Raw genomic sequence first — 65,992 nt, 5'->3', positions numbered from 1 at the left:
AATCAGCCTAATCAGCATTTATGCACACTGTAGTAATAACAGTAGTAGTAAGTAGGGGTGTGGCAGTAAGCCATTTATTTAGTTAATCAATCCATCCATCCATCCATCCATTATCCAACCTGCTATATCCTAACACAGGGTCATGGGGGTCTGCTGGAGCCAATCCCAGCCAACACAGGGTGCAAGGCAGGAAACAAACCTGATTGCACCTTGAGGTAAATCCTCTGTATTTATGTGAAGTTTTCTCTTGATTGTAGACTTTGGCCTCTTTCCCAGAGAGTGTTCTTGGTTTGGTTAAATTTTGAGTATAATTTTTTCCTCACCAAAGAAAGAATTCTGTGATCATCTAGCAGCACAATTGTCTTCCATGGATGACCTGGACTTCTGGTATTGTTGAGCTCACTAGTGAGTTCCTTCTCTTTAAGAATGTACCAAATGATTGATTTGACTATTCCTGGTGCTCCTGCTATCTCTCATGGATTTGTTTTGTTTTTTTCGTCTAATGATGGCCTGTTTTTACTTGGGCATGGACAGATTTTTGGACCTCCTATTGAGAGTTCACAGCAATAGCCTCCAAATGCAAATCCCACCCTTGAAATCAACTCTGGACCTTATACCTGCTTAATACATAATGATGGCTTAATACGTAATAACATAATGATGGACTTGCTAACACAGCTTGTCAGTCAATTGTTCTAATACTTCTGAGCCCCTGAAAAGGGAGAACCATATATAAAAATGGCTGTTACTCCTAAATGGCTCACGCTATATATTTCTGATAAACCTTTTGAATTACAGTAATGCTGAAAGCCTACACTTCAATCATATAATTGTGTCATCATTTCAATTTCATTATTGATAGATAGATACTTTATTAATCCCATGGGGAAATTCATATTGTTATATTCATATTATAGCGTAAAGAGACAAAATTATAAAAATTGCCACTGCTCAAATATTTAATGGACCTAACTGAAGTTTAATATACAAAGGCAAAGATGGATGCAGACATAAACCTTTCCAATTTGCAAGCATTTGAACGTTATGAACCAAAAGATTGTCCAAAATTATTTGGTATTTAAGCAGAAGGTGGTAGTTGGCAAAAGATTCACAAACCATGAACTTGCATTATCATTTGTGGTTACACCATCCAGTGGAATACGAGTTTACCAGTGATGCAGGGAGGCTTGTCTTGCCAGCTGTTAATTATTGGTGTTTCTAGGTTTAGAAGCATGCAACATGAGCACACACATCATAGCCATGTTACTCACATTTATGATGTTTGTGGGGTCATTCCATTTTAATTTAACAAACAGCCTTTGCATCATCATTTTTAAGTTGTTCTTTAAACTTGCCTATATTAATTACACTTGCCCTCCAGGGCTTAGAAGCATGTTTTGTTTATTAAAAAAAAATCTCCTTGCCTGCCGTGAATAAAAGTGCCAATTTTTCAAGGAGAACAAAAAATATTGTTGAGCTTTGAGAGGTAAGTGTAATTCACAAGTTTGTTCAGAATTGAAGATCTGTTGAATTAAAATTGAACAAGCCTGAAACCTAGAAAAAAGATTGCTTTAAACTCATCCCATATGGCACATTTACTGGTGTACGTGATTATTACCTGGAGTAACATTATGTGATTTCCCTTTCAGTAGCATTAGTCCATGTCAAATTCTTTATGGACATTGATGTGAATGTGTAACCTATCAATTTGTGCTCAGGATACCCCTAGCTCCTTATAAAGCCACTCACAATTTCACTGAGTTGTTTTCCATGTGGGAGACTGATGTACATTTTGCAAAGGTGATCACAGAACACTTAAACACACTGGCTTTTTGATGATTTTTTTTTTCTTTTGTGTTAATTCCAACCAAAGGTTGGCTAAGGTGTTAAAGCCAGCACCACTGGCAAGATAACGCCACTGTGATATGGCTTTTGATAGATAAATTTCGAAAGTATGTATGTCTTTTCTTCTCAACAGAGGCTGCAGCCTTTCACAAATATGCAAAAATGTGAGGCAACGCATATAAAAACTTGACCGCCACTGAATGATATAAACAGGATTTTATCCCACCAGTCTTGACTCGGTTCATGTGTCCAGACTGACTGTAGTACACTTGTGGCTTTGGCTAGAGCTTTCATGTTGCAGCATAATGGAACATCCTATGCCTCTCATTCTCTCTTAATAATTTGCTGCAGATGGCTTCCATGAGCCTTAATTATCAGCAGGAGTGCATACAGCATACAAAACTCGGGTACACCCTCTTTGTTGAACCCCACAACAGAGGGAGTTGTCAGATTTCTAATTTGCATTTTCTAAGGGAAAATGTAATTCAGTAAATCTGTCTGCTATAGATACAATTCAGATTTCTAGTGTAAATGCAATGCGTGTAGTGTATGTTTACATTCTGTCCATATATAATCGGGATACAATTTCCTAATGTAATCTGGGTATTTGTGTTCAAAGCATTGGTAATGTAACATCCATTAGTGATGTAAGTAATCAGTCATTGATGGTCTATATCATTCATCAGCACAAGCCTAATTTAAAAATCAGTAAAAATCATTTAATTTTCAGTTTGAGCTTATAGAATATGCAGAGGTACAAGGTGCCTAAACTAATAAAATTTTATCATTATTATTATTTAACCTGTTTTGAAACAAATCATAGGGTTTTTTTTTTGTTTTTTTAATGTCTAATTTTATACACACATGGACAAAATTGTTGGTACCCTTCAGTCAATGAAAGAAAAACTCAAAATGGTCACAGAAATAACTTTAATCTGACAAAAGTAATAATAAATTAAAATTCTATGAAATTTAACCAGTGAAAGTCAGACATTGATTTTCAACCATGCTTCAACAGAATTATTTAAAAAAAATAAACTCCTGAAACAGGCCTGGAAAAAAATGATGGTACCCCTAGAAAAGACTGAAAATTAATGTGACCAAAGGGACATGTTAATCCAAGGTGTGTCCACTAATTAGCATCACAGGTGTCTACAATCTTGTAATCAGTCAGTGGACCTATATATAGGGCTCCAGGTAGTCACTGTGTTGTTTGGTGACATGGTGTGTGCCACACTCAAAATGGACCAGAGGAAGCGAAGGAAAGAGTTGTCTCAGGAGATTAGAAAGAAAATTCTAGACAAGCATGTCAAAGGTAAAGGCTATAAGACCATCTCGAAGCAGCTTGATGTTCCTGTGACTACAGTTGCACATATTATTCAGAAATTTAAGATCCATGGGACTGTAGCCAACCTCCCTGGACGTGGCCGCAGGAGGAAAATTGATGACAAATCAAAGAGACGGATAATACGAATGGTAACAAAAGAGCCCAGAAAAACTTCTAAAGAGATCCAAGGTGAACTTCAAGCTCAAGGAACATCAGTGTCAGATCGCACCATCCGTCGTCGTTTGAGCCAAAGTGGACTTCATGGGAGACAACCAAGGAGGACACCATTGTTGAAAACAAATCATAAAAATGCCAGACTGGAATTTGCCAAACTACATGTGGACAAGCCACAAAGATTCTGGGAGAATGTCCTGTGGACAGATGAGACAAAAACTGAACTTTTTGCCAAGGCACATCAGCTCTATGTTCACAGATGGAAAAATGAAGCATATCAAGAAAAGAACACTGTCCCTTCTGTGAAACATGGAGGATGCTCTGTTATGTTCTGGGGCTGCTTTGCTGCATCTGGCACAGGGTGTCTTGAATCTGTGCAGGGTACAATGAAATCTCAAGACTATCAAGGGATTCTAGAGAGAAATGTGCTGGCCAGTGTCAGAAAGCTTGGTCTCAGTCGTAGGTCATGGGTCTTGCAACAGGACAATGACCCAAAACACACAGCTAAAAACACCCAAGAATGGCTAAGAGGAAAACATTGGACTATTCTAAAGTGGCCTTCTATGAGCCCTGACCTCAATCCTATTGAGCATCTTTGGAAAGAGCTGAAACATGCCGTCTGGAAAAGGCACCCTTCAAACCTGAGACAACTGGAGCAGTTTGCTCATGAGGAGTGGGCCAAAATACCTGCTGAGAAGTGCAGAAGTCTTGTTGACAGTTACAGGAATCGTTTGATTGCAGTGATTGCCACAAAAGGTTGTGCAACAAAATATTAAGTTAGGGGTACCATCATTTTTGTCCAGGCCTGTTTCATGAGTTTATTTTTTTAAATAATTCTGTTGAAGCATGGTTGAAAATCAATGTCTGACTTTCATTGGTTAAATTTCATAGAATTTTAATTTATTATTACTTTTGTCAGATTAAAGTTATTTCTGTGACCATTTTGAGTTTTTCTTTCATTGACTGAAGGGTACCAACAATTTTGTCCACGTGTGTATATACTAATGCGCAGAGATGTGAGCCAATGACAAAAAATCAAAAGGCACCAACGGTGCAAAGCAGCAGGGTTATTGGGTTTTAAGTGTGTCCACAGATTGCGCATATTTAACAGTTTAAACTACTTTGTTTAGGCAATGCTGTCAAATATTCTCAAGTTTTCTATCTGTTCTTTATTAAGTTTGAAACTCAATGTTTCTAAAACATTTGGCTTTGAAATACAATTAATATCCTTCTTCAATTACACTTCTTTTTGTTGTTTACCGTAACATCACTGAGTAGCTTCTTTTTGTCAGTTGTGCTAAAGACAATTCTTCTTCTTCTCTTCTTCTTTCGGCTGCTCCTGTTAGGAGTTGCCACAGCAGATCATCATTTTCCATATCTTCCTGTCCTCTGCATCTAATCTGTTACACCCATCACCTGCATGTCCTCTCTCACCACATCCATAAACCTTCTCTTAGACCTTCCGCTTTTCCTGGCAGTTCTATGCTTCGCATCCTTTTCCCAATATACCCAGCATTTCTCCTTTGCACATGTCCAAACCTCTGACTTTGTCTCCAAACCGTTCAACCTGAGCTGACCCTCTAATGTCGTCATTTCTAATCTTGTTCATCCCGTCACACCCAATGCAAATCTTAGCATCTTTAACTCTGCCACTTCCAGCTCTGTCTCCTGCTTCCTGGTCAGTGCCACCGTCTCCAACCCATATAACATAGCTGGCCTCACTACCGTCCTGTAGACCTTCCCTTTCACTCTTGCTGATAACCGTCAGTCACAAATTACTCCTGACACTCTTCTTTATCCATTCCACCCTGCCTGCACTCTCTTCCACAACCCCTGTTACTCTGTTCTGTTGATCCCAAGTATTTAACCACCTGTTACTAATGTCAGAATCTCCCCAGCCATCAATAAAATCGATTTTTCAAGCTATGAGTAGCCATTCTAGGGTTGTTTGGTGTATTCTTAATACTGCTGCATAATTTTTAAAATTACACTTCAGTGCTGATTTACATTATACAGCAGAGTACTCTAAAACATTGTTTAAAATTTACTGTCTCAATTTACTGTTTTGATTTTTATTTTGTGCCTGAGTTTCTTATATGTATGGCAGGTAGAAATGCAGCATGAAGTGTACCTGGCATTACTTTCTTTTTGATCACATTATTTTGTGTGTGCAGCAGGGCTATGGAGTCTTAGTTGGAGTCAGAAGCAATTATTGGGTCACTGGAGTCAGTAATAATTTACCAACTAAATGTAAATTATAATGTGTTAATATTTCCAATTTTACATATACTGATTCAATGCAATTTTTTTTCTTCTAAACTTTTCATAATCTTCTAAGTTTAATCTTATGTTTAATGATATTCAGTGTTTGTAATCTAAAACAATATTGCTACAGCCTTTAAGCCTGAACTTTAATTGGTCGGAGGACTAAAAAATAGCCAGATGATTCACACTGGTAGTGATGAAATGCTTTGTATCTTGTATGTTGTATGCATGTAATCCACATAGTAAACATATTAGTCTAACAAAAAATAGAGGAGTTTGTGGTACCAGAAATTGAGGAGCTGGAGTTGGAGTTGAAGGTTTTGTATACCGACTCCAGCCCTGGTGTACAGGGACTTCCATTTTGTAAATGACTGTTTTCAAGTGTACTTTGTTAAAGTACATAACACGAAAGTCGCAATTTTTAAAGCCACAGTGCAAGAGTCTTAAATAGTACATGCTTTGCAGATGTACTGCAAACAAAAAGTAGAACAATTAAAAAACAAAAAAAAAAAAAAAAGTAAAAAGAGTGAAGGCAGTACATGTGGCATCCAGAATTTTTAAGCTATGAATATATACAGTATTGTTAATGTAATTATTCAAATTTTTATTTTTCTCTAGTTTTAACAATGCTACATATATTTTATGTGTGCAACATTCAGAGAAATATAAAACTAGGGATTTGATTTTGCACATGGATGGCCAAAATTTTGGAAATGGAACATAAATGCAGAGACTTGAATGATGTCCTAAGTAGTAGAGATGTGATTTAAAGTGCCTCTCTTCCCTTTTTTTCCTGTAGCCTCAAGAGAGTTTACAGTCATGTTACATTTTGGCTTACCTGTCCCTCAGAGTTTACAGGACTTAAAATGTTTATCATGCTACGACAGCTGCTTCAAAATGTTTGGTTATCATAGTGGTTTTGTTCTAGAATGTATCCCCAGGTTCATCTATTCAATTATAAACCCAGCACATTTTGCTTAATTTTCTTACAAGTATGCCAGTATAGTTGGAATATTCAAGATGCTTCACTATGAAGTATGCAGTAATTCAAGCCAGTAATACCCCATGTATTGTATTTTCTGGGAAAAATATTCAAGGTTCTCCTCCACTTGTATGTATGGGGCAATTTCAAGAAAGAGTAAGCCTTTTGAAGGGATACTCATTGATCCATTTCAAGAGTGTCCATGGCATACAGCGGTGCTGATACCCCTACTGGTTTTTATTGTCCAGATTATATGCTGGGGTGTGTGTTCTTCCCTTTAAATGCAAATGTCTGCACTTTGGACTACAGAGACTCCTTGATTCAGAATGCTGTGAATTCCTGATTATATGACACATCACTTTGGCTGCTGGGTAAGAAAAAACCCAAAGGGATTACGGCTTATACATGGCAATAACATGCTGCTACCATTAAAACAGAAGACATAACTGCCAAATTTAGCTCAAAAGTACAACACATTTGAGAATCTGCCATTCTGTTTTGTTTACACATGTTAAATCTTGTTTTATTTAATTGTAATCAAACAAAATACATATTTAGCATTGTTTCAATTGTTATTATATTAACCAGATTTTTGAACAAAGTCCAAGTGGTATATACACTGAGTCACTAAGCACTGTTTGGATATAAATGTTCCCAATGGTGTTTCCAGGCTATTTTTAGTTTGGGGCTAATACATTGGGAAGTCGATGTTGACATGTGAAGACAGCCAAGGCACCTCTGCTTAAAATATATATAAATTTATGTTAGGTGTGTGTGCGTGCGTGCGTGCGTGTGTGTGTGTCTATCTATCTAGATAGACACACACACACAAATATTAGTGTTCTTGTTTTCGTTTGACATTAGCATTTACACCTGGTGTGTTTTCAATAATTTCTTCATCTTTTCTGTGAGTAATGTACATCAAATAACATTTCTGCAATTCCAGAAAGGTCCAGATATATAGGTATTCATTTGGTGGCTTCTAAGTTACGCTTGTCTGATTCATGCTTGTTTTTTTTTTGTTTTTTTTTGTTTTTTTTTTTAAATATATGCATATTTAATGGATTCAGAAAATATTCAGACTCTTAGACTTTCTGCACACTTTTTGCTGTAAATAAATAAATTTGCCATTTTTGCACATTAATCTACACTCAATCCATTATGACAAAATAAAAAAAACATGTTTCAGAAACTTTGCAAATTTATTAAAAATGAAAAACTGAAATCTCTCATTCATATATGAATTCAGACCCTTGGCTTTGTCACTCCAGACTGTGGTTGGGTGCATCCTGATTGCTTTAATTATCCTTGAGATATGTCTAGAATTTGATTGGAGGCCACTTGTGTCACATTGAATTGATTGAACATTATTTAGGAAGGCACACACCTGTGTCTCACAATTCACACTACACTGCTTGTCAGGACAAAAAACAAGCTGTGATGTCCAACAAAGTGTCTGTAAACCTCTGAGATCAAATTGTGGTGAGGCACAGATCAGGGTAAGGGTATAAAACCATTTCTAAAGCTTTGAGTGTTCCCAGGTGGACAGTGCCTGCAATAATTGTGAAATAAGAGGTTTGGAACCACCAGGACTCTTCTTTGAGTTGGCTGCCAAACTGATTAACTGGGCAAGAAATGCTTCAAAATTACATCTACAAGACAATAAAGTATGCAGAAAGTGGAGGCATTCAAATACTGCCTGAATCCACTATATATATAAAACAATTTTTTTATTGGTTTATTTCTTGAGCATGGTGTAAAAGTTTCTAGTTCGAAAGTTGTTTTTGTTCCCTTTCTGTATTGTGAATAACAAATCAAAATTCACATCAGAGAAGGCCGATTCCTGTATCATTTTAGCATAATTTATAGTAAGAAAATAAATAAATAAAAGCTTGGCCACAGGTCAGTTGGTTCACATGCTATTTGACTTGGAATGGAATCCTCCACACTAGCCAAGATCCATAATGTAACTTTTGCCTCCGGTTTCTTGGGAATGGGGGCGGCGATCAAGCAGCTACGGATTATACAAAGCTGCTACACAGTATTTCTGGCAGTCTGTAGTCAGGATAAACTTGTTTTAAATTACTCTTGTCTTAACACTGTTTAATACAAATGCCCAAATTCTGTCTAACACAACTTTAGGTGGAACCTATCCCAGCAGCATCAGGTACAAGGCAGTATGGGTCCTCGACATAGAATTACTAGACAGCGTATGACCAACAGCATCGTACGTCAAAGTTGACGCCATATTGCGAGTGGCACTGCTGTAAAGTGACATAGTGGATAAAGATGCCTCACGCATGTGCTGCTTGGTATTGTACAAACTGCTGTACACTCCAAACCAGATCCCGGGGGATTACATTTCATAGGTAGAGCTGAAGAATTGTTTTGGTTATATTTGGCCATTAGAAAATCCTGAATCATAATCTTAACTTTAGCTACACCAGGCTAAGGTAGCAAAGCTATGCATTCATGTGCTCAAGTGAGCCTCCAAACAACATTTTTGCTAAACGTATTTAGTCACTAACTACGTAGATTGTTGTTAGCTGTTAACATTTCTCAAACTTAGGTTTCCTAAAGAAATCCACCTCGGCAAGCAGTGGGAGGTAGCCCTTAGAAGGGATTTTGAGAAAGCTATCCTGTGATGTGTGCCGTGCTAGTTTGGTAACAGATGCTGTACCAGCATCATATGATCAAAGCTATTACTTGCTCACATTAAAAAACAAAGAGGTTTGATGATTCCTTCTGAGGATACAGTGAAGGTGGTCAAGGTAGCTGAGTATGTTATCCGACAGTGGACAATTAGGGCAAGTTGTCAGTGTATCTTTGATCAATCAGTTTGTTTGGGCTGAGATTGGTTCAGATGATGTGTTTTTTCTCAAAGAGCACATTAAGGAAACACAGTTTGAAATTGACAACCATCATTTCATGCTCATGTCTTTAGTTGTGTCTGTCTTCTACAAACTAAGGCTGCACCATATTGCCAGACTGAATACTCTCAAATTACAGAGTGGCAACACACGGAAAAAGCTATGTAAGACAGTTGTGTTTCAAGAATTTTAGATCCTATCCTGTATATATTTAAGTATGCACATTGTGTGTGTGTGCGTGTGTTTGTGTGAGAGAGAGAGATTGATTGAGAGAGGAATGAGTGAAATGTTTTCAGAAATTAAGCCAATTTGTATACAATCAAATTGTTTATTTTTGTCATTGAGTGTATCATTTCACTATTAAAAGAAAGACCAGACTGCCAGTTGCAGTCTTATTATTTTGACTTTCAGACATTGGTCAAGTTTTCGAATCAATAACTGCCATTATTAATACATAAATGGATTTAAATAATTGCATTTAAACGATTTGCCAAAATCTGTTGTATGTAAACGATACTGTACTAAACTTGCAATATGTGGTGGATGCGCTGACGTATCGTGTCGACTGGGCAACACAGTGAATGCGACGTCTACCTATATATGTCTAGGGTATGGGTCACCAGTCTATTGCAAAGCCCACTTATATATGTACCCACACTTGTAATATTGGGAATTGTGTAGTAAAGCTGTGTGTGTGTTATAAATAATGCTGGTGTTAATATGTCTCATGGCATTTGCACCTTGTGGAGTGAACCTATTTAAAGGGCTAATGCGCTGCATTTTTATTTCTCCTTTGAGAGTTTAACCCTACGGCAGGAGCAGTGTAAATTGCAATAAAGAAAATAAGTAGTGTCATCTAAGGTGCTAAAGAGATTACTGCTCAAGATGCTTTAAAACTGCATAAAATTATATAATACGTTGTTTTCAGATTCTTAACTGAGGTTTAATTTAATGCACAGTTTGTAATGATTAAGTTTGTTTTCTTGTATTAAAGTGTTACCAACTGCAGTAATGATAGTAATGCAGTTGCATCATCCGAGTCCGATTCTTTTTCAGAGTTTTGGTGTAATCAGAATTTCACCTTGATGATAATTAGTGCTAATATGACAAGTACTATGTCATACTGAGAACAGGATGCAAAAATTTAAAGGTACAGCTCACTTGCTGAAGTCTAAATGAAAGGTACACACTGCATTTTGATAAACTATCAAATTTATAAATACGAACTAATCTTTCAAAAAAGAAATGAACAGTTAAAGCATTATTTCCTATTAAGAAATTAATTGCATTCCATTGTATCAAACAAAAAAAAAATGGAACCGTGCCAGAAATGTAAAAGATAATCAAGGTTATTCTGTCCAAGGTGAAGTTTGTTGTTTTCTTAAATAGTGCTTTAGAAATGTTATTTGATGACAGGTTAAAACAAATCTGGAAAAAAATTAAACCCAGATCAATAGTGGAGTAGTCATTTTATGAAGGCCAGCAATAGGGCACCTATATTTATCAATTATTTGGTTGTTTTTACTCATTAAGAACTTTGACTACTTCTTTTACACTTAGACGAATGCAAAAACATGATCAGCTGCTGACTAATCTGATACACACAACAAGTAAACCAATAGTAAACCAGATAAATAGGTTCCATCTGTGCTTCTCTGTGTTCATTATTGCCATTTTTTTAAATCACGTTTGGTTTTTCTTGATAATTTGTTACTTTCAGCTGTGTCTGTTGTTGTTTTATCCCTGTGAGGTATGCTCTAGAAAAGATGGCATATGTAGAAATAGGTATTGATTAATAAGTTAGATGTTGATTGTTTATCCTGCTACCAAAGGTTTAATAACTTGATTAACATCGGTACAGACACACCATCTGTAAAATAATGTATTCTTTTCATTTTAATTAAAATAAATGAACAATTCTTGTAGTTTTCTATTCTCTGTTAAATTTGCAGAGACTCATTAACTGATATTGTGGCCTATAGGGCTATTTCACAGAGAATGTTTCCCTTTAACTTTTTGCAGAGAAAATAGGTATGGAAGTTTCTCATTTCACATTTTATTTAAAACTGCTGCACTTTAAGTAAAATTGTGGCCTTAGGAATACCAAACATCCAAGGGAAAGGGAGGCTTTTGGGATTTTGGAACCAAATTGATTTAAGCCTAATGATCACTGTTGCATATGTAGTCCAACTGGACTTCAGTAGGTGAGTCAGAAATATGAGATGAATTTGGTCATGTGTACACTGGTAAGTTTTAGCAGCTGCACTAGATTGTATGTTTATGTTGAGTAAAAAAGTGTGTAGTGTGTGTATGTCGAATGATGGCATGCATTTGTAGTGCTGAAGGCAAAACTTGAACTTGTAAAAGAGGAGTTATGTTTGTGAGGCATTGACTGGAAACTCTTCCTCTGACATCTTAACAAAGCAGTGTTTTTCAACTTGGAAGGAAACACCAGAAAGTCCTAAAATGAGGATGATGGTAATTATGATAATACATTATTCTTCAATTTCTAAACCTGCTTATTCCAACATTAGGTCATTGTGTGTTCATAGCCTATCATGGAAGGTTTGCTTGCAAGGTGGACATCACCTCTGCATTGACCAGTCCAATGCAGGACACTGTTGTGCTTATATCTACTCTCCTGATCAAGGACAATTTTGATTTTTTTCATTCTAAAGTAATATATAAATCTTGAGGGTTTGAGAAGAAACCAAGAGTCCCTTGGGACAGTCAGTCCACATGGAAATTATTGTGCTATCACGTCTATGGTTCTGCATATATGTAGGTGGTGCTAAGCATCATACACACAGATCTTCACAATACGGTGCTTAATTTTATTCAGTTTTATGGTGTATGTGATTTGTAAAAACTCTCAGTATTGTTATAGTAAAGAGAGACTGGCTGTGACGTGCACGACTGTACAAATGTCAATAGAAATCACTATGGGAATACTACTGTATTTATTTAAAACGTTTTTTGCATTTAGAATTTTTAGTGGACACCATCAGCGTTTCTCACATAATTTATCATTTTACCACTTTCACCCAATGAGACTGCCCGTAACTCCCTAATTGAATAAAATTTAAGGTCTAGTTATGATTTGCTTTTATGTTTCAATTTCAGATGTGTAGTTTTTGTTCTATGCAGATAAATAATCATACTGGACTCTGTAAAATGCATTTGCCCTTGACAGTGGAAATGTGTCATTTGCATGAAGGTGATTAATGGCCAAGACTTTTTCATATCATTTAAATATTCATGAATGAGTTTTGATAATATCTGAAGAGTTGTACACATGTTTAAATGTAAATGAAACATTTTGTACATGTTTTAGTTGTGTTCCCACAAAAGACAGGTGAACTGTAATCAGTTTTTAGTCTACTTACTCAGTGTCGCCTTTTTCATTGTTTACAGTGACTATAGCTGATGTGCTCATTTTTCCACTCTATGCAGTGTCAGCATTTGTCTGCGTTGTAGTACTTTGTTCACAATGACAGAGGTGAAAATATGACATCAATGGGTTATCAGTAAAAGAAATGTGTTAATACGTCACTTTACTTAATCAGACTACTTTTATTTTAGCTTTGTTCTTCTACCACTGTTTAAAAATAAAATAGAGTGGCACTCTTACGCATGACACACTTACTGGCAATAAGATCTGTTTATTAAAACTTGACCTTTTAGCAAGTTAATAACAAGCTTGACCAGTTATTCTGTTTTGGTAACCTAACCGCAGTGTTTAAAAGTAGTGTTATCTTTGTGCTTGGGAATAATAGATTTACATCAACATTGATTTGCAGAGATTGGCATTGAGGTATAGCATATAGTGTTGCTGCATGTCTAAGCTAGAATCATGATTTCTGGGGTTAACTCTTTGTAAAGTTTGCATAATCTACCATGTTTTCTTTGCTTCCCTCAGAGTACTCTGGTTTGCTACAGACTAACCTGCATGCAGTTCAGTTAATTTGCAAGTTTTAATTGGCTGTGTGCACAGTAGTGTGCCCTGCAGTTAACTGGCATATCTAAGGTTTGTTTCTGTACCTTAACTGTTGCTGATTTTTTTCCTTAGCAAAGTATATTTAAAAAACAATGAATTTGATGGTTTAGAAAAAATAAGGATGCAGAGAAATTATGGACATTACTGTTATGAGGAATTCTGGACCCAATGTTCATGTTCTCTTGTGTGCTGAAAAATAAAATGTTTATTTTTGTTCTGTAAATAAAAAGGAAATAATTTTAAACCTAGTGAAAGTTAGAGCAAGTTTTCTAAAAAAAGAATGACATGATCATTGTAGATAACTTAAAATGTGCATACATTAAATTTAATCATTGATACTTGGTTTCCAGTGTTGCCCAATGTGCCAGTGAAAAACAGTTTACTATAATAATAATAAAAAGTAATAATTTGGTATAATGTGCATTCCTTAAAGTAATATTCTACTCAAAAATGCTTGATAATGGAAATATTTGTTTTATATGTTTGCTTACCAGGCATTTTGTAGTGGTGGCCAAGGAAAAAACAGTGGCAAACAATTTGAAAAACTTTCATAGAAAAAAGGGAAAAAAAAACTCCTAATACTTGTGTTGCATAATCCACTTGTCTCTTATTCAGTTGCTAGCTCAAAACATGCAAAGTGAATACCATTTTTGCTAAAGTACTAACTTCCTGAATTATCAGTGTGTACAAACACAGTAAACCCAAAGACTTGCAGGAGAGGCTTTTTGAACTGACAGGACCCTTGACCAGCAAATGTTGGCACGTCTTCAAGTCAAAATTCCTCTCCCCCTCTCTTTTTTCTTTGCCTGCTTCTCAGTCCTCAGCATAGGTGGACATCACAAGCACAGAACCATGTGATACTAAATGCCATAGTAAAGCATACCTTTAAATATGAAGCCCAGTGAAGTTCTGCATAGTGCAAGTGTTATTTGGAAGCAAATCATATCTCTCCATCCATTTTCTAATCTACTACCTCAGGATCACAAGATGTCAATACCTGTGTGATAGCACTGGACACAAAGGAGTAACCAACCCTGGATGGGACACCAGCCAGTTAAATGCACGCTCTTACACATACCAACACTTAACTGATACCAAACCAGTGTGGAACCACCCGTTAATGCTAATGTAGTGCAGCTTGCTGTTAAGAAATATTATCTCACAGAGCAGAATTGCTATTTTATATCTAACAAATATCAGTCATGGATGTTCAGTATTTGCATCTTGACAAAAGTCAAGTATTAAAACAGTTTCTGGAATCAATGTCATCACAGTGAATAATGGCAACATTTGATTTTTGCTCCTGTATTTTGTTAAATGTATAGTATAACTGTAGTATACTTTTTCAGTTTTGCTTATAACCAGAATAGTAGCTACAATATATTCTTAGCATATCAAAAAGCATGGGCCAGGTTAGACTTGCAACTTCTTGTCTAACTTTCTGCTCATTGACATGCTATTCAATGACAAAATTGTAGTGAGGTGTCCGTAAAAAAATTTGCTTTTAGGCCATTAATTATCGTCAAAACCTTCATTTGCAGACCAACCTTTTAATTTGATCAGATGATTGACAGAATTTTGCATTTTCTTTGCTATTTTTTATTTCTAAGAGTAAAAAAATGTGTATCTCTGTTCAGTATTTAAAATGCAAGGGTTTGAATAAAAACAATTTTATTGCACATATTGGTAATAAAGACTGTTTTGAGGTATGGTAAAAACAAAACCTGTATAATTATAAATGCAAAAGCCAACAATTTTAAGAATAAGTAGAATTAAAATAACCCATTACTCCGCACCTTCCCTCCACACTACAGCCCCATACCACAACTCAAACCTGCCACATTCAAAAATGAAAACAACAACACAGAGAGCAAAGGAGCCTGTGCAGGACATTACATCTGTGTATCTTTTGTTGATCTTTTTTTCCCCCCCTTTATTTTTTTTTTGTATGTTGGCTGGAATGATTTCTAAGATGAAAGAGACTTTAGGCCTGAAATGACTGTTATTTAAACCAGCATTTTATTTAAAACCTCTAGGTGGTGCTGCTGTATTACAAAAGTAGTTTTTGGAAACAGCAATTTGAAGACTAAAAAACCCTGGATATTCTGAATCTGATTATACTGTACACTCACCCACTGTATATTTGTGTATTGAATTTATTTCATTTGAAAGTAAATTAGTTTAATTTTTTTTTCAGCATGCAAAATAACTATGTTCCTTTCTGATGTCCACCTTATTCTTCAAGCTTTGCTGCTAAGAGAGCAGTTGAAAGCAGCTAACCAAGCCATGATTTATGTACTGAAGATTTTGCAAGCAAATAATAAAATCTGTTGTCTGTCTGCCTAGATGCTATACAATTGTATTAGAAACTTACAAGTACAACAAAAAGGTTTAAATAGCACATTTCCATTACTTACTGCTGTTATCAGTAAGTAATGGAAATCATGACAAACCATAGCTGAGCTTGTAATTTCACAACCCAACAATAGTAATTTTTAATAAGAGTACAATTAATATTAAAAATGTAAGATTTGTATATGTTATTAATAATATGCCCATCTTAAAATGGAGTGATTTAATTGTATGTTGTTTAATCACCAGTATCAGTAATGTTTTTCTCAGATATCCCCCCAAAAATCCCTGTTTGGCAGTAATGTTAAGAGAGTGACTTTGATATACTCCATGAATTGCATTGTCTTACTTCAAAATACATTTGCAACCTCCTTCATCCCTAATCGGCACCGAGAGCATTGAGATCATCTGGACAACTACTCCTTGTAGTTCCAAGATCTCGGCTGAAGCTTTTTCAGCTGTTGCTCCTAGGCTTTGGAATGACCTGCCTTTCCACATCAGATCTTCATCTTCTATCGAGGTTTTTAAAACTCCGATTAAGACCTGCTTGTTTTCTTCCTCCTTTCACAGTGTATAATGGGTCAAGGGGGAAGGCTTTAAATTAGTTGTTTTTATTGATGTGTTTCTGTATGATTGTACTGTGTTTATTTTAATGCCCCTTTGTACACCTGTTGTTTTAAATGTGCTTTAATAAATAAATATGACTGACATGAGCAGTTAACACCACCAGCTATTTATATTGCCTTGCATCCAGTGTGGCCAGGATAGGCTCTGGCTCTTTGTAACCCTGATATGGTTTAAGAATATTATGTTACCTGTTTATATTTAAAAATCCATATCCTATTGTTATAGTAATAATTAAGTGTTGTATATATCTTAAATTATATACTGTAAAGGTAAGTATATTTTTAGTAGGTTTTGCATTTTAAAATTAAATGGTTAGTTCACCTTGGTCCTAGTAGTAGTTTTCATTCTTCTCATTTAAAATGAATTCTTTATGTATCTGCAATTATTAAATACGTTTAATTGGAGAAATCTAAAGCTGTCTAGAAACTTGTTGGGTTGGTTTGATATCAGTTCTACTTATTTTTCTGCACTCTGATTTCTTTCATTTTAGTGCTGGCCCTAAAGGAGATAACATTTACGAATGGAGGTCTACAATCCTTGGTCCCCCTGGCTCAGTGTATGAAGGAGGTGTCTTCTTTCTAGACATTATGTTTACACCAGACTACCCTTTCAAACCACCCAAGGTAAGAAGATTTTGACAGTTGGATCATTGCATAAAATGACCTACCAAGAATACATATTCCAAAAAAAAAAAAAATCAGTACTTTTGTACGGCTGTGCAATGTCTTTTAAAGTTCATGTTGTTGAAGTGAGATGGGGGGGTTCCCTTGAAGCTTCAGGAGCCACTGGCACTGGCCCACTTCAGGCACTCAGAGTTTACAAGCACCACAGCAGCTCTCCTGTTCAAACTTTGTGTGTGACGTGCTGATTAGACTGCCTCCCCTCAACTGCAGCACAATCCTGCTAAAGAAACGAAGCACAGGAACCTCAAATGTCTCCTGAGTGTGAATGCAAGTGCCTAACAGCTTCCTTGAGGGGTGTAAAATGAAAAAAAAAAACAAAAAAAAACTGCAGTTTGGCACCTTGAGGAAATTTCCACCAATGTTTCAGTGAATGATTGAATGAGTCAACAATGTGTCCAGCCAAACAGCGAACGATGATGTCATAGACCATCAGCGCAACCCTAGTACTTTGGATTTAAAGATCATTCTGAGAAGACTAAAGTGGCAAAGACCTTGACTTTTGGCTAAACTCATTGCAATGATGATTTTTATAAAGTTTACATACTGGAATCATTTTCATCATAAAACTAATTTCTTTATATGTCATATGGTTTTAGTGACTGAATATTGTGGTGGAGGAAGTACTGTTATTACATCATAGAACTTGAATCCCAGTTAAGTTCCCAGTTTGAGTATGCACGGCATGGTGTTTGCATATTTTTCATTTGGTCTACAATGTCGGTTTCATCTGGTAGATCAAAGTTACAACCGACTGGAGGCTGTACAGCTGAGTTATCGGAGTGTATATAGGTGTATCCTCAGGGTAGTGTGGAGCTTACTTCTGTACAAAGGAAGGCATACAAAATGATCACAGGAATATTGTACTTGATTTTATGATCTGAAAGACTTGATATAAATTAAATTAAAATGAGTAAAATTAAATAAAAATTTATAATTGGGCTATATCAGTTCTTGACATAGTAGAAGTTGTCTATTTGTAGTGAGATTATGAACACAATTTGCTTTTACCTACACCCTCCAAAAGTTTAACTGCAAAATTATACTACATGAAGTTGCACCCTTTCCAACTATTTATTACCTTGGCCCAAAATGGGTTATGCATTTTTGTGATATCATATTTTCAGGTGATGAAAAAATATAGCCATTATAAACTTAATACTTTTTAAAATTACATTTCATTTTGTATATAACATTTACTTAAAGTAATATCTTGACAGCTTATGCTTGGAGATCAGATCTGGGTGCTTTAACCTATACCAAATGTATAGCCACAAATCAAAGCAAATTGTAATCACCTTCGCCTATTACTTAACCATGGTTAACTTTGAAATTTATTATAATTCCCAGTCTAGAATAAAAAAGTGACACACTCAGTTGAAGTCGTAAGACAAAAAAAAACTTGATTTAGGGCTGGATATCATATTTAATTTTTTATTTGATATTTTAGAAAAATCTATATACAAAAGAGAATATCAAGATATTGAGTGTTTTTGATCTTTGACAATGTCTCTGTGGATTTTGCTCATATTGCCTGGTGATGAGTGTGAGGGTTAACTAAAACCAATGGAACATGGGTCAAAAGAGGGTGAGTTTAGAACAGGTAGAGGAGTGTTAGCTGTTCTATTTGGAAATGCTTTGGCTTTATGCAGGATGACAGTACAAGTAAAGATAAGATGTTGCCACATATGAAGAGGCTATCTATGCATATGTCTCTTGTATAATGTGTTTCTGCTAAGGAAAATTCCAGGAAACATTTGCTGCTCCATTGCATAACATATGAGTAGACAAGCGGCAAGTGGAAGGAGATAACCGCTGCAGTGACTTGCCTATTGCAAAGTACAATTTGCCTACTTAGTTTGTGTCCTCAAAATACTTGTATTTGCCAGTGGTCAGGTAACTATACTAATCAGTAATTCACATCAAAATTGGTGAATGCATGCATTTTTTTCGTTTCGTGTGTGAAGTTAATTATTAAGTGTTTGTATGTATGTGGTAAACTGCATTACAGATCATTTTATTTTCATTTTGAATTTGCATTGTTTGTTTAGCAAGTGATTTGGGCTTTATAATTACAATAGCTGTGGATATTCCACATTAATCCATTCATTTTACATTAACATTTATAAATAATTTGTCCTGGTGATCTTTGAATCTCTTACATTTATTGTAAATAGAAGTCATTACTTTTTTGGTTAGAGTTTAGCAATAGGCTAAATCATCATCCGGTGGCTCATTATCAAAAATAAGGTAAGTGAGTTGGAGTTGTATGTAGCTGAGCATAATTATGATATTATAGCAATAACGGAAACCTGGCTAAATAACAAAGATGGAGATGAGTGTAACATAGAGGGATACACATTTTTTAGAAAGGATAGACAGAACAGAAAAGGAGGTGGGGTTGCTGTTTATGCCAAACAGGGTTTAAATGTAAGTCATCTTCAGTTGGATGATGAGCCCCATCTTAGTGAGGACATGTGGCTTCGCCTGGAAAATATTAGGGAAAAAGGTCTTATTTTAGGAGTGTGTTATAGACCACCCAATTCAGACAGTAATTTCAACACACATCTTTTAGTAATATCAAAAAGGCAAGTTTACAGGGGAATATTATAGTCATGGGGGACTTTAATTATCCAAATATTAACTGGGATAACCTTGCAGATGGAGGAGCACAAGAGCAGGAGTTTTAGAAGTAATCAGTGACAGTTTTTTTAACACAGCATGTTAAAGCACCAACACGAGGTGAAGCCTGTCTGGATTTAGTATTCTGTAATAATCAGGATAGAATTGAGGGTGTAGAGGTGATTGAACCACTAGGGTCAAGTGACCATAATGTAATACAATTCTCAGTATTTTGTAAGAGTACAGATGCAAAGACTAAAATTGTTAAGTTGAACTTTGGTAGGGCTAATTTTGAGCAGATGCAACAAAGTCTAAGTAGGATAGACTGGGATAAGCTTTTAAATGTGGAGACAGTCGAGGAGCAGTGGAACAGGTTTAAAATGTTTTACATGTAATGCAGGACAGATACATACCTAAATTTGGAATTAATAGGAAACTAAAAAGAACTCCACGATGGATTAATAAAGATTTAAAAAGAAGTTGCAAAGGAAAAACTGCTGTATAAGGCATATAAGACTAATGACTGCAAAGAGAATCGAGCGTATGAGAACATGAGGGCAACCATTAAGAAGGATATCAGAGAGGCTAAAAGACAGTTGGAGAGGAATATAGCAGATAAGGCAAAGAAGACCCCAAGAGATTCTTTCAGTATTTTAGTAGTAAAAGAACAGTTAAGGAGGAGGTCAAGTTCATCAGGAATAGTAAAGGGAATTAAAAGATACAGACAATGAAATAGCAGATGCCCTAAACTTACATTTTCTGAGGTGTTTACAAGTGAGCAAGTGGATAACCTCCCAGAGGTAAACACACTACTAAGGAGGTACTGAGGGATTTGGAAATTGTAGAGGGAGAAGTGCTGCTCAGATTAAATAAGATGAAATCAAACAAATCACCAGGCCCAGATAATATTTATCCTGTGTTCTTAAGGAGGCTAGTGAGTACATATATAAACCCTTGACACATATTTTTAGGAAGTCACTGTGCACTGGAGAGATTCCAAAGGACTGGAAAATGGCAAATATCATCCCATTATATAAAAAGGGTGACAGGGCAGATCCAAGCAACTATAGGCCAGTAAGCTTAACATGCATCACAGGAAAATTAATGGAAGGAATTATTAAGGATAAGATTGAGCAACACATGGCAAGGACAGGAGTTATTCTGAACAGTCAGCATGGGTTCAGAAGGGGAGGTCGTGTTTTACTAACATGTTGGAATTCTATGAGGAGGCAACAAAAGGATACGATCAAAGTGGAGCTTATGATATTATTTATCTGGACTTTCAGAAAGCATTTGATAAGGTGCCACATGAGAGGTTGGGCATCAAGTTAAAAGAAGTGGGAGTTCAGGGTGATGTTTTTAGATGGGTGCAGAATTGGCTCAGACACAGGAAGCAGAGGGTGATGGTGCGAGGAACCTCATCAGAACTGGCCGATGTTAAGAGTGGTGTTCCACAGGGGTCAGTGCTAGGGCCTGCTATTTTTAATATATATAAATGATTTAGATAGGAATATAAGTAACAAGCTGGTTAAGTTTGCAGATGATACCAAGATAGGTGGATTAGCAGATAATTTGGAATCCGTTATATCATTACAGAAGGACTTGGATAGCATACAGGCTTGGGCAGATTTGTGGCAGATGAAATTTAATGTCAGTAAATGTAAAGTATTACACATAGGAAGTAAAAATATTAGGTTTGAATACACAATGGGCGGTCGGAAAATCGAGTACACCTTATGAGAAGGGTTTAGGAGTCATAGTGGACTCAAAGCTATCAACTTCCCAACAGTGTTCAGAAGCCATTAAGAAGGCTAACAGAATGTTAGGTTATATAGCACGATCTGTGGAGTACAAGTCCAAGGAGGTTATGCTCAACCTTTATAATGCACTGGTGAGGCTTCATCTTGAGTACTGTGTGCAGTTTTGGTCTCCAGGCAACAAAAAGGACATAGCAGCGCTAGAAAAGGTCCAGAGAAGAGCGACTAGGCTGATTCCAGGTCTACAGGGGTTGAATTATGAGGAAAGATTAAAAGAGCTGAGCCTTTACAGTTTAAGCAAAAGAAGATTAAGAGGTGACATGATTGAAGTGTTTAAAATTCTGAAGGGAATTAGTACAGTGGATCGAGACTTGTATTTTAAAATGAGTTCATCAAGAACACGGGGGCACAGTTGGAAACTTGTTAAGGGTAAATTTCGCACAAACATTAGGAAGTTTTTCTTTACACAAAGAACGATAGACACTTAGAATAAGCTACCAAGTAGTGTGGTAGACAGTAAGACGTTAGGGACATTCAAAACTCGACTTGATGTTTTCTTGAAGGAAACAAGTGGATAGGACTGGCAAGCTTTGTTGGGCTGAATGGCCTGTTCTCATCTAGATTGTTCTAATGTTCTAATTGGTAGCATGCTGCCTCACAACAAGGAGAGATTTTGCATTCTGGGTGCTGGCTGTGGAGTTTGCTTGTTGTCCCAGTATTTGTGTGGGTTTTTCTGTGGTAGTCTAGTTTTCTCAGTCCAAAGACAAGCAGGTTAGGTTAACTGGTGATGCTAAATTGGGCATAGTGTGTGTTTGTGTGTGAGTTTCTTCACCCTGTGAATGCTTGATTCCCTGTCCAGTACTTGTTTCTGTCATTGCACCTAATGGTTGCTGGGGTAGACTCCAGTTTCCTCACAACTCAAGAAGAGTGGGTTTGATAAATGGATGGACTAGATAATTCAGTACCATTTAATGAAATAAAAATCTGTATAATTTTACAGTAGTGTATTGTAATTGTGAGATGTTACTTCAGTGCTTATTGGGATTGAAAGTGAAAGTAAAGTTTTCAGCAGAAGTTGCAATAGCTCAGTTTCCACCAAAATAACACCACCTGCCTCAGATTTGTTTCCCTGACTGTGGATCTGTAAAGTACCTATCTACAGTATACTAGAAAGGAGGAAGGATTCAATAAGCCATTAAGAACATTGGATGCAAATACAGGTTTCCTGGCAGAAATGTTACAAAATGAACACCTGCATGCATTATACAGAATGACAGTAACAAACATGAAGAATTTCGTATTTGCAAATGCATAAATAAAATGATTTATGCCAATCAACATACATATGCACTTGTATTACAGTCTTTGATGTAGTTTGTCTTCCCTTGAATAAAAAGTCAGAGAGAGAGAGCAATGTTTACTGAGATGATAGTAACTGGCAGACACAGATACCAGCAAAACCGGCAAGGAATTGAAAGCAATACATACAATCAAAACTGAAACATTAGTAGAGGAGATAAAGAAACAAAAATGGTTGGTGTGGAAAAAACTTGTTGTTGGAGAAGGAAACATCTATTTATTCAAAATGTAACAAATTTACAAATAGCTGTGCCTCATACAGTCCACTCTAACATTCCATAAAGTTATTGTGAGAAAATATACCAGGTTTTGAACACCATATCGGAAATTTGTGTGCATATATACATGTCTAAATGAAGCTAATCTTCAATGTTTAAGGTGTTCTGAGAACTTATCAAGATACTGTATATCAAATATTGCATTTCAAGTCAAATTTACCATGTTATTAATTTAAAATCGTATGGCCCAGCCATACTTCGGTTTTGTAAAGCAAGGCTAGTTAATGTATGGATAGCATATTGCTTTTTTGTTTTTTAGTTGTAGTATGTAGTAGATTTCGATACATTTTCAAATACATATTGATACCTCAGGCTGAAAAAATTAGTTTAAGGTCTTTTGAAAATAAAGAAGTGAAAAGTGAATCCTATAATGATCCATATGTAAATGTAGCTTTTATACAATTCTATTAATATGCATTTGCACTGAAAAAATGGTTTAATTGATTCATAATTTGATACCAATGTTTTCAGGTTTCTAACATCACGCAGTTTTGTTGCACTGTCTGGCTTCAGCCCAGATGCCTCTTGGTTTAGAAAATACGCTGTGAGAAGCATTAGCACCCTTGTGTTTAAGTACCCTTTCACATTTTTTGTTAAAGTTGCAAGAACAGCCAGTAGCTTGAGCCAACCTGGCATTTACAAGTGAGACTACCTGGTGTCAGGCCAGGCTAGCGTCAGACATTAGTCAAGGAATCATTTACAATTTTAATGAGTGCTCAGGGGACCTGCAAGTAGACTTCCTGGACTGAATGTTGGGGGATTGATTTATGTTGATGTTTTAATTAACTGGCAGCCTAGCCTCTTTTATAGTTAAGAGACATAAATAAAGAGCTAATTTTATTCTTTTCTATGTTCTAATCTACTCTAATTTGTCATTCCACCTGTTAATTGTATAGAATACTACTGTTTTTAACAGAAAAAAACATGCTTTTTCATAGTACTTCTAAAGGAAACCACGCAAGAAGGTGTGTTTTTAACGGTCTTCATTTGTATGTAGAACATTCACAGTTGGGTAACTTACTACACACATATACACACACAAGGTATTTTAATAAGATGTGTTGAAAAGATCATTGGTAATTTTTGTTAGCTGTTGAATGCTTTGTCCTTGCCACTTTTAAATGGCTGCAATGTGTTACTAACAGCAGGTTCCAAAGTAAAAGTAATTATCTAGGACAATAGTTTGCTTTTTATAATGTTTATATTGTCAATGTGATTAGGTTTCATTAAATAATACTTTATTTTAGCATTTGTTAATTATTGTGTTTGGCACACTTAAACATTTCACTTCTAGCTTTCAAAATTTTCTGAGAATTATGAACTTTATTCTTCTGTAGGTCCATCCAGGTATTTCTCCCCTAGGACAAGCCTTAACTACTCCAGAAGAGAGGATTCTAGGAGCCTGTAGTGTTAACACTATACTTTCCTAGGCACTTACTATGATTTATTCTTGGCAGGTGACTTTCCGGACTCGCATCTATCACTGTAATATTAACAGTCAGGGTGTTATCTGCCTGGACATCCTAAAGGACAACTGGAGTCCAGCACTGACCATCTCCAAGGTCCTCCTTTCAATCTGCTCTCTCCTTACAGACTGTAATCCTGGTAAGCACTGCACACGACACTATCTATCTTGTAAGGTCTTACCACATTCATGCATGTATTTTTTGACCTTGTCCTAACTGTGCCTTACAGTTTTCAGTTTCAATTCGGCCCTTAACCATAGATTTATTGAAATGTGAAGTTCTAAATTGCTTTTTAATTATCTTCAAATGGATTTACATGTCAGTTGTTGGTGGTAATTAGGCAATATCAGTTGTGTTAATGACACCATAATGCATATGAGGAGATGTGCATGGATCTCTTGGGTAGTTTGCATAAGGATTCAGTTAGCTGTAAATGATTTTCAGTTACAATAGTGTCTCCTCCCCTGATGCAACATTACTTTGCTTGCTTATTGATATTTGCTTGTACTGAAACTAATTCTAGACAGGAATGCTAAATAAGTCACAAAGTTGTTCTGCCAAGTATTTTTACATCACCAACATAAACATGTAAAGTTGATTTAAATTGATATAAATTAATTATATAACCAAAAGTTCCTCTGTTTTCAATAATTGGAAATCTGTGCTGAATCTTGAGTGAAGGCAAGCTGGCACATTAGAACCTGGACTAAATTACTCCACTGAAACTGATAGGTATTTCTGCAATTATTTCAAAGGTGTTTTTTAATTACAATATTGCATTTTCATGTTAAGTGCAAAATGCAGGACATAAAGTAATTCAGTAATGTTTTGTATAAGTGTTCAGACAGCTTAAAAGCTTTGTTGACAAATTATAAATCATTAATTTTCATGTTTCAGTCTGCCTTTTTGTTATTAAACAATACAGTAAAAAATTTAAAGACAAAATTATTTTTCTGCAGATAATTTGCCATTAAAATTTTTTAATCCAGTATCATTTCAACTTTTAAGAGAAAGCAAGGCAGTGTACAGTGCCTATAAAAGTGTGCACACAATGTTTAATCACAGTGGAATAATTTTAGCATTTTTGACACTATTCAACAGAAAGACTCTTTAATGTCAAAGTTAAAACAGATCTCTGCGAAGTGACCTGAATCATCATTGGTGTTGCCATTTGATTTTAGAAGTCACATGGTTAGTTCAATGGAGGTCACCTGTCTGGAGTTTCAACTGATTGTAGTATAAATGTACCTGCATCTACAAGGTCCAACTTGTAAGTGAGCCATTATGGTGGTCTAACAAAATGAAGACAAAAGAACACTTTTGTGTTCTCTGCAACTCTGCGAAGAGATGAGTGAAAAGCACAAGTCAGGTGATGGAGATAAAAAATATCCAAGTCACTGAATATCCTTTGGAGTCAAATTAGATCAGTTATTAAGAAAAGGAAATAGTATGGCAGCACTGTAAATCTGACGACTAATAAGGGAGGCCATCAAGAGACCTATGAGAACTCTGAAGGAGTAACAAGCTACATTGTCGGAGTTTGTAGAAACTGTGGCGACAACAGCTTTTGCCCCAATGCTTCATCAGTTACAGCCTTATGGAGAGTGCCAAAGAATAAGCCACTGTGCAAAAAAACATGCATGATACATCCCAGCTAAAGTTTGCCAGAAGGTATGCAGGAGACTGAAGTCAGCTTCAGAAAGTTCTGTGGTCTGGCTATACCAAAATAGATGTTTCTGACCATTATCGAAAACACGCCATCCCCACCAAGAAGCATGGTGGTGGCAGCATCTAGCTGTGAGGATGCTTTTCTGCAGCAAACCCTAGAAGATTTTTGAGAGTAGAGGATAAAATGAATGCAGCAAAATACTGGAAAATCCTGGAGGAAAACCCGATGCAGTCTGCAAGAAAGCTGCACTTTGCAAGATTTGTTTTGTGGCATGATGACAACCCCAAGCATAAGCTCAAAGCTACTTGGGAAAGGCTTAAAACAAGTACCTGTGCACACAGATTTGGGGTGCATCTGCTGAATGCTGACTTGAAGGTCTGAATACTTGATGCATTCAGATATTTTGTGTTTTATATTGTAATTAATTTAGACCCCTTTGCAGGGGTGATTTTCACTTAGTCTTTTCCTGTTGGTCTGTGTCAAAAAGCCAAATTACAGTGGTGTGAAAAACTATTTGCCCCCTTCCTGATTTCTTATTCTTTTGCATGTTTTGTCACACAAAATGTTTCTGATCATCAAACACATTTAACCAATAGTCAAATATAACACAAGTAAACACAAAATGCAGTTTTTAAATGATGGTTTTTATTATTTAGGGAGAAAAAAAATCCAAACCCACATGGCCCTGTGTGAAAAAGTAATTGCCCCTTGTTAAAAATAACCTAACTGTGGTGTATCACACCTGAGTTCAATTTCCGTAGCCACCCCCAGGCCTGATTACTGCCACACCTGTTTCAATCAAGAAATCACTTAAATAGGAGCTGCCTGACACAGAGAAGTAGACCAAAAGCACCTCAAAAGCTAGACATCATGCCAAGATCCAAAGAAATTCAGGAACAAATGAGAACAGAAGTAATTGAGATCTATCAGTCTGGTAAAGGTTATAAAGCCATTTCTAAAGCTTTGGGACTCCAGCGAACCACAGTGAGAGCCATTATCCACAAATGGCAAAAACATGGAACAGTGGTGAACCTTCCCAGGAGTGGCCGGCCGACCAAAATTACCCCAAGAGCGCAGAGACGACTCATCTGAGAGGTCACAAAAGACCCCAGGACAACATCTAAAGAACTGCAGGCCTCACTTGCCTCAATTAAGGTCAGTGTTCACAACTCCACCATAAGAAAGAGACTGGGCAAAAACGGGCTGCATGGCAGATTTCCAAGACGCAAACCACTGGTAAGCAAAAAGAACATTAGGGCTCGTCTCAATTTTGCTAAGAAACATCTCAATGATTGCCAAGACTTTTGGGAAAATACCTTGTGGACTGATGAGACAAAAGTTGAACTTTTTGAAAGGCAAATGTCCCGTTACATCTGGCGTAAAAGGAACACAGCATTTCAGAAAAAGAACATCATACCAACAGTAAAATATGGTGGTGGTACTGTGATGTTCTGGGGTTGTTTTGCTGCTTCAGGACCTGGAAGGCTTGCTGTGATAGATGGAACCATGAATTCTACTGTCTACCAAAAAATCCTGAAGGAGAATGTCCGGCCATCTGTTCGTCAACTCAAGCTGAAGCGATCTTGGGTGCTGCAACAGGACAATGACCCAAAACACACCAGCAAATCCACCTCTGAATGGCTGAAGAAAAACAAAATGAAGACTTTGGAGTGGCCTAGTCAAAGTCCTGACCTGAATCCAATTGAGATGCTATGGCATGGCCTTAAAAAGGCGGTTCATGCTAGAAAACCCTCAAATAAAGCTGAATTACAACAATTCTGCAAAGATGAGTGGGCCAAAATTCCTCCAGAGCGCTGTGAAAGACTCATTGCAATTTATCGCAAACGCTTGATTGCAGTTATTGCTGCTAAGGGTGGCCCAACCAGTTATTAGGTTCAGAGGGCAATTACTTTTTCACACAGGGCCATGTAGGTTTGGATTTTTTTTTTCTCCCTAAATAATAAAAACCATCATTTAAAAACTGCATTTTGTGTTTACTTGTGTTATATTTGACTAATGGTTAAATGTGTTTGATGATCAGAAACATTTTGTGTGACAAACATGCAAAAGAATAAGAAATCAGGAAGGGGGCAAATAGTTTTTCACACCACTGTAAATCCACTATGACAGTGTTTCATAAACTACTGGGTAGCAGATGTGATGATTTTGAGGTGCTGTGGAGGGTAAGATAGTATGGTGGGGATATTTGTATATGTTATATAGTACCATGGCAAGGTTGTATGTGAAGTGCAGTGGCAGTGGTTGTGTACAACTGCTCAGCGTGTGATTGCTGTTAGGGCAAACATTTAATCTATAATTAATCTGTAATTAAGATGCGAAAAAGACTATTAAGTATTGTATTAAGTTTGTGCGTCAGCAAGGAGAAACTCCTCTTCTATTTTAAAGTAATTTGATAATGATGGACATCAGATGATAGTCTGAAGGATGGTTTAAACCATTTAGAACACTTAAGAACACCAAAAGATCAAAACTGAGACAGGCTGTAGAGCAGACTTCAGTGTTCAACCCAACATCAGTTGGCAGCATTGAACACTTGAGACTGAACTGTTTGCTAAATTCTTCTTCCAGATTTATCCTATCATCCATATAAAATACAAATAGTGCACATATTTGTAAGGAATTATTTATTTACACAACTGAACATTTTGTACTCTGTATATTGGTCTGTTTTTACCTGCATTTGTATTACTCTTTAATTTAATATTGCTTTTTGTATGAGTTATGCTGCTGCTGGATGATGTGAATTTCCCCTTGGGATTAATAAAGTATCTCTCTATCTATTGACTTTTTAAAAGTCTAAAGTAATTTAGAATAATTCATAAAAGGTTTAGCTCAATTGAAAAAGTTTAAAAAAAAAAAGTTATTTAAGACAAAATGAATGAGCAACATCAATTAAATAATTTTTTTGACAACTTTATTCATCAATGAGTCATGTGGGCAAGTTAAGTGACCAGTCATACTATGCTTTCAGAATCATCACAGCCAGGTGCTGCACCCATTATAAACCAAAATGTATTTCTTTCATCCTAACTAATCCTTACACTAAACATTTACACTGGCAGTAAGTAATACACCTCCAGAATATATACCCATTTCATTAAATAATTTTGTTAACAATATGCCTGCTTTCCATTTTTCTATTTTAGTAATATTCATGTGAGAAGTAAAAACTTCTATCTTTAATATACGGCCATTGTTACTTGTATTAATTTGCTGTCATTGTGGTACTAATTCTCCTCCTGGGTTCCAGTATGGTGTGATTTCCTTATTTGGGTCCTCAAATTAAAAAAAACTTAAGATCCCCTGCACTATGATTTCATGTTGTATAACAAGAAAATGTGAAAACGTTGGTGGGTGTGAATACTTTTTATAGGCACTGTATAAGAAAATCTATGTGGAATCATTGGATGAAAAAGGCTATTGAGCTGTATTTCTGTGTTATTTTTTATGTTAATATTTACTACATGTCAAATTTGTTGTAATGTACATTTTGTAAGATTTGACCAGGATTTTTTCATCTTTTGCAGCTGACCCTCTTGTCGGAAGCATTGCTACACAATACATGACCAACAGAGCAGAGCATGACAGAATAGCCAGACAGTGGACCAAGAGATATGCCACATAATTTAAATCTCTTCATGTACTACTTGTTAATGGTGCAAAGAGCTGAGTATGGATAGGTTGGGGAGGGTCTAGGTCTGGGAGGGAGGGAGGGAGGGAGGGAGGGAGGGAATGGGTGGGTGTTTGATGGACTGAGTGAGCAATTCTGCTACAGATTTTATTCAGTCTTTATTTCCTGAGATTTTTTTTTTGTTTTGTTTTTTTTTTGTTTTGTTTTTGGTTTTTGTTTGGCTGTTGTATGTTAAGGTACAATTAGATCTATGAAATGGCAATAAACATCTCTAAGTAAAATTGTTAGAAAAATGTTTTTTTGTTTTGCAATATTAGCTAATTTGTGCTATAAAGTAAATAAAATATTTTACAGTTTGACTGCTTGTAAAACCTAAAACAGCATGTTTACCCTCACTAAGTGAACAGTTTTCAGTGTGATATAATAAAGTCTCTTGACAATAAATCTTTGCAATGTTTTAAATTAATTTTATTTTAGCTTTTTTTATTTGTATGACAAAGTGTATTTTCTTGGAATAGAGGTTTGTAAACTCTGTAAACTTTTTTGGAGTTTTGACATACAGTGGACTAATCAAATTTGGCTGTATTTGAATCGTAGAGGTAGCGTCATCACTTGCTTAGCTGTGTCTGCTTCAGCTAATAATGATCACATCCAACTTTTTAACCAGTATTTTTAATATTCCCAACATGGTTAGTTTCCTGGTAAGTACTACTTATGGTAATTTTGCATGCAGTATCTATATAGTGAATTAAATGTATGAGCCTAAAAATTTTTAGGTATAGCTAACTGTGCCAAACTACTGTAGTTTCAGGAAAGCTCAAGGATCACAATGGTAATATCCTACAGCCGTGGCCAAAAGTTTTGAGAGTGACACAAGTTTTGGTTTTCACATAGGTTGCTGCTTCTGTGTTTTTAGATCTTTTTGTCAGATGTTTCTATGGTATACTGAAGTATAATTACAAGTATTTTGTAAGTTTTAATTGTGTTTATGCAAAGAGTCAATATTTTGCAGTATTGCCCCTTTTTCAAGACCTTTGCAGTTCGCACTGGCATGCTGTCAATCAACTTCTGGGCCACATCCTGATTGATGGCAGCCCATTCTTGCATAATCATTGCTTGGAGTTTGTTGGAATTTGTGGGTTTTTGTTTGTCCACCTCTGCGGTGGGCTGGTGCCCTGCCCGGGGTTTCCTGCATTGCGCCCTGTGCTGCCTGGGATTGGCTCCAGCAGGCCCCCATGACCCTGTTTTAGGATATAGCAGGTTGGATGATAACTAACTGACTGACTGACTGTTTGTCCACCCGCCTCGAGGATTGAGCACAAGTTCTCAATGGGATTAAGGTCTGGAGAGTTTTCCTGGTTGTGGACCCAAAATTTCGACGGTTTGTTCCCTGAACCACTTGGTTATTATTTTTGCCTTATGGCACGATGCTCCATCATGCTGGAAAAGACATTGTTCATCACGAAACTGTGGATGGTTGGGAGAAGTTGCTCTCGGAGGATGTTTTGGTACCATTCTTTATTCATGGCTGTTTACTTAGGCAAAATTATGAGTGAGCCCCACTGCCTTGGCTCAAAAGCAACCTCACACATAAATGGTCTCAGGATGCTTTACTGTTGGCATGACACAGGACTGGTGGTTGCGTCCACCTTTTCTTCTCCAGACAATCTTTTTTCGGGATGCCCCAAACAATCGGAAAGGGGATTCATCAGAGAAAGTCCCATCCCTCAGTAGTCCAATCCCTGTACCTTTTGCAGAATATCAGTCTGTCCCGGATGTTTTCCTTGGAGAGAAGTGGCTTCTTTGCTGCCCCTCTTGACACCAGGCCGTCCTCCAAATGTCTTGTATCACTGTGTGTGCAGATGCATTCACACCTGCCTGCTGCCATTCCTGAGCAAGCTCTGCACTGGTGGTGCCACAATCCTGCAACTGAATCTACTTTAGGTGATGGTCCTGGCACTTGCTGGACTTTCTTGGGTGCTGTGAAGCCTTGTTCACAACAATTGAACCTCTCTATTCTAACTCAGTCCGCATGACAGATTGATCTCCAGCCTTGCTCTCATCCGCAATCTCATCTGTGTTAATGAAAGGATCACTGAAATGATGGCAGCAGGTCCTTTTGTGGCAGGGTTGAAATGCAGTGGAAATGGGTTTTTGGGATTAAGTTCATTTTCAGCGCAAAGAGGGACTTTGCAATTAATTGCAATTCATCTGATTACTCTTCATAACATTCTGGAGTACATGCAAATTGCCATCATAAAAACTGAGGCAGCAAACTGAAAATTAATATTTGTGTCATTCTCAAAACATGTGGCTATGACTGTATATACACGCTTATGCTATGTGATATACAGTAGAATTTAAAAAAACATTTTCAATAAAAACAAAAACCTGAACAACAGTCTGATTGGTGTTTAAGGAACACAGTGTCTAGGAAAGACAAAATAATGCGACAAGGCAGGAGCATTTCAGGGCCAATGAAGCTAGATTAGAGAAAAGTGCAGAAGGGGACTTTTAGCTGTGATGGTCAGCTGCAATGACTGCAGGCTTTTATTGCAAAAACCAATTTGGGTAGCTTATGAAACACTATTTAATTGGATATTTTTATTGCTATCTGGTGTTGCTCTGCTGTCAGCAGTTCCTTCTGGCCTAAAATGTTTTTTTTTGTCAAAATTTTAAAAAGCTAGGGTAAGGACCCTTTAAACCCTCCCTTGGTTCATGATGCATTTATTTTATTTTTTTTCTCCACAAAGCACCCAGTTAATGATGGACATACATAGAGATGAAAATGACAAAAATATAGGCTATTATTTGCTGCCTCCCATGTTTGCAAAGTATGGCTTTCCAGTTAACAAAAACAAAAATGTTAACATTCTTGAAAAACAAATTAAAAGAAAAAGGTAGAAAACCAAGACTCCAGTAAACAATACATGACAGCAGTACACCTATTTCAAAAGGAGTAAATGTCACATTATTTTCTGAGACGACAGGCTAAAAGGCAGAGCGAACAGTCTGATTAAATGAGGAAGCCAGTTAACAAGATTACCGTTTAATTGAAAAATCAGTTGGTAGAAAGGCCTGCTGCCACTGCATCTCTTGAACAATCATTACACTGTAAATTGAAAGGAATGCTTAAGATAGTTAAGCTATTTCCAACGTTAAAAATGCTGTAGAGTTTGTCATTGTACAGTGTCACTTAAGAATGCCTCATTGATGAATAAAAATACCTATTATGTTACAAAAAAGGAGTTGCAATGGTTATAGCTTAATTAATTGGGGAATCTGTTAAGTTTGTATACCCAAAATGTCCTGGTATATGGTTGTTTTTTCTTTAACTGTATTAGAAATGTACATTAGGAAAGCAAAAGCCCACAATGAATTTGATTTCTTATGTGATTTCACCTTAAATCTACATGCATTATTTCCAAATGTTCACTTTATTAGCAGGATTCTAATTTGAGGTGTGCATTAGTTTGCCACACACAACAGCATTTCATTTAAGTTTGCTTTCTAACTTTCATTTGAAGAAAATGAGTTCAAACAATGGGTGAATACCATTTTTACTTGAAAAATAAAACGTATAGAATATTTTGTGATCGTCTACACTGATTCACAACTGAAGTGTTGAGGAATGTAGGAAAAATGTAATTGTTTATCAAATGTTTAAAATCACCATACTGCAGCGCTTCCTGATTCATTTTACCCTCGCAACCCCCTATGACGGACGAGGCCGATTTCGCACCCCCTTGGTTTGAGAAGAAGTGTGAAAAAATATGAGGTTAACGCAGAAAAACAGATCACCAATTGAAGCTTTATGAATAATGAATACTTTATTCTTCTTCAATAATTGTTTTGGTAAAGCCATACTCAGTGTAATCCTAGGCGAGAGCACAATACCACGTGGGCTTGATGTAGTGCACGTCAAGTCGATCTAAAATGCGCGGTCAGATTCGAAAAATATATCTCTTCAAGTTCTATTTGGATATAAGTAGGTTCTATTTAGTTGACAGAAATATCTTTGGTAGGAATGCAAGTTGAATTTCGCCTTTAAATTTCTATGGTGAAGAAAAATTTATGCAATGATGACTAAATTCAACTTACATTCCTACCAAAGATATTTCTGTCGACTAAATAAAACTTACTTATATTTAGAATTTAAATAGAACTTGAACTGATACGATAGTTCATAATACCCACGCAGAACTAAGTGCACGTAAGAGCGGGAGTCATCCGTTTTAACAAGCAGCGTATTGCACTGATACGAAATAGCCTACCCATTTAATTATTTAGGAATGGATAAGATTTTGTACAAATAATGTTTTTCATTTTCCTTCTCAATGGATTCTGGCACCCCCAATTGGGAAGCGCTGCCATACTGTAACTGCAACTCTTGAAAGTCTTCAGATTTTATTTTTATGCAACATTGAATCTCAGTGGATGTAATCTGGTTTATTGACGCTGATCAAAAGGAAAAGGCTTCAATGTCAGTGAAAACAGATCTCTGCAAAGTGGTCTAAATTATTTACAAATATAAAACCAGTGGATAATTGATAGCACAAGTGTTCACACCTAAATCACTGGTGCCGCCAATTGGTTTTAGAAGTCCCATAATTAGTTCAATGGAGACCAATTGGCTGTAGTCCATTACTTGTCATATAAATGATTGGAAAATCCATTATTTGGACAATGAACACAAAATAACACTCTGAAAATATCACTGAAAAGTCACAAGTCAGGGGATTTAGACAAGGAAATACCCAAGTCACCGAATATCCCTTGGAGCCCCGTTAAATTGTTTGAGGAAATGGAAAGAGTATGGCACAGCTAGACATCTGCCTAGAGAAGGTAGTCTGCAAAAACTGAGCAATTGTACAAGAAGATGAGGGGGAGGCCACCAAAAGACCTCTGAATGAGACATTCTGTTGAGCAGTGCTGTCCTGCTGCCTAATGCAAATTATAATCCCTGTTGTCAGCCCTCGACTATCACCCCTCACACCAATAACAAGCACATGCAAAACTTTATGAAAATCTGTTTGGTGGTTTTTGCTTGATTGATGAAGAAACACATTACAATTTTTGTGTTCTGTAGCTGTTATGCTATGTGCTTCCTCAACTATACATCATTATGCATACAAACTCTTCAATTCTAAATGGGTATCTGATCTAGTTAATTTTCCAACTGTGACATTGGGCACAAGACAAGAACCACCTTTAAATGGAACAGTCCATCTGTGAAAGTAGTCGTGTACACATCAACACCCACCACAATTAGATTGATTTATAGATACCAATTATCTGAGAGGAAGCCAGAAAACCGAGGTTTAATATAAAAAAAATAACCAGCACCACAAAAACGTTCAGCTCCGCACCAACAGTAACTGAGCAGAAGCAATGTTACCCACTTTTACACCATGTTGGCCTCATTTCAATAATTTAGCCCAATATTCCAGGTTTTGAAAACCAATATTTCTGTTAAGGGCTACAAGTCATAAACCCCCAGAATTCAGTCAATTTCAAATACATCTCTTAGATTGTGCGCCACAGATTTGTGTTTTGTAGTACTACTGCTCTCTCTTTTTATTTACTCCTTTATTTTTCACTGTTATTAAGTGAACAAACAACAATAAAAATTCCACATCCCTGGTTATACATAAGGCAAAACATGACCTTAAATAGTAAAATAAGGACTGACTTGCTAGTCATTGTTTTTATTGTTAAAAGTAAACGTAAGACATCTTAATTACAGAATTGAATACCAGGTTATTTTTTACCAGTGGAATTGAAAGTAAGACTTGAAAGGCAGTGCAGTGTTTTTTGACTAATGCAGTCTGTAGTCACGAGTCAGATGACGGAGCCCCTCTGTTCCTCCTGCCTGGTAGCGGAAAGGCCGATCTGCTCTGATGTTGCGTCATGCGACAGGTCAGCACAGTGAAAGGCTCGATTAGAGTTTTCCGCTCTGATGCAGTGACTTCCCATAGCTTCACCCTTTCTTCCTTAGCCCACTGCTGTGCCAGTTCAAGGTCTACCTGTCTTTGTTCTTGTAAATCACTTTTGTTTCCCAAAACAATCATTGTAACCTAGAAAACAAGTTTCAAAGGGGAAAATATGTTTTTTGCAATTTAGCAATAGGCAACCCTCATTCCTGGTACTGAGATGGCCATAGCTAAACTAAGTATACACCCCTGGAAAGGAAAAGCACTTCTGGTTGTATGAACCACCTTAAAGATAAGTGCTGTGATTACCAGTAATAATGCCGCCATGTTCCACAGTGTCCTAGACACCCCATCAATGCCCACTTTTGCATTTCCCCTAAGCTATGGCTTTTTGAAGGGTGCCTCCGTCACTTCAGGATAAACTTTAAAAGCTACAGTTTGAAATTAGCACATTAAAGAGTAAAAGTGCTCATTTCATGTAGTGGAAGGTTATTGTAGATATCCTTATGAATTATTCCATCAGTTTCTTTGAGAAATAAAAATAATATCACCACCCTGATTTTACAAGAAAATATAACTACACGTATCATCACTCCATATCATAAAAGGGATGTGTCAGAGCCTAACACCTTTCTACATATAGAGACAAACATTTTTCTTTTACATTTACCTCCTTTTTATCTCTGAACTTGTCAATGTCTTTTTTCAGTGCATCGACTTTCTTGAACGATTCCATGCTATCCACACTGTAGACAAGCACAAAGCCATCGGCAAGGGAGAAGTAATGCTTTGGTAGCTCTAAGTCATCTTGAAGTCCTTTAGTGTCATAAAGTCGAAGCTGCTCCTTTACGCCTTTGTCAGTTTCCACTGATGCCAAATACACATCTTCTAGTGTTTCATTAGATTCTGACCCTGCAAAGTATAAATATAAGAGGGAAACGAAAACACAAAACACTATACAAGCAAAACCCACAACCTTCTCAGGCGTGATAAGTAATATCTTTCCTTTACAAAAAAAAAAAAGTCTACAAATCCCTGTTTCTGCACTCTCCTGTATCCTGTATATAAAGAATAAATATTATTTGAGTTAATTGAAGAACTGAGCTTTGTGTGTTCCTTTGTATTGCTTTAATTATTAATGTTATTTACTGACTTGTATGTATTGTTGTTACAGATGAGACTTGTGTTCAAATCCTGGTCCGATTACTGCCACTGTGGAGTTTTCATGTTCTTGTTTAAATGGATTTTCTCAATTTCACACCCCAAAGGTGTTTGTGGCAGATTGACTAGTAATTGTTAATTTTCCCTATATGAATAAGTGTCTGCCTTCCTGGCCAGGGTTGGTTCTAGTCTTTTACCTATCACTCAAAGGAAGCACACAGGCTCCTTGTGACATTGAAATGAATAACATGATTATGAAATAAATAGAAGAAAGCATATGACACAATATGCCTCTATGATAGACTTTAATCAAGTCAAAAATTGGTTTGTGCCTTAGATCCAGTTCTGCTAAAATAGGCTACAGTTTCCCTGCAATCCTGCAATTAAAAAATAGGCTCTAAAATTGTGAGATGATTTTTCCTTTCAGCTTGGGAATTACTCAAATCTGTCACACACACAGAAGAGCCATATGTCCCATGCCTTGTTTGTCATCACTTTACCACCTCTTTTGGCAGTTTAGGACTTCTATACATTCACACCGTTAATGATGAATTAACATTTTGTCAGTGTCATGTGCCAATAAGCTACAGACTAGTTTGTTGGTTTGGTGGCCAAATTAAAGCAATTCCTGTCTGTTAGAATAATCCATTTGCATGAAAGTAGTTCTAGGCAGGCACTCCCCTTCCTGTAAATGAAATGAAAATAATATTGATATTGGCTGCATGTTTGTGGTGTAATAGTGGCTGTCCATATCACTACTGTTCTGATTTACAGTGAGCTACCCGTAGAATTAAATGAGTTTCATACACATTATGACATTCAAATAAGGAAGTATTACTAATGTGGAACAGACATGGCTCTTTCATAAACATGACACAAGGTATATCCGTCTCCTTGCGCAATCTGTTTCTACTGTCATTAGAAACCTCTTGGTATGCATATTGCAAAGAATAATAAATAATGTATTCCTAGATGACAAGGTTTCAGTGTAAACACAGCCATAACACTCACTATACATAACTCCTTCATTTGTTTTAATGAGTCTGTATTTGTGTGAAAATTTACATTAATTAATTTCCATATGAAGGTAGAAATTTTGCTGAATTGTTTATTTAAGTAAAATGTATTACATGTTCTTTATAAGTATATTGACCACAGTAGAAAGTGTTTCACAAAAAAAAGAAACAATACAGTTTATCTTAAAATATATGCACCAATTTATATGTAAAATGATACCAAAAATAGCTGATGAAATAAAATTGTAATAACCATAAGAACATTAAAAAATAATTTTAAACGTAAATTACAAGTTGCTAAAACAATTACCTATTAGTTCTATGTGATAATATGAAAGTTATTAGTTTAGCATTTTTTTACAATGGCTATGGCCAGGTGACAACAGAGGACAAGAAAGAAATACAGGAAGTTAAATCCCGGAAAAGACAAACTTTTAGGGTTTAAGGTCTCCAGAATTTCCAGAGTACAAAGTTTGTTTGTTTTTATATAAAAAAAAAGTTGCATCTCTTGCCTTTTTTCCATTTAAAAGGAAAGAACTGTAAACTTTTTTTCCCCCCTTTTACTTCAGACTAGAAGCAGCATCAGACGCTGCATAAGTAAGCAATTTTAAGCTCTTGTCCTTGTGTCTGTTAGTCTGGCTTCAGTCTGTTCTGGTGTTTCACTTGCTCTTAGCCACAAGTGGCACTGTCATTAAAAACAGGGTCCATGGACATATTCTACACTATTCATATTCTGGGCCTGGACATATTGTACGGTCCTCCTCTGATCAAATGAGGGAGGTGTACACATTTTGGCAGATTGGTCCAACATTGTGGATTTGTATACCAGACACTCATATGTGCAAATACACACACAGACTTTGAGTTTTATATATTAGATAGTAAGCCTTCTTTGTTAATAAAAGTTGGAAATGAGTTTGAAATCACTGCAATGTGACATCCAGATCTTTGTATATAATGTCTGATGCAGATACAGTATCTTTTAAGTGATTGGTTTTAAGATTATTTTCCCTTTTGCAATAACCAGAAGGTAGAACAGCATGATCCTCCTTATCAGTCTATGTGAGAAATGTTTGTCACAGGAAGATGACTGGGCATGTAGCTGTAGCTGAAAACCAACACATAAGTGCATTTCAGTCTACTGAAGAAATCAATTTTAAGTTGAAGTTCAAATGGTTTCAAAGCAATGACTTTATACATTATTTATATTTTAAATTACCACCATTTAAGCTGTTTTTTTAATTTCATGTCAGTGTTTACACCTTGAAAACTTCTGTGTTAGATTTGTTCAACATAAGATAGATAGATAGATAGATAGATAGAACTGTTTAATTGTGGTGACGTGTTTACATTTGAACATCAAATATACTCAGTTAAATGCTTTAGTTTATCACATTTAGTCAAGTCAAATCTCTTGTGTAAAAGCTTCATAAGAGTTTTAGCTATTAAGTACAAGAAGTCAGATTCCTTATTTATTTTATTTTTTTGTGTTTTGTCACCTTATTTGTGCTTACAGTGTATTAATAACAACATTTTCTTAGACTGTTCTACACAATGAAGGGTGGGCAGATAACTAGAACTTAGGATACCAGCACTGACAGTCACCAAACACACTCACCAATACTGGACCAATTCAATGACATCCGTCAACCCTACAGTATGTTTTTGGAATCTTAATGGAAACTAAAATCCCCAAAGAAAACCCACATGAACATTGGAATTACATGTAAACCCAAAATATAATTTTTATATAGCAAAACAGCTGGAACTTGATTGAGGCACATTTCACTTTACCTACCAGCTACTGTGTAAATTTACCTTTTACAGTAGGTCTTAAGCCACACGCGTTAAAAACAACTTCTTTCAATTTTAGTTAATGCTTTCTATTTTAGACAGTAATCGTCCATTACCAAGTAATACAGATTTTCCCTTTGTTGATATAACACTACACTTGCTTCATTCGAGAAGTTACAAAAGCAGAAATTAGTAAACCAGTACTGCTATGAAAGAGCATAACATAAGGAAGAATGTAATGTATAAAAAAAGGATATTGCAGTTCCCTTTGACTAGGAACTGAAAAAGTACTCAATATTAGTTAGATCAAATGTCACTTTGAATTATGTTACTGAATATTCGTCAGGTTTCTTTTGTTAAACACCTACACAGTCACTTTTTTAAATAATGCAGTTAGCATGAATCATTGAACACACTTTCTAATGAGAGGTGTTTGTAAAGTGGATCAGTCAGATACAGCAGAATGAAGAGATCCAGTCATATGATGTGTCATTAACCAACAGAACTTGCTGCTGTGACAACTCTACAAGAGTTAACTATTTCTTGTGACTGTCCACACATCAAGAGGATTAAGGGACAAATGCCAATATCAAAAATAAGGGGGAGATGAGACTGAGTCAAGTAACTTTTTCTTTCTTTGTTCTACAGTATATTATTATTGTATTATTTATAATTTTGCAATACAAATAGAAAAACTTTAAGATGAAGAGTCGTTTTTAAACATTCAAGTCTTCAAACAGTGCTTCCAGGCACCCTCAAAATGCTATGTAACAATAAAAAACAAAGCAAGTCTGTTCAATCGTAATAGAAAGGGCAGGTAGCAAGGTTTCTTGCCGACACTCTATTAATTGTTAACTAATTATCAGTTGTAAATTAACTCTTTATTCATTCGCTGTTCACCCATTTATTTTTAAATATCTGCACTGTTCCAGAAAATTTGACCAAATTAGCTGCAAATGCATTACATTCTAAACAGTTATATTGTAATTTCCAATTAAGTGAGAGCAAATAGCAGTTAATTAAATAGGCAACGACGTCTACTTATTAGTAATTGACAACTTATTTTTTGGAACTTTCTTTGTCCGTGACATACGCAATCGCTGTGACTGAAACTCCAGTGAGGTTCTACAAGACACAGAGCTACAAAAAAAAAACGGACACAAGATCCAGGTAGTCCTTTGAGGTATAAAGTGAGTCTCTAAGATAAGCATCAAGACTAAATTAAAGCTGGTTCTGCTGTTACATTTCCAAAGGGCAGTGTTTTCCAGCTACTTCTGACTTTGGGTTCTTTTGCATCGTTAAATCCACACTGAGAAGTCCTCGAGAATACGACAGGTACACCCACCTACTTGATGGTTATCGTAGAGCAGCTGTTCCAGTATAGCTGTCTTCCCAACTGACGCCAGGCCGCATATGACAACTTTCCAACCCTTCCCCATTCTCTCTCTTATCGAGCGTGCGTTTGATTCCTCTCGGGACTTGGAAGGATAAATTAATCGGAGGGAAGTTCCCTGGTTTAGCTGGAAAGACGCTGGGATATAACCGAATAATGCCGAACCACTACTCAGGAAGCGTAAACAAAAAGCGAAACACAAATTAAAGGTCCCCAACATGTATTCACACCTTGTGGGAAGGCTGTCCAGGCAAACACTAAACGTAAGTTAACACGGCATCACCTGTGAGGCAGACGGACCCTGCGCGAGGGCTCTCTGCGCATGCGTAAATGTGGGTTGACGCTGGCGCTCACTCACAATAGCCAGTCGCGTCTTTGTTGGTGTCGAGTGGATGACACGTCTCGCGGGGTTGGAAGAAGCGTTTGGCAAACATTCTAACTTGATGTTTGCGTTGTAATAATCATGATGATACGGCACAGCTCTGCCAAATATGAAATTATGTATGTGAATCTATAATAACTGAAGTTGCTCCGATAGCATAAACATACGGTAGTTAAATTGCAGTTGTAAGGGTTTGAGAAGTGAGCTTGTTTCGGCACCGTGACTGTACCGGGGGCAATGCAGGTAACGCCAGTTCTGACGACCCGTGGTTTATAGAAGGTCATTTTTAGCAGTTTTTGTTAATCGGTGGAGGCTCTTGTAAAAAGCTTGATGTGAGTGTGCATGTTTGTTTGCACACATACAGTTGTGCTTGAAAGTTTGTGAACCCTTTAGAATTTTCTATATTTCTGCATAAATATGACCTAAAACATCAGCAGATTTTCACTCAAGTCCTAAAAGTAGATAAAGAGAAACCAGTTAAACAGATGAGACAAAAATATTATACTTGGTCATTTATTTATTAAAGAAAATGATAAAATATTTGTATGTGGCAAAAGTATGTGAACCTTTGCTTTCAGTATCTGATTTGACCCACCTTTGCAGCAATAACTGCAACTAAACGTTTCCGGTAACTTTTGATCATTCCTGCACACCGGCTTGAAAGAATTTTAGCCTATTCTTCCGTACAGAACAGCTTCAACTCTGGGATGTTGGTGGGTTTTTTCACATTAACTGCTCGCTTCAGGTCCTTCCACAACATTTCGATTGGATTAAGGTCAGGACTTTGACTTGGCCATTCCAAAACATTAACTTTATTCTTCTTTAACCATTCTTTGGTAGAACGACTTGTGTGCTTAGGTTCGTTGTCTTGCTGCATGACTCCCCTTCTCTTGAGATTCAGTTCATGGACAGATGTCCTGGCATTTTCCTTTGGAATTCTCTGATATAATTCAGAATTCATTGTTCCATCAATGAAGGCAAGCCGTCCTGGCCCAGATGCAGCAAAACAGGCCCAAACCATGATAATATCACCACCATGTTTCACAGATGGGATAAGGTTCTTATGCTGGAATGCTGTGGTTTCCTTTCTCCAAAAATAACGCTTTTCATTTAAACCAAAAAGTTCTATTTTGGTCTCATCCGTCCACAATACATTCTTCCAATAGCCTTCTGGTTTGTCCACGTGATCTTTAACAAACTGCAGACGAGCAGCAATGTATTTTTTGGAGAGCAGTGGCTTTCTCCTTGCAACCCTGCCATGCACACCAATGTTGTTCAGTGTTCTGATGGTGGAGTCATGAACGTGAACATTAGCCAATGTGTGAGAGGCCTTCAGTTACTTAGAAGTTACCCTGGGGTCCTTTGTGACCTCGCTGACTATTACACGCCTTGCTCTTGGAGTGATCTTTGTTGGTCGACCACTCCTGGGGAGGGTAACAATGGTCTTGAATTTCCTCCATTTGTACACAATCTTTTTGACTGTGGATTGGTGGAGTCCAAACTCTTTAGAGATGGTTTTGTAACCTTTTCCAGCCTGGTGAGCATCAACAACTCTTTTTGTGAGGTCCTCAGAAATCTCCTTTGTTCGTGCCATGATACACTTCAACAAACATGTGTTGTGAAGAGCAGACTTTGATAGATCCCTGTTCTTTAAATAACACAGGGTGCCCACTCACACCTGATTGGCATCCCATTGATTGAAAACAGCTGACTCTAATTTCACCTTCAAACTAACTGCTAATCCTAGAGGTTCACATACTTTTGCCACTCACAAATATGTAATATTCGATCATTTTCCACAATAAATAAATGACCAAGTATAATACTTTTTGTCTCATTTGTTTAACTGGTTTCTCTTTATCTACTTTTAGGACTTGAGTGAAAATCTGATGATGCTTTAGGTCATATTTATGCAGAAATATAGAAAATTCTAAAGGGTTCACAAACCTTCAAGCACAACTGTATGCCATTTGGTAAGGAAGATACAATAAACCATTTTAAAACCTAAAATATGAACGGGAGTTTGGGGTGTGTCTTTTAATTTGTGAGTTTTAAGAATAGTGCTTTTCCATGATTTTGACCCCTGAAATAATTTGTCACACATAATTGTGGTCTGTGAAACAGACCATTTTTTTTCTAAAGGACTGCAATTGTCAAAGTGTTTTCTGCTGCCAAATTGAAGTTAGTTCAGCCTTAAATGACTTACCCAGGCACTGCCAGGTGCTGCTGCTAAGTTTCTATAAACAGCAGGGTCAATATTGGCACATGTACAGAGTACAGTGAAATTCTGACTTAGATGTGCAAATGAAAATGCAACACAACACCATGACTCTTGTAAAAATAAAAAATTATAAACAAAACAACTGTTCAATAGTGGTGCAGGGAGCAATGAAGCTTCAGGTATAGACAGACCCGTCTAGGGCCGCCAACTCTCTTTTTCTGGAAATGAGGACATTTGGGTTGAAAAATTAGGAATTTTGAGGGCGCCTTTCCCTATGATGCCATAATACGCCTTTTTTTATATAAACTTTATTAATACTGAAAGAAATTACTTGCTTTTTCACAGGGTCAGCCATTGTATAGCGCCCCTGGAGAGAAATTGAAGGCTAAGGGCCTTGCTCAAGGGCCCAGCAGAGTAGGATCTCTTTTGGCATTGTCTTATGGTTTTTTAAAATGGTATAAACCTTTAGTAGCAGTTTATCACTATAATTATGATATGAAGGTCACAATCACAGCCACTGGGAATCTAATAACCCATTAAATATTTTGAATATGTCAAGCCTTACAGGTTGTAAACCTGTAAAAAGCTACACACATGGTAAATTCACTTCTAGTAAAATAAAAATAATTTTACTCTTTTCAATTTAGTTTATTTGCATTTATCTACATTCTTTTATTTTTTTCCACTGAAGCTATTTTTCCCAGTAAATCGGTGTTCTTGGATAAATATGAACAGATATCTTTACGTAACATGCTAGTGAAAATGAATCTTGTGAGCATTAGTCCCTCAATTGAATCTGTTCTTCCCTTTCGAAAGCAGGATATTTGTTGTTCAAGCAATCTGTGAACTTGCACTTTCTTTTTGGCATAATGGGTATTCCTGAATTTACGTGAATGAAACAATTATGAAAATATTATTAAATTACTTTAAGAAGTGACTTATTACATGATCAACTGATAACTAAAAAGATATTGCATTTATATGACAGAATAAATGTGTGATTTTTTTTTAATTAACTGAAACTTGACTGAATTTAACTGAAATAGTTGACTCATTCATTTACAATTATAAATCCATTTTAGGACAATAGGTGGTAATAACAATATTTTCCATTAAAATATTACAAAGCAGTGCTTACTCGCACTTAAATATAACGTACTGTACCTGGATGTATGAAATTCCTTGTTTAACCAAACTGCCTAAAGAAGAATTGAAAATAATATCTCACATAGAAAATATGAAATTGTAATTTAGATTTTTGAATAAATTCACTTAGTTATGGTGAAGTAGGATTGCAAATAATTAAGGAAAGGAACAACATTTATAATGAACTGTCGACTCGCCAGGAAGATAAAGCTGAATTCAAAAGATGAAGTGAAAAAGCCAAGTTGGACAAATATCAACTATTCTTGTCAATATCTGTGTTGTTTACTTCCGGAATGGAAATGAAGCTTCTGGGGAAAAAAGTGTGCCCACTACATCCGCAAATGCTGATTGATGTATGGCTTTCAATTTTTACCAATGTTAGGGATATGGGGATTTTCAAATTTTAAGAGCCAAAACTGCGGACATTTTAAAAATTTTATAAATTCCTCCCAGACAGTCCACAGCACATTAATAATGAGGACATGTCTGGGAAAATGAGGACGGTTGGCAGCCCTAGACCTGTCATCAATATGGTGAACATTGCTGAAACAAGGCAGTTACCGTGACATCACTATGGACCTAGCAAGATGTTCCCAGTTTGGCATAGGTTCCAGGGAAGAACCAACCACAGTGCCTCAGGATTCATATTAAGCTACAGTTCTTCCGATCCAATGCTTAGTTGTCCAGTGATTTTAGTTGACCAGGCCATGCTTCTTGCTTGCCTGGAGGTTTATCATCATGTGCTGTTTAGTCAATAACTGGCCTCCTCATCCTCCTGAACTGGAGCATAACTCCTTCTACCAAAATATGTACAGTGTCTACTGATTTGAGTGTTTCTATCAATCTCTTTTAAAAGCAATAGAGTATGACAGCACCATTCATTCATCTTGTAGAGGTAAATGAGATAGTATACCATCCCCAAGTGTCTTTCACCTCATGTAGTCCTTCGTTCTCTTACAGCTTGAAATCTAATTGAGGGGCTGCATTTCTGTTAAGATGTTTACATTTACACACCGTCCTCTGGATTTTACCTGGCTGCTATTGACAATGGCTCAATGACTTTCCTGGTTTATCCTAACACTTGTGCTGAAGGTACGTGCCTAACTTGTTCTTGCCTAAGCACCCACATACAGGTATTCTGTAGTCAGGACCTGTGAAGACTTTTACTGTCGGACCTGAGAATGTTTTAACAACAAGACCACTGGGACAATAATTCATTTGTCTAAAAGCATTACAATAGATGTGAAGCTTTTTGACTCCTGTGCTGTTGTCCAGTACCCTCACAGGACCAGAAGCAGGCATTTGCTGTCTTAATCAGGTTGGCTCCTGGACATGAAGATAGCCAACTGAATGTGGACTGTGTGGTTAGAGTGTTACATTGATCCAGCAGTCGTTGGATTCAATAGTGTAGTCTGTACTTTCCACACAAATACCTGAGTGAATACCTGTGGCTTAAAATTTTTCTCCATGTCACTCTATCATTTCTAGGATACCCTCAAGATAAGGAACATGCTGTTTCCCAATTTTTCTGTTACAGTGATCACTTTCTGATCTGGCAGGATTTACAGTATGTCTTGATCACCGTCCAATAAAATGTATTGCTTTCTTCATTCACTATATGGAAAATACTCCATTATATCAACTATTTGTCTTTCTCCTGCAGAAGAGATAACCTGGACTGATACTGAGTTTCTGAAATACACATCATCTGTTGCCATACTCTTTATCCCAGTCATAAATGCCCTGCTAGAAGTGGCTTTGGACTGCTGTCTTATCAGTTGTGTAATATTTTTTGCATCATCACTTTCCAGATATTGAAGTGACCCTTGTGATTCAGTTTCACTCCTTGGTAACCATAAATTAGCCCAGCGAATTTAGTTGTATGTCAGTGTGCCTGTCAGTTGAATTGTGCCCAGTGCTGCAGCTTTACGACCCACCCTGCTTTTTTTAGGTGATGGGACACTATTTAAATTATCCTGATTTCAACATAAACTTTTATTATTGGTTTAATTGGGCATGAATTGTGTCCAGGGTGGATTCTAGGACCCCAAAGTTCATCCACCAATAAATGTGTTAATAGGTAACATTTTTGCAAAACAAACATAGATTTTGTCCCACTAGCTATTTTGTATGTCGATGATGTGATTATTTCATTTTGATGCCAACAAAAAAGCCCTTATTAACTGGCATTCAAATGTGTGCACTTTTTCAAGCTGTAGCTTAACTCAGAACTCTCCTTAGTGCACCAGTATTAAGTTCCAATAATTATATGTCACCATTTGCATCCACCTTCAATATATTACTCCAGTTAAAGTGCTGTAGTCTCTGTTAGGAGCTTCTACTCCCCATTCGCCATTTTCTGCACAATAACTGTTTGGGAAAACACTCAGCCACCATTAAACTGGTGCTTCAATTGTAGTGGAAGGCTGGTTTCTGCAGAAGTGCAAAAAAAGCTACTTTAATATGAAATACCTCTAGAACCAGATTTTATCAAAGTGGTGGAGTGCCCCTCTACAACTGCACCAAAGAACCACGAGATGTGTACTTTGATGTGCCCCTGCTGTTGAAGTTTGCTGTTACTTGAATGGCTGTAGTCATTCAGTCGGTCTTTCTGCACATGCATTGAAAAACCATGTGGGAGCCAGGCATACAAGTTAGATTTATTTGGATTAATCTATTATCCATTTTCACCACTCAGTTTTGAGACTTTAGGCACCCATCATATTTGGGAATGCCGCATTCCTGTACATGTGCAGATTAAAGTTACTTATGAAAAGACATTTCCTGAGGAGAGCAGAAGGAACCACTCTCTGAGAAGGTCTTGAGAAAAGCAGGTTATAAATATGGAATGTAGAGTGTTGAAATATTATAGGAAAAGCTAGGTATTTTATTTAGCATGTGTTTTAATTCACCATACTCATAATATTCATTCAATTCACAAACAGCCTGAGAATCAATTTCAAACTAATCAATTGTTTTCTATAAATAAAAAATATTATTCTTGCAACTCTTAGTGGCTTTCTTAAGTTACAGACTTATATTAAATTTATTTGAAAAAAAAAAAAAAAAACATGCTGCGTCCATGTTGCACACGCCTTCAAATCTAAAGATACAGTGCATTATTTGACTACATTTCCCACATGACCGTTCGCCAATCCAGGAAGTAACGCGGCCAATTTGAGTAAAGCATTCTGGGACAAGTTTCTCTTCCTTTCCGGCTCGTACGCCATCATGTAAGGATCTGTTTGATTTGTATCACAATAATAATCGCTATAAAATCTTCGTAAAAATTGACCATCTATTGATTTATTACGTATATTCGGGACGATGAAATGCTAAAGATTTAAACAGACTCTTTATATTTAATTTTGTGTGTATTTGTATGAAAAAAATCGTTGCCGTAGTAGTAACGAGTGGTGGGCAAGTGGCTCACTGTAAAAATAAGATAGAAAGTCGAAGGTAGTACATTTCAGTAAATTTTCTTGAGTTGCAAGAGGATGGACATTGTCTTGTTGACTGAAATAATGATTTTAGCTTAGTATTGGTTCATTTTTAGTCTTCTGACTTGGTCGCCTTGTGTCGGCGTGTTTTACTTTAGGCCATGTTTGTTGCACTCTTGAAGAACGTCAGTCCTGAGAGGCAAGCACGAGCACTTTACCGATTTCATTCGTCGGCATACAAAGCGTCAATGCAGGCGCCAGTTTCCTTTGACTCGTCTACTCAAATCACGTAGTATCAGCATTCAATCCTAGCATATTTACTAATTTGTCTGTTCACATTATATATCGTAAAGCCTCATGTATGTCTATTAAAATTGTACGTTCCTTCACTTTCTTAATTTGAATAAGTTGTCATTGAGTTTGCTGTATGAGCTTGTAGTTTTTGCTTAACTTTTATGTGGTCAGTGATGGAGTCTCTCAGGAAATTGTTAAAATTTGGTTTGTCACACATTTTCTACAGATAACCAAGGATGGGAGCCTACAAGTACATGCAGGAGTTATGGAGGAAGAAGCAGTCGGACGTGATGCGATTTCTGCTTCGCGTTCGCTGTTGGCAGTACCGACAGCTGTCCGCACTCCACCGAGCTCCTAGGCCCACCAGACCCGACAAGGCCCGCAGGCTGGGGTACAAGGCAAAGCAAGGTGAGTATTTGTTATTTTAACATACAGGTTAGCTGTGCGTGTCATTTGTTCTTGGAATAACATTTACTTTTTTTAAGCTGTCGTGCTCAACCATTGCAGTTGTATTACTATGCAAACAGTTAAAATGTTGGATTTAAATCAAATGTCAAAGTAGTCGGATGTAAACTGAAGGCCACAACTAACAAATACCTATAATACGTGGTATCATTTTCACAAATACCCTCTTAAGTATAATCTGTCTTCAGTGTCTTTTTAAAATGTAATTTACATCTCTTGCCACAGTTCATCTTTTAAAATTGTCTTTGATCAGTTAGAATACATAAAGTGACTAGAAACAATCAATAGATGCCTGCATACTTAAAAAGGCATGATAAAGGCATTCCTCCTGTCAATTATGAATTGAGCCACATAATTCTTTAGGGTTGCCTGAAGGAGACAACACCAGTCCATTGTGTCAACCTTGCAGACAATCCAGCACCAGTTAAGAGCCATCATTTGACAGTACAGTGGTACCTTGAGATACAAGTTTAATTCATTCTGTGACCGAGCTCGTAAGTCAAAATTCTCATATTTCAACTCGGTTTTCCCCATTGAAATTAATTGTAATGAGATTAATTTGTCAGCCCCCAAAAAACCTTCCCAGTTTTTGGTTGAATGATTTCAACATGACAAATGTATTTATAATGAACAAATGTTGTATACAAATAATAAAACCTAATACATAAAAGAGAATCTAAAGAAATAAACAGATGTTGGTGGAACCGATTAGCGTATTGTAATGTTTTTTTCCTTTTACTTCACTTTTGCTTAACTTAATTTTCTTCTTCACTAGTTTTTTTTTTTTCTTTTTTGCCACGCTTTCGTCACTTTCATTTGCAGGGCGTTTCAATAGAAAAATGTCCAAGGAGCTTTGTTTTTTTTTTCTCTTCAGTGTGTTTCTGAAATGAGTTAGGCAGGTGTTATTACATAGCGCCGCTGCACGACCAGTTGCAAGTTTTTCAGGGTGTTTCTTTTCAATAAAGTCCAAAACTTTTTCCTACATTGCCAACACTTCCTTTATCTCATTTGAAGAGATAACCTGCTCCGCCTCTGGCTCCTCTGCGATAGCGGTCTACAGCAGAACCTCTGTATGTTGCTGCATCTGTAGTTCCGTCAACTCCTCCATCGTCAGTTCCTCGGAATGTGCGGCGACAAGCTCTTCGATGGCTCGTATTTCGAATTTTGGCTCGTAACTCGAGGCAAAAAATCAACCTAGTGACGGCTCAAATCTCAAAAATATTGTATCTCAAAACCTCATCTCAAGGTACCACTGTATATGAAAATCTTTAATGCATGCAGAAAGTCAGTAGTAACCAGGGAATATGCACCACCTGTAGAAAATCATACTCCTGTGAAATATAGTAACTTTTTGCTTTGCTTCCTAACATCAAATTCCATTAATCATTTTCCTGCTTTATTTATACGTTTTTGACTTAGAACATTCAAGTAATGTAAAAAGCAGTTCTGAAAGTCAGTAAAAAAAAATAGAATTAAAGGGTTGATAAAGTGATCTAATAATTTGTAGAGTAACCTTTTGCTTTAATGGTCGTCAGTCTTTTCGTACAAGTGTCTTCCAGCTTTGTGCACCTAGAGTGGGGAATGTTTGTCCATTTTTCCTTGCAGAAATGTTTTAAATCACATTTGAAGGTTGAGAGGAAATAAACAGCCCTATACATGTTTATCCACAATTTTTTTTTACAGTTTAAGTCAGGGCTGACTTAAGAATCAAGAATATGTTCTTTTTTTGTTTTTTTTGGGGTTTTGTTTTGGCAGTTTAGGATAATTGTTTTGATGAAATTTGAATCACCTGTCCTACCTCTGCTTCTTTCCATACAGTCCAAGTTTATGTAAAGCTTGTGAGAATGTGATCTATGCACAGACTGACCAGTTTCAGCATGAACACATGCAAGTCCTTCAAAGTTGCCATTCGCCTCTTGGCAGTTTCCCCAAACAATATCTTCCTCTCTCGGTCATGTACTTTGGAGGAATGGCCCGATGTAGGCAAGGTGTTGGTGCTTAGTGTCTCATGCTTTCCACTTCTTAATTTTCTGAATGATACTCGGACGGATACTTAAAGCTATAGAAATCTTTTTTTATCCTCCACAAAGTTTTGCCTTTTCACAAGTTTATCATGGAGCTTTGTATTGCCATGCACTATTTGCAGTGGAATCCACTAGGAACAGCCAGATTTATTCTGAAGTAATCAGGAGGTTAGGAGCATACACTGATATTGTATTGCTGCACCCGCCATACAACGAACCATATGGATTGGGACCCAGGTGCAGCAGGTGACTCCTCAGCACCAAACTGGAATGGTGTGACGTTTTTTTATGGTGGCTGGAGTGCTGATCCTGTAAGTTGGAGGACCTGCTTGCAGAGCTGGATGCAGATTAACATTATATCCAGGACAAAGCAATTGCAGGTTAAGGGCCTTACTCAAGGGCCCAATGGATTAGTCACTTCTACAGGATTTGATCCGACAACCTTCTGATTGTGGGTGCAGATCCCTAGCTTGCTGAATTAGTCAGAACTACTGCAGTTGGTGTGAGGTGTTGGCTAATCAGCCTGATCTGAAGGTGATTCGTTGTACCTGAATAATTTGATAATGCTTACTTTAAGGGGCTAATTTGTCCAAACATGGTATTTCACTAAAATTCTAACGATTGTTCAATTTTAAAATATTTTGACTTGGATGTTGAGGGCTATAATGTGTAAACATTATATGTAGTTATATTTAATGTATTGCCATTGTTTAATGTCACAAAATGCAAGGATTCTGAAGGGGTATGGTGATTTTACTATATGCACTGTGCCAACTGAATTCTTTACACATTCAGCTTGGCGTTTGCTTAAGATGCATTCATTTTGTGCCATAGCAAAATTAGCTTCACAGTTTATAATATGCAAAATTGAAAATTGAATTTTCTTTCATGTTTTTGTTGAGTTATGATTACAAGGAAATAAATGCAGGATCCTGCAGGGAGCTGCCAGACCATCACAATACAAAATGCTCCCACACCCCAGAGTATGTGTATCTTTGAATGTAGGAGGTAGACCCAGGAGTACTAGGGAATGGGATCCTAAACAGACTGTGGAAACTCCACACACAGAGTGACATTGTCTAGTGTAAGAAACAAAGGATAAACTGGAAGTGCCAATTCCATAGCTTCATAGTAGCATGTTTTCTTTCAAATTAGATTTTGTAGTTTTAGACCAGTGCTTGCTGTTAATTAAAATGATTGAGTTTGACAGCTTGATCCAACTCTCAATTTAAATACTCATCCAATTCTGAAGGGAGCTTGCTTACCCCCACATCTTTTAGTGCACAGAAGTTTATTTTATTTCCTTAACGTACCACCATTTGAGAAGCAGGTTTATATTCCTTTTCACAACTGTATTATAAATATATTATAATAAAGTATTAATATAAAGTTGAACATTGAGTTGAATAAAGTATTAATATAAAGTTGAACATTGAGTTGATCTTAAATTGATAGCGGAACAAAAGCCTGCTGAATGCATTAGTCAGTGACTTGCTTCGTTAACAACAGTTTTCATTCCAACCACTTCATTAATCAGAAGCAAACATCCACAATTATCAGACCCTAGGTACAAGGTAATCTGTAACTTGTATCATGCATCACAGTTACTGTGTTAGAAGCTTGTTTTATAGATGGTTAGGTTCGTTTATATCAGTGTTTAGCATTTTACCTGAAGAAATGCAACCAGTCACATGGAACATGTACTGTTAAAAGGTGGTTCTGTTGCTCAGAACTTTGACTAAAATACACTATCGGCAAAAGTATGTGGACATCCATCCAAAATTGAGTTCAGGTGTTTCTTCCGTGCCCATTGTTAAAGTGGTGCACTAAATCAAGCATATAGCCACACAAGTTTCTTTGACAAGTATTTGTAATAGAATGGATCATGCTGAGGAGCTCAGTGACATAACTTAGTACTAACCATAGGATGCCACCCCTGCCTGAAGTAGCAGGGCAAAAATTTCACTACTGACATCTGTCCCAGTCAAAGTTGTATTACTGTGAAGTGGAAGCGTCCACATGGAACAGCAGCCTAACCACAAAGTGGTAAGCTATGCAAAAACTGAGTGGGGTTTCTGACTGCTGAATTTTATAGTATGTAAGAATTGCCTATTATCTCTGGTTATCATTCACAACAGACTTCCAGACTGCCTATTGAAGCAACATCTGCACACGAACTGTGCATCAGGAGCTTCATGTGATGGTTTCTATGGCCAAGCCACTTCCCACAAGCCTAAGATAACTATGTCCAAGAGCAAAGTGTCAGTTGGAGTGGTGTAAAGCTGCTGTTATTCGACTCTGGAGCAGTGGAAACATGTTTTCTGGACTGATGAATCATGGTTCACTATCTGGCACCGTAATGGACAAATCTGTGTTTGGTGGCTAGTAGAATGCCGCTTCATAGTGCCTGCTATAAAGTTTGGTGAAAGGATTGTGTTCAGGGACTGTTTTTCTGAGTTTGTGCTTGTCTCCCTGGCACAGATGAAACATACAATTTAATTCCACAGCATTAAAAGACAGTTGTGCACTTCCATTTCTTTGGCAGCTGTTTGACTTGTGCCCCTGTACATAAAGCCAGGTCCATGAAAACAGTTTCATGAGTATGGTGTGATGGAACTTGAGAGACCTGCACAGAGCCCTAACCTCAACCCAACTGAATACATTTGGGATAAATTGGAATGCCAGTTATGAGCCAGAGTATCCAGTAGTATTACCTGACATCACAAATGCCCCCATGTATTCTGAAATCTTGAGGATGTCTTTTCCAGGAGAGTGGAGGCTGTTGTAGCTGCAAAAGTGGGTGGGGAGATCCATATTAATTGCCGTACTTTGGAATGCAGTATCCAACAACCTCATATATAAATACTGTAGTTAGGTATCGGCATATATATGGATATATGGTGTACATTTTAGTTTTTGATTCCTACCGAGACTTAAAAGAATGATTGAGGGTTTGGCTTTTTAATTGGTGACTGTCAGTAATGCCTGAAATATGAGGCTTTTGTTGTAATTTATATACATATAGTCACATCTGTTTCACTTTACCACTTTTTAAATTTAAAGAATATATGAAAATCTCTAAATGAAGTGAGATCCTTTGCTGATTCTGACATCTTTTGTTTTTCGGAATGTTTGGGTGGACCATTATTAATTGGTTTAACCCTGTGATTCTGTGCTAACAGTGTCTGCTAACAAATAGGTAGATCATTATAATAGCTTATGGTAGGCTGGCTAAAGTTTTTCTTATCAGACCTGTGTGTTTAGCTTGATGACATGACATCTGAACAGGAAAATCCATGTGACCTCCCTTTCTGATTTCAACAGCTTTATGTGCTGGGCAGTAGAACAAGGAAGAGCGTTCTGTCACCTTGCTTACTGTAGGTGATGAAAGGTGCTGCATTATTGAAAAAAGTGTTAGCAAACATACCAAAATAAATTGCACATTGTTATTCAGCAGAATCTTATACATTTGCATTTTATCTTGTACATTCTCATAACTGATGTCATTTTTCAGGCAAGAGTTTTAAGCACGCACAAGTAAATTTAAATATGATGTGAATCAAAATGTTATTCTCTGCAAAAGTAAAGTTCTTCAACCCTTTATTTCTCAGGAAAGCTAAGTGCAATGGCAGTGATTCCATTGAAAGTCTCGGTCCAAAAGAAAACAATGTAAAAGTAGAGACTTGATTCCCATTGCTTTGTAGTTCCAAGTAAAACCTTGGATTTTTAGTACTGTGCAAAAGGTTTAGGCAGGTGTAGGAAAAAATGCTGTAAACTAAGAGGATGTGCTCAGGGGATGTGTCAAATGAACACTGGGAACGCATAGCAGCCGCGATGCATGCACATACCTGTATATGTTCTGAGTGTGAAGTATAAATAAGCCTTAACAATGCTTACATAAATGGAAGTGTTTAGTTATTTATTTATTTTTTTTAATCAATTAACAATGCAAAGTGAATGAGCAGAAGAGAAATCTAAGTCAAATCAATATTTGGTGTGATGGTCCTTTGCCTTCAAAACAGATCTTCTTTGGATGTAGTCTGCCTCAAATGCTGCTTTCATGTCATGTAGTCCCACTTGATGAGATCAGGGCTCTCTGCGAGCCATACCATTACTTCCAAGACTTCTTGTTGTTCTTTACACTGAATATAGTTCTTAAAGACAATGGCTATATGTTTGGGATCAATGTATTGTTGAAGAATAAATTTGGGGCCAATCAGATACCAGGTAGTATTGGATGATGGATAAGTATCTGCTTGTATTTCTTAGCATCGAGGGCACCATTAATCCTGACCACATTCCCAGCTCCATTTGCAGAAGTGCAGCCACAAACTTGCAAGGAACCTCCACCATGTTTCACTGTCTCCTGGAGACATTCATTATTGTACCACTCTCCAGCCCTTTAAGCAAACTGCTGCCTTCTACAGCCAAATATTTTAAATTTAGACTTGTCAGTCCAGAGCACCTGCTGCCATTTTTCTGCACTGCTCAGGGGTGGAAATCAAATTTGTTTCTTCTTGTCCACGGACAAGTAAACTTAGAAAATCCACTTGTCCGCCAGTTAAATTCACTTGCCCATAAACAAATACCAAAAGTGAAAAATAGTTTATTTTTTCTGATCTCTTTTATTGATACCAAAACTGCCTTCCATTTTAAAACGGAAAAAAGTTCTTTCAGGGAGTAGTATTTTGTCACCTTGCTCTAGAACATTATATAAAACATTCCCATATTTTAACTGGCTAATAAACAATGCCTTCATTATAGCTACACTAGTTTTTTCATATATTACAGTTACATAACAGAACACTGTAATCGCGTCTAAGTGAAGATTTTTATTGATATTTCATAACATTTGGAAACCGTTAGAATGTTTTCTTTATTTTTTAAAAAAACTGACAGCGCGAAACCAACTTGTTTTATATGAAAAATTCTCTAATCAAAAACGATCTATAGACAGCTCATCAAAATTGATGTCACGCAATAAATTTCTTAACTCATCAATATATCACAACCTACGCGAAATCGCAAATCTCAGAAAAGATCAAATGCCTAACAAGCTTTATGTGGCAAAAACAATTGCATTGTAGGTGAAATGACCGCATTTTTATGTAGAAAAAATAAATTTTATTAATAGTATATAAAAGTTATCGATTATAATGAAAAATCATTAAATTACATCGTAATGTCGGCATGAAAAAAAAGACCACATCTCCAAGTGTGTAAATAGTAGGGTAAAATACTTATGTAAGATCACAAGAATGCTTCCCCTTTGAAAAATCAGCCATCATTTTGTAAACAATATTGAATACCAATTTGAGACATGAAGAACATGCCTAAGTAAACTGTTTCCGCACGAAGTACGTACCCAAATGTTTAAAATTTGAAAGTAGTGGTAAAAATGTGCCCTTGTCCACGGACAACTGGAACCAGAAAACACGCTTGTCCGACGGTCAATTTACCCGTGTCGGACAAGTCTGGCGTTGGATTTCCAGAACACCCGCCATAAGATGAAAATACGCGAAGTGGAAACCACATGTTTGTATAGTTATTTTTATATATTTTAAGCCCTTATAAACTCTCCCAAACTGTTAACATTATTAGAGCAATCTAGACATGAAATAACACCCTTTAGTCAAAAGTTTAAACTGTGCTCCATGACAAGACAGAGATGACAGTTCTTTCTCACAATCAAAAGAATGCAAACATATCTTCCTCTTCATAGAATGCTTGCCAGGAGCAGAGAATGTCAGAGAAAAGCAAACAATCAAAAAATCAATACGTGCTTTTAAGTATGCTGAAGCACCGCTATAAAGCTGCATTTTGTAGAGGAGCATCCGTATCCCCTAGGCAAACAGCCCCTCTGCTCACACCCACTCCGTCAGGCAGAGAGAGTAAGGGAGACAGAGAAAAGCAAACAATCAAGCACCGCGCGGGAAGCACATCGTATATCATTGAAGAGTTTTATTTAATATGTAATACGTGCTCTGATTGGGTAGCTTCTCAGCCATCTGCCAATAGCGTCCCTTGTATGAAATCAACTGGGCAAACCAACTGAGGAAACATGTACTTTAAATTAAAAGATCCATTGTCCGCAGAAATCCGCAGACCAGCGAAAAATCTGTGATATATAATTAGATATGCTTACATTTAAAATCTGCGATGGAGTGAAGCCGTGAAAATTGAAGCGCGATATAGCGAGGGAGCACTGTAATTGGTGAATCTTACGCCTGACTATAATCCTTCAAAATCCCTGACTTTGTGCAAGTGTACCTATAAAAATTTATGCTGGTTTGAAGGCAAAGGGTAGTCACACACCTTTTAGATTTTCTGTATTTATATTAGTGTAACTTGTACATCACCCACAATTTTTAATGTTTTGTGATATCTCTGCTTGCTTTCACAGGTTATGTCATCTACCGTATTCGTGTTCGCCGTGGTGGCCGCAAGCGTCCTGTACCCAAGGGTGCTACTTATGGCAAGCCTGTGCATCATGGTGTAAATCAGATCAAGTTTGCCCGCAGTTTGCAGTCTGTGGCAGAGGCAAGTGTTATTTGGACTTTATTTCATTGCAAACCAATTCTACACTCTCTTGCGTTTTATGTTCCTGTTGTTTATAAATCCTGTAGGAGGGTGATAAAGTTGCATGTTGGTCAGACAAGTAATAATTCTATCATTCAGCTCTACTTTACTAATACGATCCTTAGCTTGAAATGTCTATGCAGAAAATCAACATTTTGACTGTAGAATTACAAGTGTATATGGGTGTCATTTATAATTAAACCTAGTCATGCGTTTACATGAAGCATGATCTTGTTTACAGTTCAAATACAAATATCAGCCTTTTTGGTTCATTTTTTTCCAGTGTGTGTCATTCATCTGGTATAGGCTCCTTTTAAAATGAAGATGCTGATATTTACATTTTGAAGTTTTAACTAGTTGTATTAATTGTATTTTGACAGATCAAAAAATCTAAACATTAAGTGTTGCTTGTCTCCCACAGTTCTGCTTGGTCCTGGTTAAATGTCCTCATTAATATGTTTGGCTATTGCCCTATCACCACACCTGGATACCTTTTTTATTATATAATTTTGCATAAAACACAAGTTATATCTGAATACTGGAAACAGGTTTCAAAGACAGTGAAATTGGACACAGGCTCCAGTGACCAGCACAACATACATTTTCAAAGTCACTATTTGCAAAAATATTTTGATATAAATACTTACTGGAATTCTGAAGGTTTTAACAAAGTATTTTTAAATGAAATATAAATAAATCTGTGCATAATGGATTGGGAGGTTGGTTTTCTGTTACTTCTACAATTAAAAGATGTGTAAAGCAGCTGGATTGGTAAGGGGGAGAAATGTTTCATTTTATATTAAAGTAATACTGCTTTGTGTTTAATGAGTTGTACAGTAACTGGTTCAAATATGACACATTTAGCACCCCTGAATATGAAGTTAGTTTGGGCAAAATGTATTAGTTCTTAAGTTTAACCATTTAAGATAATGGGAAGTGATCTAGTTCAGGCTCCTGATAGTAACATTAACAAAACTTATCTAAGAATTTCTTGAGACAAACTTTGGCAAAGAGAATGGTTTCAAGGCAACAATTCTAGAATGCAAAGTGGATCACATAGCTGAAAATTTAGTTTTGCTTCTCCACAGCTTCATAATCCTGGGTTCAACTCCTGTCTGCCACATGTTTGTGGTTTTGGTCAACACACTAGTTTTCTTCCAGCATTCTAAAGATGTGTGTATTTTGTTGTTTGGAGAGATTCTTTGCCCTGTATGAGTGTGGCAGTCTTGTAATGTACTGGTGGTATAAACGTTGGTTCCTTCCTTTGTGTACATAATGACTATAATGGGCACCAGCTCTCCCCAACTCTGCACTGAATAAAAATGGCTTATTAAACTAATGGATAAATAAATACCTCTACACGATGCACATTTGAGGCCTGAAAAGCATCCCAATTAAAATGAGTACTCCATCTGGTGAAACACATCCCCTTTGCAACTCTAGGCAACTTGCAAAACATTAAGATATTATTTCAAAGTGACAAAACCTAAACTGTTTCCACTCCCTTTTTGCAAGTATAAAGTTCTAGGACTTGGTGATATAATCAAAAATCCTTTAATTACAGTTCAATTAAAAATTCTGCCAGATTCAGTTAATATCTGCATAATGCATTTATGTATAGTGTTTCAGGCTGAAATGTGTCTATTACATAAAAAAAAAAAAAACTTGAGACGTGATCGTCTCAGAAAGACGAAAGACACTTTCACGTCCCACAAGACTAGACTTGGGGCCAAGAAATTTAACCACGCCCGGGGGCCGGAAAAAGACAAAGGAAATAGATGTAGAGTAGATGACAAAGAAGAAGGTTGTAAAGAATTCAAAAACATTGGCGTGATGCAGAGCAGGTTAGAGATAATGGAAATAGGAAAATTCGAAAGTCTCAAAAAAGTGATAGTAAAGATCACATTAATGCAAACAAACGCAAAATATTACATGGTGAAATAACAGAACAGCGAAAAAAGATCGAATAGTGTTTTGAGGATGTCTGGGGGAGAAGAGAGACAAGGCAATGAGACAAAGGAGAGCTACTGTACAGGCTTTTAAACGTTCAAAGCACCGCACAAGATGCAGATCACATGGCATAGCAGCAACAGCAATCCAGCAGCTGAGCGAGCAGAGGAGGTGAACAAAAAAAATTTGTTTCCCATTGTATCACCATTTAAGAAGGGTTTCGGAGGAGCAACCGCGTCTCCTTAGGGTGCGTTCAGCCTCACAACAGTGCGTAGTGTAGCTGTGGGCAACTGAAGCCCCCTAGTATTTTAATCGATAAATGTAATAATGATTGATGGGTGCACTATGTCCATACACAATGACATTACCTTTAGGACTGTCGCAATCATCTTTCCCCATCATGCAGAGATTTGTTAGTTGTGCAATGTTTCAATAAGCTTGCAGTTTTTCCATTAATTTTAGCATAACAGCAAAACTGATTTCTCCAAATACATACTGCAAGAGTTTATTTTGGTATAATGTTCTCATGTCTAATACGCTTATAGATGTGCCTACAAATATTTTACATTCAATTCGCTAAGATGGTTGAAAAGCCTTTCATTTAAAACCACTACAAGGTGTCCTCTGTGAATATATAAAAAAGGAAATTCTCTTGATGTTTAAAAAATGTACTTATGCCACTGTATATCTTCATGCTGATAATTGAGTTAAATATTATACTTTTATTTTTGTTTATTTAGGGGCGTGCTGGTCGTCATTGTGGAGCCCTGAGGGTACTGAACTCCTACTGGGTGGGTGAAGATTCTACATACAAGTTTTTCGAAGTGATTCTCGTTGACCCATTCCACAAGGCAATCAGACGCAATCCCGATACCCAATGGATTACAAAACCTGTTCACAAGCACAGAGAGATGCGTGGTCTTACCTCTGCAGGCCGGAAGAGCCGTGGTCTTGGCAAGGGTCACAGGTTCCACCTTACAATTGGTGGATCCCGCCGTGCAGCCTGGAGAAGACGCAATACCTTACAGCTGCATCGCTATCGTTAAGTGTATTCTTGTATATTTCACTTTCCAATAAAACATTTGTTTGCGATGGTTGCACTTTGTCTTAATGCTAATATGGGTTGGATGTTCACATTAACTATTTTATAGTAGTGATGACATTTTGATTCACTTTGAAGATTGGATTAATTCCAGCTACCCGTTTTAAGTGAATGGATCAATTTGATTAATTCATTTTGAGTCAGGCATATATGGGGAGTTTATAATAATTACATATTAAATGTCATCTGCCAGTGACCTGTTTTCATGCACAAAGCATAACACATTTAAGATATATAATTAAAATAAGACATTTTGTTACAGAATCAGAAATTAATGAGTGTGTGCAACTCGTAATAAGTTTGCAAATCAAAGTAGTGAGAATCATTAGACTGAGTCTCTGGTAGTGACTTGTTCATGAATCAAGTAAGTCAAGACTTAGGATTCCGGTGGTTTTTGTATTGCACTTTAAACATTTCCAGTGTCTGTGAAACTAAAGATGTTGATGATATCACGCAGGACGTGTGCGCACTTTAGCACTCCCGTTGAGCTCAATTGAATCATTTTGTTTGTACTCACAAATCACTTCACGTGATTCATTGAAAAAATTTGTTCAGAAAGAAATTGTGAATCACCCATCACTATTTTATATTCTTCCAGGGAGAACTTTTTTTAAATGTCACACCATATTTTAAACTTTGTTCAGTTTTTTTTTTTTTTTTAAGTTTCTCTCCCCTTTCTAGTCTGAAATGTTTTATTTAAATGTTAAGTACTTTGCACATTTTAAGCAATTTTACAAATCACTAGTTTCTTCTCAGGGTAAAGTTTAAAATAGTGTAAATGTGACTTTTCAATTGTTTAAGTAGGTAACATCCAGTACCAGTAAAGAGAAGTAGTTTGAGGAGAGATGTGTGGCTGCAGTAGTAGCCATTTGAAATAACAGGATGAGAGAAGTCGGTCATCAGCATGGATTCTGCTCTCAGGCTTATGAGCACTTGCTATGCTCTGGAATCTCCCTGGTCTCACTGTCCTTCACCTCAACCAGCTTCCTTGTATGACTCTGGGATTACTTGTTAAATGGTTTATTATAAAGCAAAATGTTAACATTGAATATGTATTTAGGAATGGCAAAGTGTTCCATTTTTATCAGCAGATAGATACTTTTTGTTAATATATGCAGTCTTGTGATGGCCATTATTTAATAGTTATTTCAATACATTTTTAGTTGAAAGTTAAAATTGTTTTCAAATGAATATGTATTCTTATAAATAGAACTACGAGTGAAACACAAGGCTTAAATTCTTGTGGACCATGAGAGCTTAAAACTGAAAAATCTGGATAGTTTGGGCGAAGGTACAAGTGTAATGAAACTGCTGGCCCCTGTGTACCAAGTGCTTTTGTCTGTGCAATTATAAACTAGCAAAATATATAAAGAACAGCATTTTGCTTGTATTGCAATCAAGTCTGTTGCTTGTGATCTAGGATCTTTGTAGCTGCACAAAGTGTCATTTACCGTCTACACTGGCATGTGGCACTTGAAGGATCTTGGGAGATGCAGAGGAGCAGGATTCTTGCTTGCCTGAATAATGTAGAATGTTGGTAGGTGATGGGATATTTGTTCAGAGAGGGGTGGCTTCAATTCAGACAATACCCTTGAATTTATCATTTTTTATTGCCCTTATGGTATTACACTTCACCTCTAGTATAAGTCCACTAGAAGAGTTCTGTTTTCTCATTTTAAGTGGTTGCACAAGTAGCATGCTAGGTTTCTAAAAAGAATTCACATAATGACTTGAACGTCTTGAATTGTAATGAAAGTCCTCCATCCCAGGAGACTTGAGCCACTTCAAAGGTAGATGGTGTAAGCAGTCGTGGCCACCAGCATAAATGAGCAATACTAGTGTTGCCATCGGGACAGCTGTGTGGATTTCACAGTAGTACAACTCCAACTTGGAAGAAAATGAAACACTTTGGAAAATGCAAATAACCGTGCAGTGATTTTAAAATTCACTTGACTTGTAATCCATCACAAACTGTATGAAGACAAGATAATGTTTAGTCTGTTCAATTTTTCATAAACTGACATCCATTCTTGCCGTTGAGGACCTGCAGAACATTCCAAAATAGTTTTGAATAGGACAGTTTTAGGGTCAGTGGTGAGTTTAAAAAAAAAAAAAAAAATGTAATTCGAATCAGATGGTGTTCAACAACTGGTTGTAATCATGCCTTGGTGTAAAAGCTGCAAAGGCCTGGTCCTTCAGGAGCAAAGATTAGCTGAGGATTGTCAATTTTCCCACAAATGCATGAGAAAATCATTCAAAAGTTTGAAAACAATGTTTCTCAGTGAGAGATTGGATGAGATTTGGGTGTTGTCCCTTCAACAGTGCATAAAATAAAGGAATCTGGGAAAATGTATCTGTGTAATGACAAGGGAGCAAACAAAAAGTGAGTGGCTGTGATTTTCGATCCCTCAGATGGCACTACATCAGAAACTCATTCACCAATAAATGATGTAAACCCAGGAGTGCTTTGAACAAACAGTTCTGTCCACAAATATAAATGTTAAGTGTCCAGAAGTGCTGTCGAGTTCTCTGGGCTGGGAGGCACACATTGAAAATATATAGTGGTTGGACAAATATCTCAGGTCTTTTTTGGAAGACATGCACATCGAAAGAAGAAAAGGACCATCCAGACCAATTGTATTGTTAAAGGTGGACCTTCAAGGGCTTAAGTCTCTGATCTTGGGCATCCAAACCTTGATCTTCAATGGCCAAGTGCCCCTCCCACTCTCCATTCTGAAGTAAATGTATGACTCATCGGGACCCCTAACTGGTGCAAAACCCCCTCTTTGATCTAACTTAGGGGTGAACTAGCAGCATAATCAGAGAGGAGACTGAGCCCCTGATAACTATTCAAGCTAATGATACGCTTGATCCAGACTGTAACTAGCCTGAGTCCATGATGGTATGTGGTTGTGTCAGTGCCCTGCCAAAGGGTAACATCAATGCTAAAAAGTACATACAGATATTGGTGCAAACCTGGACACCAATGCATATTTCAGGGAGATGATGAAAAACCCCATTCTTTGCCCTTCACTGAGATATGAGTGCGCAGGAATAGGGGGCAGGTGCTCGGCTGGCCTGTCTGCAGTCCCGGCTTGTCCCCAATTTAGAATGTGTAATGCTTCTTGAAACACAAAAAGCAAAAACAAAGACCCCATATTGTTGCACATGTTAAGATTTGTTTGCAAGAAGAATGGGACAATAGAACAGAAATTGGTTTTATTATGTGTTGTGAGAAAGGCAACATTACAAAGTGGAAATTTTTTCATGCTATGCCAACTTTTTCCAAGTTCAAGTTGTATACGTATTACAGAACTGGAATTGTACTTCTGATAATTTGAGATCAACCATCCGTGCAGAAGTATTTTTTTTTTTTTTGGTTTAGCAGTCAATTAGCATGAGACTGCCATAGTAAAGATACAAACCGGAACACAATCTAGATTGTCTGAAGAGCCTCAGGCTTATAATTACAGACTACTGTGTCAGCACAAGGCTGCTGGCTTTAACTAATCAGAAGTTTATAGAGGGGCAGGCCTACTGCATTTAATAACCAAAAGCTTCATTAATACATAAAATACCGTAACAAGCTCAGACTCCAGACCTTCGAGGGCCACGCTTCTCAGGTACCAGTGGACAGTCTGTTTGGGTGAAGCCAGGCATAAAGCAGCCCATTGCAGGTAAGGGGTTGCGGACACAGAACTTAGAAGAGCACATCAATCGGAAGTGTCTACCAGCTGCTGAAGCCTCTCGGTCTGGAGGTGTCTCCACATGCAAGCCTCAACCTGGTCCCTGTATGTGGGTCCACTTGCAGAGAGCTGGGGTAATAAGGCGGCATATGGGTAGCCTCAGACCCCAAGTGAAGCAGAGCTGGGACCCGTCCATTAATGGACAAAGAGACAAAAGGAAAGCCTGAGTGGTGGGCAGAAACAGCACTAAAGATGCTAAAGATCCTTTTTTGGGGCCACTCACCAGAATTTTGGTGTTAAGAAGCTAATCCCCATTCCTCCCTGAGTTGTTACGTTATACTAAAAAAATCTCCAGCACCACTGTATTGCTGGTTTGCATCTGACAGGTTTCATGCGATACACCTTAGCCTGAAAATCTTATCAGTCTAAACAGGAGTGCAGTCTATTCAGGAAACGGCAAAGCAGAATTCAAATTATTTTGCTTTGTTAGCTTATACAGCTTTTGATTCCCATGGGGAAGTAGCTTTGACCTTGAGATAATGACAAAGTAACATGTTCTGTGTTTTGAGAAACCCAAAACTGTCAGGACTCTCTGCTAGTGAAGATGAATACTAGAAAGCCAAGCACTTTGTGTGTGAGAAGGGAGGGTGAGAGCAGCTGCCTTTTATTAGTCATTTTTCAAAAAGAATTAATTTTCTGCTTTTTCACACCTTTAAAAAAAGCTCAACTCAACTGCAAAATGGACTTTTCTGTGTCTGTTAAAACTAAAAAGGACATTTGAAAAGAGCTCTCTGTTAGCTACTGGACACTTGGAAAACAGCTCTGTCTCTGTTACTTTTTATTTTTCGATTAACTATATCTATTGTGACCAACAGGGGGCGCACAGCTCCCCAAACACCCAACACAATCGACACAGGCACAAGTCCCAGCACAACACAGTCTTGTTTCCTACCTCCGATGCAGTACAGCACAGTAGTAATCACATTCCCATACGATACACTCTTTGCCTTCTCTCTGTCTCTTCCTCTCTCTTCCACCTCCACTCGTCCTCATGCAAGCTTCATCCTCCTCCTCCCAATTCAGCCTCCTGAAATGGAGTGAGGTGGCTCATTTTATAGAGCACCCGGATGTGCCCCAGGTGTCCTGTGATCTCTTTCCTGGCCTACTTCCGGGTGTGGCGGCAGCCATGCAGAGGAGGACTCAGCTGTTTCCCATGCGTCCATTGGTAGTGGCCACGGACACCAGCAGGGTTGAGTTTCCATTCTCCAGCTTGTAGCACCATAGCAAGCCAGGGGGACTGCCCTGCTCTCGCCCCCAGTCCTGTCACAAAGGCATCCTGGCCGGGAAAGAGCCCCAGCCTTCCAACAGAATATTTATTTATGTATTTATTATATACTGTATATAAAAATCAATATGTGTGTGTGTGTGTGTGTGTGTGTGTGTATGTTCCAGTATCACATCCAAACGGCAGGAATGATTTCCAT

The 65,992-nt window shown here is 37.0% G+C and overlaps 3 protein-coding genes across 5 annotated transcripts in view; 2 read left to right on the top strand and 1 right to left on the bottom strand.

Moving 5' to 3' along the window:
* The window catches only part of ube2e1 (ubiquitin-conjugating enzyme E2E 1), a 73,573-nt gene extending 43,185 nt beyond the window's left edge, over positions 1 to 30,388 (top strand). For all 3 annotated transcript variants that reach the window (XM_039736783.1, XM_039736780.1, XM_039736781.1), the window contains 3 exons: positions 16,930 to 17,062; positions 24,593 to 24,740; positions 29,819 to 30,388. In XM_039736783.1, the coding sequence (XP_039592717.1) occupies positions 16,930 to 17,062; positions 24,593 to 24,740; positions 29,819 to 29,916 (379 nt within the window). In that variant the 3' untranslated portion in view covers positions 29,917 to 30,388. The remainder of the gene's footprint in view (positions 1 to 16,929; positions 17,063 to 24,592; positions 24,741 to 29,818) is intronic.
* Positions 30,389 to 34,704: 4,316 nt separating this feature from the next.
* Positions 34,705 to 41,496, bottom strand: LOC120515478 (NF-kappa-B inhibitor-interacting Ras-like protein 1). The gene is made up of 3 exons (XM_039736537.1): positions 41,172 to 41,496; positions 36,526 to 36,767; positions 34,705 to 35,999 (listed from the first exon to the last, which is right to left on the bottom strand). Exons 1-3 carry the CDS (start codon positions 41,437 to 41,439, stop codon positions 35,757 to 35,759), a joined length of 753 nt encoding a protein of 250 aa, XP_039592471.1. The 5' UTR covers positions 41,440 to 41,496; the 3' UTR covers positions 34,705 to 35,756.
* A 7,401-nt stretch (positions 41,497 to 48,897) lies between these two features.
* Positions 48,898 to 60,817, top strand: rpl15 (ribosomal protein L15). Its single transcript, XM_039736540.1, has 3 exons — positions 48,898 to 49,110; positions 57,595 to 57,731; positions 60,461 to 60,817. Exons 1-3 carry the CDS (start codon positions 48,939 to 48,941, stop codon positions 60,764 to 60,766), a joined length of 615 nt encoding a protein of 204 aa, XP_039592474.1. The 5' UTR covers positions 48,898 to 48,938; the 3' UTR covers positions 60,767 to 60,817.
* Positions 60,818 to 65,992: the final 5,175 nt, after the last annotated feature.

The sequence above is a fragment of the Polypterus senegalus genome, chromosome 15, assembly GCF_016835505.1.
Source record: "Polypterus senegalus isolate Bchr_013 chromosome 15, ASM1683550v1, whole genome shotgun sequence".
NCBI lineage: Eukaryota > Metazoa > Chordata > Cladistia > Polypteriformes > Polypteridae > Polypterus > Polypterus senegalus.
Note: the sequence above shows the minus strand (reverse complement) of the source record. Positions and strands in the feature narration are given on the sequence as shown.

Excerpts from the sequence above, each read along its gene's own strand:
- LOC120515478 (XM_039736537.1), bottom strand. The coding sequence starts at position 41,439 with ATGTTGGGGACCTTTAATTTGTGTTTCGCTTTTTGTTTACGCTTCCTG. Across the intron at positions 36,768-41,171 it reads CTACGATAACCATCAAGTAG|GGTCAGAATCTAATGAAACA; the intron begins GTGGGTGTACCT and ends TATACTTTGCAG. Across the intron at positions 36,000-36,525 it reads AGTTCAGAGATAAAAAGGAG|GTTACAATGATTGTTTTGGG; the intron begins GTAAATGTAAAA and ends CTTGTTTTCTAG.
- rpl15 (XM_039736540.1), top strand. The coding sequence starts at position 48,939 with ATGGGAGCCTACAAGTACATGCAGGAGTTATGGAGGAAGAAGCAGTCG. Across the intron at positions 49,111-57,594 it reads GGGGTACAAGGCAAAGCAAG|GTTATGTCATCTACCGTATT; the intron begins GTGAGTATTTGT and ends TTGCTTTCACAG. Across the intron at positions 57,732-60,460 it reads GTTTGCAGTCTGTGGCAGAG|GGGCGTGCTGGTCGTCATTG; the intron begins GCAAGTGTTATT and ends TTGTTTATTTAG.